The 64,788-nt window shown below is 37.6% G+C and overlaps 3 protein-coding genes across 3 annotated transcripts; 1 reads left to right on the forward strand and 2 right to left on the reverse strand.

Moving 5' to 3' along the window:
- The first annotated feature begins 19,534 nt into the window (after nucleotides 1-19,534).
- On the forward strand, nucleotides 19,535-33,972 carry LOC575279. The gene is made up of 5 exons (XM_030986543.1): nucleotides 19,535-21,101; nucleotides 21,881-22,124; nucleotides 31,874-31,972; nucleotides 32,553-32,644; nucleotides 33,537-33,972. Exons 1-5 carry the CDS (start codon nucleotides 19,608-19,610, stop codon nucleotides 33,843-33,845), a joined length of 2,238 nt encoding a protein of 745 aa, XP_030842403.1. The 5' UTR covers nucleotides 19,535-19,607; the 3' UTR covers nucleotides 33,846-33,972.
- A 3,767-nt stretch (nucleotides 33,973-37,739) lies between these two features.
- LOC575354 (leucine-rich repeat-containing protein 47) lies at nucleotides 37,740-43,369 on the reverse strand. Its single transcript, XM_775759.5, has 5 exons — nucleotides 42,021-43,369; nucleotides 41,419-41,538; nucleotides 40,476-40,594; nucleotides 38,825-38,927; nucleotides 37,740-38,546 (listed from the first exon to the last, which is right to left on the reverse strand). The coding sequence occupies exons 1-5, from the start codon at nucleotides 43,002-43,004 to the stop codon at nucleotides 38,259-38,261; spliced, it is 1,614 nt and encodes a 537-aa protein (XP_780852.4). The 5' UTR covers nucleotides 43,005-43,369; the 3' UTR covers nucleotides 37,740-38,258.
- A 4,379-nt stretch (nucleotides 43,370-47,748) lies between these two features.
- On the reverse strand, nucleotides 47,749-51,211 carry LOC105439975. The gene is made up of 5 exons (XM_030987580.1): nucleotides 51,124-51,211; nucleotides 50,190-50,253; nucleotides 49,595-49,735; nucleotides 49,007-49,129; nucleotides 47,749-48,001 (listed from the first exon to the last, which is right to left on the reverse strand). Exons 2-5 carry the CDS (start codon nucleotides 50,203-50,205, stop codon nucleotides 47,898-47,900), a joined length of 384 nt encoding a protein of 127 aa, XP_030843440.1. The 5' UTR covers nucleotides 50,206-50,253; nucleotides 51,124-51,211; the 3' UTR covers nucleotides 47,749-47,897.
- Between the last annotated feature and the right edge of the window lie 13,577 nt (nucleotides 51,212-64,788).

Genomic DNA, 64,788 nt, shown 5'->3' on the forward strand with positions numbered 1-64,788 from the left:
CATTTTTGCCTGAGGAGTGCCTGTGCCCTGGGAAATTGGATCCGTCACCATGGTAACTGTATCCTTTTGGTAGAAAGTTGAAATAAGACACAAACACACAATATGATGATACCAACAAAATCAGAACAAGGCCAAACAGACAAAGTGAGTACTTGAGAACGAAAAATTATCCCTGATTCGTGTTTTACAGAAGTCATATTTCGGGCTTTTGAATTAGTCGTCATGGAGACGGATCTAGAAGGGCTATCTTAGACATCCACGATAGATGTGGACATGTCTTGTCCGTTGTATTGTCATTGGCATTGACCAAGGATTTACATGTGTTTAGAACTGATGAATGCGACAATCTTGCACTTCAGAGTGGACAGATTTATAAGAAAAGTTGAATTTTTATCAGGAGCATGTACAGCCATAAGCTAAGAAATGCTAAGTGTCTCTAAATCCGGCTGTAAGTCCATCTGCTGCCCGCAACAAGGCCGCTACAGCCAATGACAATACAAAGCTCTCAAGGCCTTCCTGGTTTGAAGGTGTGGAGATTATATAGAGCATGGAGTGAGAAGGCGAGAGGGAGAAGATGAGGAGAAGAGAGGGAGAGTTCAGAGAGAGAGGGGGAGACACAGAGAGAGAGACAGAGAGAGGAAGAGCGGGATGGGGAGGAAGGGGGAATAAGGGAGATTTATAGAGCGAGGAGCGAGAAGGCGAGAGGGAGAGTATGGAGATGAAGAGAAAGAGGAAGGGTCCAGAGAGCAGAGAGAGAGAGAGGGGAGAGAAAGAGATAGATAGATAGAGGAAGATAGGGAGAGAAAGAGAGAGAGAGAGAGAGAGAGAAGGGGGAGGAGGCATATAAGCCCCCCCCCCCCCCCCCACTCCGAGAACGGACAGACCCCATGCGTGTTACCAAAATGTCCTTTCGTAACAAAAGAAAAAGGTCGACCCGTATTGAATTAACACACCGGACTTTTGCTGAAAAAGGGGGGGGGGGTGCTGAAAAAGGCTCGTATAACAAAAGAAAAAGGTCGACCCGTATTGACTTTACACACCGGACTTTTGCTGAAAGGGGGGGGGGGTCGCTTGGAACACGCATTATGCGTACCCTAAATAACACTGAGTGGGGGGGGGGGGCATATAAGACGAGGACGTTGAGATTAGAGGGCACAATATATCATGTATATAGAAACATGCAATTTGAACCCAGGGGTAAGATAATATTATGACAGACAGGGGGTAGACATATATGAATATAATAACAACAAACAAACTTACAAGACACCCACACATAATACAGGGAGAGAGAGAGGGAGAAAGAAAGAGACAGACAGAGACAGAGACAGACAGGCAGAAAAACGAACATAGATAGGGAAGGCAACTTAATAGATACCTACGAAAAACATTGACTTTATAGTAGCTCATGTTTGTGCAAGCCCATTAGTAGAATTGTATCATCAGCTTTCACTTCAAGCTAGCCTTCATGTTCGTATTCATGTTATTTTTCAAGAGCTACTCTCACGAGATTCCATCTTGCAGCTGCGACTTCAGTAACCTTCTGGCTAATGAACAATTTTGTTCTAATAAAACAAAAAAAATACATTTTCTTGGTTCCTACATGAATATGTGATCTTAATAAGATTATGTTACGTAACGGCTTTCGTTAAAAAAGACGAAATGAGAATGAAATGAAGAGAAAAAGGTCATTTGAACAATTTTCCAAATGAGATCGATCGCTAGGAGTGTAATGGTGGATGAAATGTCAAATTGAACATGCCTGGTTGCTTTATCACATGCTATGCCTGCATGCGTGTTATAAAGCACCATCTTGTAATCAGGGTGATGACATCTCCCTGGTGGAATGGTTGATGTAATAATCATGTTAAGATACATTTGGCGTACTTTTAACGGAGAATCATCGATTAAAGCGTCTTTAAAAAAAAAACATATTTCCCCTTTTCCATCTTATCTGTCTTTTAAAAGAACAATTAACCTAGTTTACGATAAGACCTTCCAAAGAGGTAGCGTGACTTGAGTTGTTAAACTCGCCTTGTTCATATCAATAGCAAACTCGCTGTCAATATGTTTCGGATCGGTAACGAATTCAAGATTCTGTATAATAATAATAATAATATTTGATATTTATATAGCGCACATATCCACCCTGCAGGGTGCTCAAAGCGCTTCAATATTACCCCGGCTCTGCTATGCTACCGATGTCGGTGCTCACAGCATTCAAGGAATTACTTCCTCCCGGTCCCCATTCACTTCACCTAGGTGGAGTGTGGCAAATGTAGATCAATTGGGGGGGGGGGGGGGGGGGGTGATGAAGAAAAATCTCAACTTTAAAAGGGGCACATTTTGTGTTCAGTTACGGTGTGTCCGATATATTTTTATTAGGTGGGGGGGGGGGGGCAAGGGAAGGTCTTACTCCTTTGATCCGCCACTTGTTTTTTCGTATGATAGAAAATAGTTTTAAAGATCCCTTTGTCATGTTTGTCTTTTTGTGTTTTTTTAAAACTTGTTTTCGTGGACAAAAACTGTGGGTATAATGTGCTTAATGTCATCATTTACAGAATTGTTCGCGCATTTTGTTTTAACTAGTTCATCACACTATACCACCCCCCCCCCTACGACAAAGTCTATACCTTTCAAGTGATTTTGAGGAAATAACTTGTCTTTGCCTGATTACTTCTGGCACGATTTTGATCTGGAATATACCTGAAAATACAAGGAGAAGAAAACGTTTTAACGTATCATCACCGTAAGACGTGCTATTCGTATGCCTAGAGGCATTTTACAGAGAACAGTATCTGTTTGGATTCTTGCAGGGGGTATTGGGTTCCAAATTCCCTGGCTTTACCGAACTGACGCACAGTCTCGTCACCCTATACAGGGAGCTTTCGAGTTTAGAGATGTTTTAACTGAATTGAAGTGCTGGTTGTTATAAGTGCGCCATTGGCGATAATCGAGGCCCAGATTTATAAGAAGAATGTCAGGATGTCAATGTAATGATCGGTTGATTCTTTGCACGTACAAAAAAAACACTGTAATTATGATTATCAAATTTTGAATTTGTTACACGTTACAATTAGCTAGACTGAGTTCGTAAATAGCTTGGGTACGCATGACCAGAAAATATCCACAGGTCTTTTACACGATGGATATGTACCACTAGAGCATTTTAGAATAATCACTGCCGAAGTGATGGAGGTGCTTCATGAATAGGCCACCTTTTGTTGTCTCTTGAGAAAAATACTTCCACCTGTGTATTAAAATGTACTGTCGGTGCATAACATTATAAGGAATACTGATACATATCTTACAATTTGGGAACAAATGACCTTTAGAGGTGTCGTGGTCGAGTGGATATGTCACCGGACTGTGGATCACGTCCCGCCGCGGCAGTAATGTCCTTTGGCAAGACATTAATCTACATTTGCCATTCTCCACCCAGGTGTTAAAATGGGTACCCGGTAGGATGCGAAAGTTAATGTGGTTGGATTAGCAAATGGCGCTTGTAAAATGGCGACTGGCTGGAATACTCCCCCAGGGAGTGGAAAATGTGCATACATTGTGTTGCGGGTAAGCCTGAATCCGATGACCGGGGTAATAATAATGTTCCGCGCCTGGAAACAAATTATTAGGCGCATTATAAATGTGAGCTATTATTATTATTATTATTATCTGCCTTACACAAAAGACCTAATCAAATTTAATTTGACCATACCTCGGTACATAATCAGGACATTATTTTTTAAAGATATTTTAAAACTCTTTTTTTTGCAATGAACGGTATAAGAAGAAATATGAAGCAAGCAAGGCTACAAGAGGAAAGCAGAAAATCAGAGAAGTAGACTTGCGAAAGTTTGAATTAAATCAGACAAAAAATGAGAAAGTATTGACTTGTTAAAAGTGTGGGCTCTTCAAATCGACTGAATCGGTATTGTCTCTGTGTCGTAGTGGCGGATAACTTTCCCATTTGATCCAATGCACAACATTACTAATATTTGTTTTTTAATGTATGACTCAGGGGGGGGGGGTCTATTTTCTTTAGAGGGCCTATAATCATATGATGTCCATGATATATTTTGAGTAGTGCCCCCCCCCCCCCAACGGAAAATGCTATAGGAGAAAAACAAACATTTATTATATTTCTGTACGCGACAAATGGGAGATTTATCCGAGACAACATGTACGTCACAAACCACTGACCAAACTGCCAATTCGAGATTCGCATAGACTTTTAGTGATCTCATATTTCAAACATTTACATTCGTAGGACATCCGTTTTTACCGTATTGTTCTTCCAGTTGTTTCTATAAAAAAAAGTATGGAAAGACCAGTCTAGAAAATTGACAGTAAGATGGATAAAATCAGAATCTTCTGGGTATCCCTCCGTCATGTTAACACCTGTAATGATATTCTAAATGTATGGCGGTACTTTCCTCGTTATATGTAAGCTGAATGAAATGCAGTTCTTGATAAACAAAGTTCTCTTTCGTTCGTTGATATTTCTGCAGTAAAGGATTTTACATTTCAAATGTAATTCATGGAATACGGTTATTTTTAGCAATCACGTCCCTCCGTTGCTTGCATTTAAATCATAGCCTGGATCTATTTTCTTAGTTTCTTTGCTCTTGAGAATCACGTATCATTTTAAACTATCCAAATAAATATGGAATGAAATAATGTAATATGATATGATATTCATTACCGTGCATGATTGCAAGAGAACATTTCAAATCGACCAACGGACGTATTTTTGCAACTTTTTGCACATTTGAGTTGACAGAATCATTTTATACTTTTAGGCCTATGATGTCATCATGGTCATTAGGAATGATTTTCAAAACTCTTTGCCTCTCACATTGGCTAGTTCAATAACAACAACAAAACAAGCACACATTGATTACAACTGTGATGACGGTGACGACAGGGACGAGGAAGATGATGATAGTAATGATAATAATGACAATGGCAATGATAGTGGTAAAAATAGCAGTAATTTTGATAACGATTGAAAAACCTGAGGCAATTTCATGAATGAACGAAATTACAATTTTGTGAGTGGAATTCTTATGCGTGCCACTGATTTCATACTTTCAATACTCAATTTCACAGTTAATGTATTCAGGAAGTAACCGTCTCTGAATAAATTTCCTTTGTCATTTTGATGCTATCTATTTCATGCTTGAGGCTGTCAGTATTTCATGCAGTAGAAGCATTCCTGATTTGTATTTAGCAAACTAATTCAGTTAGGTACGTGCCGGTAAATGCTGAATGCTTCTATCTTTAACTTTCATTTTTTTGTTATTCTTTGTCTTTCTCTAAAAAAAGACTTGTTTGTATTTTAATAACCCTTCCATATTTTATTGTATACGAACTTTTTTCCCATACACTACATGAGTTATCAATTTCGTTAATGCAACGAGGTTTACTTAAGTGGCGTGACGGTGATGTTTCAGTTTATTTTTGTCTTGTATGTATGCATATTTGTTAATGAAGACAGTGGCGAAGCGTAAGTCAGGTAACCAAAGGGCGGCTCTGGTCTTTTTTTGAACAGGTGGACGAAATGTGAAGAATTAGGGAGGATCTCGGAGGGTGTGTTGTTACCCAGTGCCAATAAATATTCATCACCTCCTGAATTGAGATATGGCAGGGTAATGTTTGTGATAGTCAGAAATATCGAATAATTTCGTTATATTTGTATGGTTTTTGAATCACGTAAAGCAAAATTAAGTAATTTATGATTTCTAATGGAAATCAAATAAATATGATCATTCCAAAATCTACCTCTGGAAAATTTTGTAGTCAGCTTATGTTATGTTACCACAAGCTTAGGTTTATGGTCACAATTTCATTGCGGGGCTGATGTTGCTTGACCGAATGGGAGCTCTCCAGTTTCTCAATTCTGCGAGAGAGGGAACCGAAACTAGCAATTTTTTGTAATGTTTAAATTAAAATGTAATGTTGTCATCAAAATGATACTAAGTAAAATAGCAAAACTATTAATAGGCCACCTTACAACCCCAAAATCAGGTGGCGGCTGCCCAAATGTGACCACAAGAACTAAAAAATAACTTTTAAATAGAAACAGTGTGTCAATACATTCATGTCTGTAGGGTATGAGACATTGATTTAATAGTGGTTGTTCTCTCTCACAATTAGTTTGAATGTAAAATAGAGGGAGTAAGTTGTGTCGAACAACCCCTCAGCTTGTGATGAATAAATTGAAGCGTAAACTGAGCCTTCAGAGTGAAACGAGAGATCGTTTATTTCTACTTGTTGAGATCCAACCAGACACGGTTCTAGATTTTGTTTTTATGTGGAGTGGGGTGCAGACATCTACATCTGGCTACATCCAAATATACTTGGATGTCTCATGATTGTAATAGTGGAAGTCGTTAAGATTACTTTCCGATTTCCCAGAGTGTGATTGTAATAGTCAGTTAAAAATGTGAAATAACTTTCGGATATAAAAGAGACGGGTTTTTCTTCTTCCATTCATTTGACAAAATCTGTTTTGAAGAGAGGTCCAGGTTTTTGGAAACACAACACCGCACCATTGGCAGATGCAGTTGTTGTTGAGTCAGTAAGAGATGAAATTAAAATAGTTTCAACTGAAATCAAAAGGTTCAAATTATAGTCAATACTGATGCTTTTCGCAAAGTTATTCTACGCCTCCTGTCTGAAAACGATTTCATCCAAATGCTCACATCTCTCCTAACATCGACCTTGATCTCAGGAGAGGAAGAAACTATTGCTGATCGTGTACTTGATTCCGTGAATTTCGACAAGGAATGTTTTAAGAAAAAGGCAACAAAGTTAAACGAACTTATCGACGAGCTGGAATGCACGATTGATGACGGCGAACAGTATTCTCGGAGGAATTGCTTTTTCTTTTTCCGGCATCAAAGAAACTTCAGGCCAAAATACTGATGATAATGTCCGTAATCTTTGTGCTAATAATCTTGGCGTCGACGTGATTGCTAGCGACATCGACCGTTCCACCGCCTAGGCGCTCGAGAATCTTACCCCAACATACCCATCATCAATGAAGCAAGTCTAGTGACAAGCCAAGTAAATATTTTAGAAACAGTTTATAATTATTATCATTTTATTAAATGACAAAACGCATCGTTTTGTCACTTCGACATTTTCACCTTTGTTGCTAAACTTCTTTGAGTATATAAATTCAAATTTTAAGTAAACGTATTTACGATTCGCATTATGTAAATTCATCCTCCGTTCAATTGCTCGATTTACAGCTACAATGTCAAACATTAATAAAAGGAAAGTTGTTATTCGAACATCAACGTTTAGCGCCACTGGCAAATTTATGAACGCAAGTTACTCCCTATTATAAAGAACCCTAAAATTCTAGTTTTCAAGTATGTTAATAACCAATGTCTCCGGTTCCATATCCCTTTGAAGTGTGAAACAGCTTTGATTGTCATTTCTAAAACCAACTTGAGAAACGCAACTCAAACAAAGCTTGTTAAAAAGGGGGAACTTGTTTGCGGATACAATTATTTACGAGTCTTGTTGCAATTTTTCTTTTCCATTATTGGGGGAGGGGGGAGCTTTTTTCATTTTTTTAAACTCCACTTCAGTATGCCACACGTTCGATACACTAACCTTTGTGTGATATTTAAATTTGATAGGAACCGAGAACCAGTCCGGCTCAACAACATGTTAGCATGATTGCTCATTGTAAAATGGTAATCTAATTTAAGATTCAGAACACCGGTTTCTCCTTAAGCGCTACGTAGTTACAGGTGCATTTATTGTGGATTGATATGCTAAATGAGATTTACCGCCTGAAGAAAGGCTAGCAGCACTCGGAAGGAGATTATTTCGTCCTTGTTTTCAATTGACTTGTATTATCTGCTGTATAATTATCACCATGGTCATTTAATAAAAGGCCAGAGATTTATCCTCCCTATTAAATTACGTTATAAATATGAAAGTTAGATACATCAAATTAAGGGCAGCTTTTTATCTATTTTTGTAAAGTTTATTGTCTGCATTATGAAATACATTGTTTAGCTATTCATGAAAATTAGGCCATAAGAAAAGATGTAATAAGCCATGCATAAACCCGACAGTGCCCTATGTCGCATTCCGATGTGTGCAAATTAATCATTCTCCTTAAAGGCATAATCATGTGGTAGGCAGAAATCATCAAATTACATGAAACAGACACTGCAAAGTGAGGATCATGAATATCTGCAATATAAGTTACAGCTTATCCCTGACGCCTACATTGAGATGTAGAAATCTTCGTCTTCCATGTACTGTACTGCGGTAGCCAACCACTCCCCCCCCCCCAATCTCCAAGAGTATAAGACTGATATTTTTATTAGGACAAACATGTTCGAGTTACATGGAGTAGACACTTCAAAGTGAGATACATGAGTACGTGTAATACAATTTCAGATTATCCGTGACGCCTACTTGAAGCTGTACATACATGTAGCATTGTTTTGCTCACATTTGCTATTCTGCTCTCTTGTAGAAAGCTCCCCCCCCCCCCCCCACCGAGACTGTTCGATATGTTAAGTCTGACCTCCCAAGTTTATAGTTAAGCATACTAGTTAAGCGTTATTTGCCTGACGGAGAGCTACGTCAGTACTGACGCAGCTGTTAGCGCCATGTTAGAGTGACATAGACAAAGGCAATGCAACATGAACAGTAAAAACTATAATGTATGCGCTAAACAGGTTTGATTAACGCATATTTAACGCCATCGAGATTCAGATTTCAGATTTCAGATTTTATTTCCGTTTCAAAACAAACAAAATATAAACAGACATAATATAATACAGTCAAATATAATATAAACAAAGTAAATTCAGTATTATGTAGAACAAAATTTAGTTGATAAGAAATATTGGGAAAAAACAGTACTAAACAATAGAAAAAAAAATGACCTTGATGAAGTAATTCAAAACGGAGGGGCTTGCTAAAAAAGCAGAGCTTGTATGAGGCAAGCCCCTGACTTAGTTACATGGATACGCTTAAATAATTATGGTCGAAAGCTAATACCAGTAAAACACACTAAAAGGGAATACAAAAAAAAAAAAAAAAAAGTAAAAGTAAAAATAAAAGTAAGATAAATATAGTAACAGAGAGAGAGAGAGAGAGAAAGGGTAGAGAGCAAGAGAGAAATAGAGAGCGAGAGAAAGGCAGGAAGAAGGAGATGGGGACAGGAGGCAGGTACCCCACCAGGTCGTTAGGCTTGTTTAGATTATTCTTAAAAAAGAAACAAAAAAGGAGGAAAGGAGGAATAACAAAAGGAAAGATTTGTTTTATCTTTCCGTAGGTTTAGATTTTTGAGCTTGGCTTGTTGGTGGGGAGTATTGGCTGATTAATGTTTTCCTAAGTTTACGTTTAAAGTTGCTAAGACTAGGGGCTTCTTTTATATCGTTGGGAAGAGAATTCCAATAGGCACATCCAGCGAAGACAAATGAATTCTGTGCAAATAATGTTCGTGTTAAGGGTAAGTGATAACAGTTCCGTTGTCTAGTCGGGTAATTGTGTACAGAGGCATTTTTGCAGAACATATCGGAAAAAATTGCGGGGAGGTCGTCTTTACTTAGTTTGAACATAAATTGGCCGAGTTGGAACACATAGATATCTTTCACTTTGAGAATATTATTTTCGAAAAATAAAATATCTGTATGAGATCTGAATTGTGTTTGAAATATTATCCTGAGATGACTCCTCGTGTGAACCATGCATTGGAATTACATACGAGTCATGAAGTTGGGCTCTAAGAAATGATTTCCTGATCATTGTGAAGTTTAATGCTTAGACCGATTCTTTCATTTACAGCGTTATTGCAAACTCCATATTTTCAGTCAGAGATCAAAACGCCACATATAAGTGGCAAACATCACTTTGAAACTTAAGGCGCCATTTTACTTATCCTTGATAAAACTGAATTAGCCGAACGTCATGCTATCGGTTAGATGCGTATGAGGGAATGTAATGTTTTAACACGGATGTCTTTGTAATGTTTAGGGTCAATGATAATAAGTATTTGAGTATGATATACACAAAAGCGGAAATAATCATCACTAGACGCTGCATAATGGCGGAAATAGAGTCAAGTTGCATTTCCTGATTCTTTTTTCTCCAGCTGATCTCCAAATGAGAGAACCGAAGTTTAAGTTTTGCATATTAAATGTGAAATTATTCTCCCCCCCCCCCCCTACATAGAACGCCCTCTCGTGGTAAATTATGTATAGTTGGGTAGTGTAATGTACAAGCAGTACCTTTACTCGTTTAGACTTGAATAAAATGGTATGAATCTGATTTTCGTTTAGTTGTTCTGAAACATGTCACTTGATACCAGTCTTTGGAAGTCTTGATATGACAAAAACGGGCTATGAACAAAAATTCTCAAATATATGGGGAGCAAGAACCTAAGTAAAATATAAAAAAGTAAATGATAACATGATTGTTTTTACAAAAACATGATTATGACGATAAATATCTATATTGGCAGAACCTTCCACACTGAGAAGCATTATCAGCATTACGAGAAGGATGTAAACCGCATGTAGTTTAGTAAATGTATCGAGCAACTGTTATTACTTCCATCGATAATTGTGAACTTAAGAAGTAAATTGTTTCATTTTTTGTTTGATTGTTTTATCACAATTTTTTTTCTTTTTCTTTTTGTAGAATTGTATTGTTCAAATATTTGGAAACATATAGGAAATTAATTGGAAAGTGAAGCGTCCTTAATATCACCTCTACAACTAACCTTACCAACGGTAACGTTCCAGAAGGTCTGCCCTCTTGAAGATTAGACCAGTCTAAAACCCCTACAGCAAGACGGTGAAAACATATATAATAGGATTTATACACGATTAATCTTCTTTTAGTAAAAGCTCTGGCTATCCTATAACAATTCCCCATTAGAAAGGTAAAAGGAAGAAAGGGGAGAGAGAGAGAGAGAGAGAGAGAGAGAGAGAGAGAGAGAGAGAGAGAGAAAGAGGGTGGGGAGAGGGAATAAGAGAGAGGGAGGGAGGGAATATGGAGGGTGAGAAAGAGGGAGGGAGAGAGGGAGAGAGAGGGAGAGAGAGAGAGAGAGATTAAAGCTTTTCATTAAACTCAGCTCGGGGCGTGACAGATTATTTGGCGCTCTTTATCATTATCCTATCTTGATGATGTCCGAAAAGACCTCACGGGCATTACAATTAACCCCGGTCAGTGGTCGCCATTTTCATCTTGTAATAAGAAAATAATTTCGCCATGGTATGGTTTTATATTGACTCTTAAAATGAATTGAGAACAGATTCTGGGCTGAAAAACAAAATCAGTTGCATCCACTCTGCCATCTTAATTAATATAATCCAGTCTTAGGTCATCGCAAGTGTCGCCCCCCCCCCCACACACACACACACATGCACAAAAGAAGTAAAACAACCAAATTAATTTGGAACAGGTTACGCAGGCAGAGTTTCTATTTCTATATATATGTAATTTAATAATAGTAAGCAATAAGATGTATTTGACTGACTATTGCTTGTAATATTAACCCTCATCAATGTGATTAATTTTACGTCCCCCTGAATAATTAATTAATTGTACAGGTGTACGAATTTTAAGATGATCTTCTGTTCGGAGGGGGGGGGGGCACATGGCGCACGTGCCTCTTGGCGGACAAAGCCCCATTAGGCATCATTACCTGAAGAAGAAGAAAATTGTGTCCTTATAATAATTTGCTCCTAGCAGCAATTTAGGACCCAAAAGTACCTTTTTCTCTTTGGTTAAAAAATCTTGTAGAGAAAAGTAGCTCAAAAACTTATCCTCCCCTTTTTTTGTCAAAAAAATCTTCAGACTTGTGCCCACCTCATCCCCTTGGTCCAGAAAAATCCTGATCTGCCTCTGATTACATGATTGTATTCTACCGGTAATTGACTGAAACGAAAGGTCATTTCTCTCGAGAAAAATGAGAGAAAGTAGTGGAAAATGAGATATTATGTCATTTCTATATATAACGACGAAAAATAAGCCTTTTAACCTTCTTGAAGTACGCGATATTGCAGCTGTAAAGCGTGACAAAAGTACTAGTCATTAGAAAATGTTCTGTGTATGTCTCTTATCACGGCATAGAATCAAATTACATAGCTAGAATTTGATATAACAAGAAGAAGGACGGCGAAAAGTTGCAGTTATTATATAAATCATAAAACGGCAGATTATTTTTAATTATACAATAGAAGTAAACAATGACCCCAAGAGAAATCAGGTTACAGACTTAATAAAGAAAAATCCTTAATTTGCGATGGTGATTCTGAGAGTATGGCATTGAATGTAAACAGTGGCGCGGTGTGTGTCCATCCTTTGAGGGGATGGGGGAGGGGGGCACTGGTCTTTCTCGGGAAAATGTTGCGATCTTACATTAAGGCTCCTCATATTAAAGGTGTCGGTCGGAGTAGATTTTATTGATTCTCTCATTTTTGTATGCAACTACAGAATGTAAATTTGTGTTGGTTGATTGGTTGATGTATCGGTCACGAGTAAATACCTCGTACAGATGATCATGAAATATATCTCAAGAAGAAGGATAAGTTGAAGTAGGAGGAGATCGAAGCAGAAGAAGAAGAAGAAGATGATGATGACGAAGATGATGATGATAAAGAAGAAGAAGAAGGAGGAGGAGGAGGAGGAGGTGGTGGAGGAGGAGGAGAAGAAGAAGAGGAAGAAGGAGAAGGGGGAAAATGAAAAAGAAGAATACCCAAAATGGAGCAATGTATTGGATTGAAAACAGCTACCCCCGACATACATGTATCCTAAACTCTGGTAGCGTCAAGACCTTTTAACAGGAGTCCATGACCTTAAGTGACACTTCATGTAAATGTACATGGATCTTCATATTGGCAACACGGACGGAAATGATTAGTTCATTGCTTAAGTATAGACTGTCAATTTTGAATTTCAAACCTTTGAATTAATTTCAGCAGAACCCCCGCCTAGGTAGTAATTGTGAGAGTGATAGTGGTGGTTATTTTACCTGACAGCTAAGCAAGCAATAAATGCTTGTTAGTAAGCAACCAGAAGACTAACGGCTTTAAGTCCTCTCCGAAGGACCTGGTAATGATGATTAATGCGTTACCAAATGGCACTAACGCCTTGACTTGCTTTCGAACCCGGGTCAACGGATTACGAGACCAATGCTCTACTGACTGAGCTGAAGCCATTCAAATTGGAGTTACCCGCACCTCTCTCTAATAAACGTATATGCCGAGAGCTAGGACGGGATAACGCATACTAATGTCCTTCTTAGATCTTCATGGTTCATTCAAGATAATATCCGATAATCAAATCAGAATGTTTGTCACTCTTCTTATCCCCATCCTGTCATGGTCATGAACACTCTGTATTATGATCATGTGATACTGACCTTGAGTTTGACCACATGATACCGACCTCATATCCCGACATTGGTCAGCTAACTCGGACTGTGATGGGTCTATCAGCTACAAATAACATTTTTTGCTACATGCAATACAATAATATTCGTCATCGTCGTCGTAGTGATATTATTATTATTATTAGTAGTAGTAGTAGTAGTAGAAGTAATAGTAGTAGTAGTAGCAGTAGTAGTAGTAGTAGTAGTAGTAGTAGTAGTAGTAGTAGTAGTAGTAGAAGTAATAGTAGTAGTAGTAGCAGTAGTAGTTGTAGTAGTAGTAGTAGTAGTAGTAGTAGTAGTAGTAGGAGTAGTAGGAGTAGTATAGAAGTAGTAGTAGTAGTAGTAGTAGTATAGAAGTAGTAGTAGTAGTAGTAGTAGTAGTAGTAGTAGTAGTAGAAGTAGTAGTAATAGTAGTATTAGTAGTAGTAGTAGTATATAAATAGTAGTAGTAGTAGTATAGAAGATAGAAGAAGTAGCAGTAGTAGTAGTAGTAGTAGTAGTAGTAGTAGTAGTAGTAGTAGTGGTATAGAAGTAGTAGTAGTAGTAGTAGTAGTAGTAGTATTAATAGTTGTAGTAGTAGTAGTAGTAGTAGTAGTAGTAGTAGTAGTAGTAGTAGTAGTAGTAGTATAGAAGTAGTAGTAGTAGTAGTAGTAGTAGTATTATAGAAGTAGTAGTAGTAGTAGTAGTAGTAGTAGTAGTAGTAGTAGTAGTAGTATTAATAGTTGTAGTAGTAGTAGTAGTAGTAGTAGTAGTAGTAGTAGTAGTATAGAAGTAGTAGTAGTAGTAGTAGTAGTAGTAGTATTATAGAAGTAGTAGTAGTAGTAGTAGTAGTAGTAGTAGTAGTAGTAGTAGTAGTAGTAAAATACTAATAATAATAAAGATGATGTTAATAATGATAGCAATAATTATAATAATAGTAATAATAGTAATACAAATAATACATAATTATAATAATAATAAATAATAATGATAATAATGATACTACTACTACTTCTTACTACTAATTTGCCACTTCTTCTACTACAACTACTACTACTACTACTACTACTACTACTACTACTACTACTACTACTACTACTAATAATAATAATAATAATAATACATTGTGCCCCTAATCTGCCAGTGACCTCAAGACTACCCTATCCTCCCCGAGTTTCTACTTTCCATCCTTGTAACTGCATTTTTGTTAATGCTTTTGTAAACTAATTGAATAATTTCATAAATAATAATTGCATAGCCCAAAAGACTGAAAATACATTATGACACTCAACCCTTTCGAGGTCGTGCCCTTGAAATGCTTGAACGCTGTAATGGCAGACGTGCTTAAGCAGTGGTACGAGTAGCATTGTACCAGACATGAGCGCTATGCAAGAACCCTCTAATGTATATAAAAAAAGAAATACATCTACACAATCCACTTCGAAAACAATAGACTGATAGAGACTCTTTTATTCAAGATTGATTTATCTCAGCACTGAATGATAACTGTTACATATAGATGGTTTGATTGTTGATTTGACCTGACTGTTAGATAAAAGCATGTGTATGCTTGTAAGTGGATCGACATCTTTAAGACTTCGTCGGGGGACTTGACAATGAGGAACAAAACCTTACCAAAGGGCACTAGCGAATCCACTTGGTTTGGACTAAATCTGGCTGAAAGTCGCATGTATACTGAACACAAAACTGTATTAATGGGACTCTACATACAGGTGTCATAAAAGTTTGGTCATTTACAGACATAATTTATATATCATGTTTCGGATACAAAGACATTTTAAGAATAAATCTTTTCAGGGAACATTTCTCATATCATGTTCTTCCAAACTGACATGCAGAGAATGAGAAATCTCACAAATTATTGTCCATCTTTACCGGAACTCGAACTATTCTTTCAAGAATGGTGATGATATAGCGCGGGTATCCTTCGATAGCATCACATCCCCGCAGCTCGATGCACTGTCTCCATGACAACATATATACATAACATCGTTTGCTTCAGTTGATAGATGCAGAAATTCATATGATTCTTTGTCTTGCTTGCACGTTCATGAGGTCTAAATGAGCATAATGATTGAATTTGTTGTCACGATGAGCCACATGTGCCTTGGTGAGCGTCGTTATTCTATTTACCTCCTTCTTTTGTTTCGTTCGCCCTTTTTTTCTCCATTTGATAGTCCCATTTGGCATATAAATGACGTGGACATTGATCAATGTCATCCGTTACGAAATATGAACATGGAGTCAATATTAAAATGTATTTATTTCTGAGACGAGGTCCTCTTTCTTTCTATTTTTGTCTCACTAATACTTTTATTTTTGACGCGGTTGAAGGATGAGATACACGTGTATCAACTCATTAGACCAGATGGGCGCCTTCCCAATGACGTAGTTACAAATTCTGTCTGTTTGTATGTGGTCCTGAAAGTCGCATGTATTATGCCAGAAGTTATAGATTTTATGGGCTCTGTAACCCATTTTTGAGGTGTATTTAAAAGAAAACTATTTGAATTATCAAGGCATGTGGAGCAATACACACACAAAAAATGACGACAAAGAAGAAGACGACGAAGAAGGAGAAGAAGAAGAAAGAGAAGAAGAAGGAGAAGAAGAAGAAAGAGAGAAAAAAAAACCAAAAGAATACCTCAAGGAGAGCAATGAATTGGAGAAAACAGCTAACTCCGACCTACACGATACTACATGTAGTACCATCTACAAAATATATTTAAGTATGGTCAAGGGTTAACTGAAGAACGGTAGAATTTATCTCATTTCCCCTAACAAGCATCCAATATGTCGTCATACTCCCTTTCATGTGAAAACAAAACAAAACAAAGGAGTGAACGACGACTATCATTCCAAATGATCAACCTTCATTTTTTTTAATTTTTTTTTTTATTATTATTATTTTTTTTATTATTATTATTTATTTATTTATTTATTTATTTATTTTTTATTTTTTATTTATTTTTTTTTTTTGGGGGGGGGGGGGTCTGTCTGTAGCCAGGATATTGTTTACAGTTTTCTTCTCATCTTTTTGATGTTGTATCCGGACGAGATGAGCGAACATTTCACTCCAATTTCTTTCTTATCTCGATTATCGTGCAAGATTCTCGCTAATTTAGGGCACCGAGCTTGTTTTCTTTATGACTCACTCGTTGCAGCAAACTCGTATTCTTGAAACACGTTCGACACAGTTTCTTTATGCTTTAATTGCATTACCAATCAACCTGGTTTAATGCAAAGGGTATCAGGGTATCACGATGTCCTTTCCCTTTCTCCTTTATTGTCGTCATAGCAGGTAGATGTGTGCATTGGTCAAAGCATAGTGTTTAAAGATAAAGTTGAGTTCTGGTCATGCGATTGCATTTTGAAAGAAACGGTGTTAAATCGATCAGAAAAAGTTGATCATGTATAGCATATAATTATATTGGTGCGTCCTGCAAGGTTTTGGAATAATCAAAATGATAAGAAATGTGGCATAAAAATGAGGCCTACATTTTTAAGCTGTTACATGTCATATTAAGAATACGAAGGCATGCTTTTCAGGGAAAGAATTATCTGATGTTCTTCCACATTTGCATAATAACAATGAAAACGCTCATAAATTATTGGTCACCCCTCTCCAGAACTCAATCTTCTCTTTAACTCTTTGTATGCCACACAATCTCCTTGTGCCACATTGTATAATATCAAGGAATAAACAGGCTTCAAGATCATTCAACCATTTTCATATGTATATATTTGTTTGACATAGAAATAGATATACGGATCATCTAATTTAGTATATTATACGGGATTTGGTCAGTGCCGAAAAATGATAGATAGAAAATGATTTATGGACTAGAAGAACATTTTGACACAAAGATATTGTAGTAGACAGAGAATGATAACATCATGCACTCAACAATAAGTTATATTACAAACGTGAATTCATTTCGCTTATCGGAACCATTGATCAACTGTCAAGAAACTTAGAACTATTTATAGATATTCGATAGAGATGTTGGCTCAAATCAAGGAACTAGGTCTCGTGTACAAACTAAAATAAATAATTGAGATTAAATTGAACGGGTGAAGAGGAGTTGCCATAATACAAGGCTCATCGTGCGATGGAATTCTGTTTTCTAACCATTTGATATATCATCTCATGATACAATGTTCACGTTAAAATGAAAAGAGAGGGAAAACACCCAAATGACAAATCTGCACCAAAAGTAGGAATTTAAAATACATTAATACTTCAATGGGAGATATCCTATAAATAAGGACAAGAGACCGCAGAGACAGAAAAGATACCATGTACATGTCATCTTCCTCGCCAGCGAACTATTAATAATTCTTATCTTTAAAATGTTGAACTGCATTTTATATAATCTGCCTGTTAAAGGAGTCTAATGCATCTTGGGGAAACAAGAATAAACATATTTTGTGTTTTTCCTCGTTACAGTAACCTTTCTCTGAAGTGTTTTACAAAATTAACGGTGTCAGTATTTTCATCTAACCCTCAGCCTTTAAACGGAAAACACCCAAGTGCAAAATAATATTTAAAAAACTTCAATTATAGACGAATTAGGATGGTTTAGCTGGAAAGAAAAGAATACGCCTGTATAATGTCCACATGCCCATGAGGAAAGTTCATTAGATATAGCTCTTTGATTCTCGGTCAAGGTGTTACTGTTTTACAACGATTTTGATGAAGACCTTTTTTTCCTTCAAATTCTTATTCTTTACTTATGAAACCGATTCACCTAAAAAAACCGTTCATGATTAGGTTAAGTTGATCAGCCTATTATTATTTAACTGGAGTCGTAATAATGCATAAGGGTAGACTGGAACACATGCGAACATTTAACGTTTAAGATATTATATGCGCAGACTATCTGAAGACGAAAAGTAAAATAGTCACAGTCACAACTTCTCTGAAGAGACCTATTTGTTTAATGAGGTAAGACGAAATGAAAGCTTAAGTGCAAAGAACTCGCATCGAATTGCTCCTGAAAAAGAAATTATAAAAAAAAGGATACTTTACATCAATAAATAACGTTTTTGTACTGTTTGGCTGCCTACTTTAATGTTGTGGTCAATTGGTAGAAGGTAAAATCGACTTAATTTAGATAGAACAGCATAATAGCCTTTTACACAAGTACTTGATATCTTATTTTGTTCCCTATCTCGCTATTTCAATATGTGACATCATGAATATAGTCGTCAGAATATTAGTATTTGGCAGACGTTTTTCGGCGATAAGGTGCTTCACCGTCTTTCTGGCGCTGCTATCATGGTAATGCTCAGAGGACGGGTTATTTCCTCAAACGAATTAGGATGACAAAACACAAAACATAGACAAATCTTGTGGAGGAATCCCATAAAAGCTAAAACCATCCGTAAATAAGCTTTCGGGAGTGGCTTCTCTCTGCTGATATCCACCACTTATTGGATCAGGCTCGCTAAGACGTGTTTCCTCCGAACACACCACAATACTTCAGTGCTCTCCGATGCGCTACCAACCTTTTAGGATAACCTCATAAAGTTATTAGAGGAAGAAGAGTGAGGACACCCATGTGGGTTGGTCTGAAGGATTTCAAAACAAATTAGCAGTTTGAGTGACTGAGATTAAGCAACCAAGGCGTCCATTAAGTGACATGACTAACTGTGTTATCATCCGAGAAGGAAATGCAGCGGAGAGGGTGAAAATAAATATTCTAGAGCCCTCTGCGAGTCCATCATCCTTTGTTCCACTTTGGTTATTGTCTGTATCCATGGCTGAGAGAAAGGGACATGTTTCTACACCCTTACATTTCTATCGGCGCGAATGGTCATTTCTCAGGGCGATATGTCAGGGCCCTGTCCTATCACGAGTTGCGATTGATCTGCACTGGTCGCAAGGCCACCAGTGAATCACAAAATTATACAATCCCATCGCCTCAGTACAGAGCTGCAATAAAGTTGCGTTTGATTTGAATCAGTCACAATCGTTAAAGACGGCCGGACCACAGCTTTTAGTAAGTTTATTCCAATTTGATATTGTTTTGCAACAAAATGAATACTAAAACAACTGTTGTGATATTTTTTTTGGTTAAATATTTATTTTTCCTTTCTCTCTCTCTAGACGTGCCAGACGGACACGATACCTAAACATGGAAGTGAAAGTAAAAGTGTCGATAGTTTTGTGACAGCATAAGACAAAATGACCACTCCAGAAGTAGTCTTGAGATCGGATTCCAAGCGCTCCCACCTTCATGATAGCCGGAGAAGCAGCATCTTCACGCTAGCCTTTGAAGAAGAGGATGGCTGCCTTCCGCGCGTCTTTGCCTGCCGTCAGAATTTGGCCACGGAGAGCGGAAAAAGACTGCAGACGGTTCGTATCTGGATTTTATGTTCGGTTTCTCTGGTCGCCATCTTGGTTGTGGCCATTGTCGATGTCCAGCACTATACCACCGAGGAGTTTAACAACAGGCAATCGCGGACTGCACTACGGCAATGGGAGTGCCTCGATCCCGTCTTGCATTACTTGAGCTTAGAGGGCGCTTTAGAAACCCACCTGAGGGTGATTCTTGAAAACCTGAACAGAACTAGTACATCGACAAATTTATCATCGTCTACATCAATCCCGCTATCTAATGCTTCGATGGAAGTAGAATCGTCGACCTCGGCGACTTTCACGTCGACAACCCCCACCACTTCAACATCCCCAGTGTTGTCGTCATCCATCGCAGTATTAATGAGCCAGTTGTACATATTCCGTAATTTTACCGACACCTCTCTGGCCGACTCGTGTGTAGAAAATCTATTTTCAGAAACCGCAATCGCTAATGATACAAATTCTTTCAATCCTGAGCATTTCAAGGACCGACTTCTGCAGCATCGGAACAACGTTTCGTACAACAGCGGAAGCTTGGAGCAAAGCTTCTATCAAGACCATCGCAAGGAATTGTTCTCCGTTGGCTCAACGCGTCACGTGACCTCAGGGTACCTTGCTATTCTTGCTTCACGTGTTCATATGGCGAGTGAGATGGAACTCTCAACCCGATGTCTGGGGCCTTCTGATTCCATACCCAGTGATTTCATATCTACCGTAGGAGCGCTGCACGAAGCGGCGCATACACTTTTACAGTTTGCATCTGACACAGATGATTCTGTTTCCGACAGGTTACTTGAAGATGTGCTGGACGCAGAGCTTTATACAGATGTTTTGTATTTGGGTAGGTTAGATGTACTTTCGCTGTGCAATACGTCGATCATTCCAGACAATTTCAGTATGGATCCGTACTTTGATACCATGACCCTAGTACTAACAACCCTCAGGAACGTGAACGATGATGCGTTACAGGTCATGATCCAGACCGCTGAAGGGAAACTAGACTCCATTCGAGCCCGTTTAGCCCTTGAGATCGTAGCGACGCTATGCGTAGTGCTGTTCTTTCCATTGGTGCTGAACTCCGTAGGCAACATGACCGGCTGGATCCACGACTACGCCCATCGGCTCAAGGAGCGGACGGATGAGCTGAAGCAGGAGAAGAAGATGACAGAGAGTCTGTTGTATCAGTTGCTACCAAGGAAAGTGGCCAATCAAATCCGGGCTAAGCAGCAGGTGCGCGCGGAAAGTTTCGATGCAGTTACCATCTTCTTCTCAGACATCGTGGGTTTTACAAGGATCTCGGCTCACATCAACCCCATCGAGGTAGGCATTTTAAATCTTGTTGATAACAGCTAGCAGTTACGGCATATACCTGAGGGGAAAAAATGAAAATATTTCTTTCGACAAAATCACTTTTGGATTTTTTTTCTTCAGGTTAAGATAAAGATGTGATTGTGGAAGCGATTAGAAAAGGTCAATCGTGTAGCACAAAAGTATTGGTGTAAACCTTGGTGTATACTGTGAGGTTTTGGAATCATCAGTATGATAAGAATTTGATCAGTCTTGCTAACAGTTACATGTACTGTAGACATATACAATGTATATGGGACCATGCAAACATGTTGGATGAACGTATCTTTAGCTGTGACTATATGTATAATTATGAGGGCATTTGAATAGCAATCCTTTTCATGTGACATTTTTTTCTCAATAATACTCTACATACTGACAGCATAATGAAAAAGCTCACTCTTTCGCATTTCCGGGAACTCAAGCTTCTCGTAGTCAACACGGTTCGTCTAAGAGCTTTATCCTTTTGATTACAACACATTAAGATAGTTACGTTAATATACAATATAAGCGTACACGTATAGATACTATCTTGAACCTGTAATTTTAGATGGAGAAGACTCAATCTCTACTGGCACTTAATTGTGCCAACTTTGTTTTTCCTCTTAGATTTAGCATTCAATAGTTCATGCGAAACTGTAACGTTGGAATTCAATTGGTGTTGATAAGACAAAATAATCAATACAGTTGAGAAATGAGCATTATGAAATTTTCATTTATCCATCCCCCAACTCTATTCAACGTCCTGGCAGGTTGTTTCAATGCTCAACGATCTCTACTCCTGCTTTGACGGTCGAATCGACGTCTATGACGTCTACAAGGTGGAGACCATCGGTGACGCCTACATGGTCGCCAGTGGATGCCCGGAGAGGAATGGTGATAAGCACGTCAAGGAGATCGCTACCATGTCCATTGATCTACGTAGTGCTGTGAAGCAGGTCCATGTCCCTCGATCACCATCTATCAAACTGCAGGTCCGGATAGGTCTCCATACGGGTGAGTCCCTCAGGGTCGTATGGTACTTTGGATTTTAGTTTTGGTCTGGTTTAGGGTAAGCGTACTTTGAGGTATAGGGGTATGCATTTGCTCCTTTGACATTTGCTTTGCGGTCATTTCCTACACTATAGCTGAATTCCTAACTTCAAGCCTGGACCTAACATGATAATTAATCCTAACCTAAAACCCAATTGCAACTCTGATAATAACCCTATACATCTGAAGAGATGAAGCCAGGGACAATATTATCCCCAAAGCGTCGAAGCACTGTCTCCGGTTGAACAATGATCCTAACGCGTGCAGTTGAGATTGCAAATGGATTTTAGTTTTGGTCTGGGTTTAGGGTAAGCGTGTCAGGATAAGCGATTGGGGTTTAGTTTTAGTCTGGGCTTAGGGTCAGCGTACTTTCAGGTATAGTGCTTTGATCGGTTTGAAGGTAACATTTAGGTTAGAGTGAGATATTGGCCACCGAGCAATTATTGTCGCCAGAGCATGTGTTATATAATATCATAGACTATAACTACATATGAGTGTAGGGGCATCGTGTGAGGGGGGGGGGGGCGCAGCTATCGGAAGCATACGCCACACGATAAATCTCGTAATTCGAAAGGGGCAGGGGGCAGATTACACTCCAAAATCACAATCATGTGGAGCATAAAAGGCCCGTTCACACAAGACATCATTTTGCTGACGTAAGGACTGCGCCAGTCATCAACCAGTGCGGTCGTCAACGCTTCATGCCCGAGGGATGTCGTTACAAAGGGCAGGCTCGTACGCAGGATTTTTTTTCAAAGGGGGGGGGGGGGTTAAAATTTTAAAATCGCGCCGAACATTTCGCAACGACTCAGCCAGCCGCTGAATAAGCGGGGGGGGGGGGAGGGGTAAGAGCACACACAATTTGAGAGGGGGTTTGACCCCCCACCCCCCCCCCCCCCCCCTCTGCGTACGCGCCTGACAAAGGATAACATTAACAGTGTGTGGGTTAACGACCTTTACAAACTACAGGCTTGATTAACGCCGGTAATGACGCCTCGTTTGCACGGGATACAGGAAGAGTGATCTCTAGCAGCAAGTAAATCAGATTTAGAATGACCCAAGGGAATTTCTCTCAAATGTATAATGAAGAAAGCTGAAGTATAAAAGTGTGATTCAACGGAAATATGCGGTCTATAGAAAGCCCCTCTTTTCTTTCTGTCAAATTGAATTAAATTGATGTATTTTCATTATAATGAAATGCAGTGCAGTGCCATTCTTGGTATATGACACAATCAAATAATCATGAATCTTGTAGTCCCCTGAAAGCATTGTTTAGTGCTACGCGTTCTTTGATCTTCACATTATATCGTGTGATGTAATAATAAACGAATAACTAAACAGGGTTATATGACTATTATCGCAGAAAAGTGGATAAAATTATATATATATATATATATATATATATATATATATCATAGAGAGAGAGGGGGCAATGGATACAAGAGAGGAATTGAGAGAGAGAGAGAGAGAGAGAGAGAGAGAGAGAGAGAGAAAGAGTGAGAGACAAAGCAATGGATACAGCATAGATAAAGAGAGATAAAGAGAGAAAGAGAGAGAGAGAGAGAGAGAGAGAGAACGACAGAGAATGGTGTAGGAAAGAGGGGTGAGGATACGAATTTGAATTGAGTGTATATTGACGTATGAATACAATCCATATAATCAGAACAAATTCAAGAAAGTTTCGTTTGTTTATAGGGGAGTGCAGCTTTCACAAAGTTTGGAATCACGTATTTCTTTTAAAAAGTCAGGCGGCTTCATCGGCCCTTAAAATGAATAATGGTTGTGATATTGGGTTAATGTTAAAATGAACGGAAATCGCAGTGAGGCACAACATTCATAATTATCGTAAAAGCGTCCATAGAGAGACGAGACAAAATAACATCACATCTCGGTGGAGAAAAAAGAGACATTTCGTAATAACATCTGTGGTTTTATACATAATATTTACAATTTTTATGATGTAGTTCTCTTATCAGTGACTTCTAAAATCATTTCATAAAGTTTCGAAAGGTATAATAATATTATGACCCTATAAAACATCTAGTCTTTGCGACTTTCTCTGTTTCTATGTGTGCGTGTCTCTCTCTCTGTCTCTCTGTCTCTCTGTTTGTCACTTCCCTGCTCTCGTTATCGTTCTCACTCTCCCTCTCTCGCTCTCTCTCTCTCTCTCTCTCGCTCTCACTCTTTCTCTCTCTCTCTCTCTCTCCCCTCTCAATCTCTCTTACCCTCTCTAACTCATCACCCTCTCCCCTCTCTTTCTATCTTTCTTCTGACCATAGGTCAAATATGACACAAAACCTTTCAGCAAGAAGCATGCATGACTTTAACTATTTTTGCCATCATATCACCACACCACTTTGCTACCGAATCCTCTGCAAATCTGACACCAACATAATTATATATCTCATAACTACATAATTTTATTTAACACAATATATCTGAAGTGCTTATTAATGCAATAAAGTAGAGGTCAGCTGACCCTTGATTTGTTTGATGCTCTTCCGTTTTGCCGCCACGGCATCTCTCTCTATGAGATAGCCCTGATGTTATGATTGCCAAATTGCTATTCACTATTCTATGGGACTTCACAACATGCTTATTGCATTGATTGGAATCAAGACTTTGTGATTCAATATTGATCTAGAAGAAGCCTCAAAGCTTTTATGAATGATGGGGAAGAGTGTGTGTATGTGTGTGAGATAGAGAGAGATAGGGAGAGACAGATAGAGAGAGAGAGAGAGAGAGAGAGAGAGACAGAGAGATAGAGAGAGACAGAGAGAGAGCCAGAGAGAGAGAGACAGAGAGAGACAAAGAGATAGAGAGAGAGAGACAGAAAGAGAGAGAGACAGAGACAGAGAGGGAGACAGCGAGAAGAGGAGGCTACAGAAAATAATGGAAGGGAGAATACACTAATGGAGGCAGTAAAGTATGGATTTATATGGATAAAAATATACGGGGAAAGAAAATAAAATAAAAGAGATTGATCAATAGCTTAACACCTACCGGCTGACAGAAAATAATATTATACGATATGGTTGAAGCTGTAAAATCGGTTTTATTACATTACCGATCCATTTGAAATCCCTATCTAGTCTCCGGTTGTGCAGGAGAAAAATGATGCAAAGTCGTCGTCGTGATATTACTTCATCATGCTCTGTCAAACAATTACCCCTAACAAACAAGATCACGTGGACTTTCAAGAAGTCAACCTTGAGGATAACTACAATACCATATTGTATAAACTTCATGTCAAACAACGACAAAACAGTAACAAATAATTAGCATAACATTTTTAAAAACATGGACGTCGCGGAAGAAGGGTAGGGGTGGGTGTTACCAAAATGGTGTTACGAACAAGCGCCCTCAAACTGCTTCCTCTCATTACTATACTTGATTAATTAAGCTATGCGATCAACGGAGACGGTCGCTTTCTCTAAAAGCTCCTAATTGGCGTGTGTTATATAGAATTTTGGCGGGAATTTCGAACCAGCCGCACCCCTCTGAACTCGACGGCAGCTGAGTCAATCCTGTACCGTGTCCAGCCCATCGGACTATACGAGCTTTCGCCTTAGCAATCTCGTTGTTGGATCACATCTTCACGTTTTAACTCGTTCGTCACTGTAGTCAAGGCAAAGGTCTAGGAGGTGACCCTAAGTGGCAATCCTGTGGTGATTTATTGCACTCATTTTCATCCCTCCATTCACGTAAGATTAACAACTTAAATAACACAGCCTTGAAAGGTAAGAATTTTCACTCATCCTACTAATCTTAATTATGCGCGTTTGAAAATTGAATGGCGTCGATTTCTCTCTCCTCTTTATCTTCGGGGGAAGAGAATTATATGACGGCCGTTGCTGAGAAATACCGGGACGATGTACATGATTTAGGTGAAGGTATATCTTCTGACGGTACTACGGTCCCGGAAGATAGTGACATTGCAGATTGTTCATGGAAAACGGCAGTACGCAAAAAATCGAAAAAGAGGCCAAGGGTTAGAAGCAATAGTGATGGAGTGTTACATGAAAAGAATAACAAAATACCCAAATTCTCCCGCTCGACACCAACTCATTCTGAGGGTAAAGTAGTTATTGTTGGATTGGAGAATAAGAACGTGTGTAGAGCCAACCCCGTGAAGGTTGTAAAACAAATTCATGATCTTGTAGGCAGAGTAAAAGATATGGTAAAAGAAAGAAACATGTTGATTGTGAGATGTGAGAGCGAAAACCAAATACCCAAACTGTTGGAATTAACCCAGTTGGCGGGCATTAATGTGAAAGTTACACGATACGATGGGAGCCAATCAACCACTAAAGGAGTTATTCACAAGATTGATCCCCAAATCAGTAACGAGGAAATAGAGGAAGTTTTGAAAGAACAGAATGTAGTGAACGCTAAAAGATTTATGAAGAAGATCAAAGGAGAAATGGTAGCAACCCCTTCCGTTCTCCTCACTTTCAAGGGTAAAAACTTACCCGAGTCCATACATTTTCTGTATGAGGTAAAGCAAGTGGATGACTATATCCCTCCTGTGCCGCGATGCCATAAATGTCAGTTATTCGGACACATTAGGCAAACTTGTAAAGGCAATATCCGATGTGTTAGATGCGGGGGAGAACATGAGTTCGAAGATTGCCCTAATAAGGAGAACCCTAAATGCCTCAGATGTGGTGAAAACCACTCTGCAGCTTACCAAGGTTGTAAATTTTATGCAGAGGCGAAGCAAATTCAAAAAATAAAATTACAGGAAAACCTCACTTATGCCCAAGCGGCCAAGGCCCATCGTGCACAGATACATGAAAATGCCGTTACTGACATGGATAATCAGAAAGACATGGGTAGTGCAAATCTAAACAAACCTGCCAAAAAACATAACACAGAATCAAGGCCAAATAACCCTCAGAGAGCCAATCCGAATCCTCAGAGAGCCAATCCGAACCCTCAGGCCCATACCCCACACACAGTACGAGAAAGAAAGGGACAGGAAGAAAGGGACAGGGCAATACCCAGATCTCATTCCCAGATCCCAATTCCAGTACGAAAAACAAAGAAGGAAACTGCAACCCAAACTCCAGTAAATATGACATCTATTGATTTGATTATGTTTATTCTGTTTGTGGTACGACAGTTGCCTCAGTCCAGTAATGATGATAATTTCTTGGAAGCGGTAGTTAGAGCAGGCAAAGAAATTTTGAAGGTAGACATTACCATGGAAATGGTAAAAAGTCGCCTCATATAACTAATAAGTCCATATCAGACCTATTGATTGTACAATGGAACGCACAAGGCTTGACGGCGCATGGCGCAAACTTTTTATCTTCCCTTATTGATAACAATTTGTTAGGTATTCACCCAGATATAATGTGCATCCAAGAAACTTGGTTTAACGATTTTAATGTTTTGTCTATACCCAATTACGTTTGTGTTTGTAAAAACAGGCCGGACGGCAGAAGAGGTGGTTTGGTGATGTATTTAAAAAACGACATCACTTTTCAGGCGATGGATACACCCAGGAACGCCGAATACCAAAAAGTTGATATTTTTTGTAAAAACGGAGTTATCTCAATCTTCAACTATTATAATCCGTGTAAAAAGATTGAACTGATAGATCTAAATAACATGATAAGAAATGTGCCGGGGAAGTATTTGATTCTAGGCGACTTTAATAGTCACAATCCTCTATGGGGGAGCAACAAATTAGACACAAACGGTAGAACTGTGGAGTCTTTTATAGAAAATAATGATTTGGTTTTATTAAATGATGGATCTCCTACAAGGTTAGACCCATATTATGGTACATACTCAAATCTGGATTTGTCCTTAGTATCGAAAGAATTAGCACGTAATACAGAATGGAAAGTACTATCCAATAATTTTGGCAGTGATCATAATCTGGTTTGCTTAAATTTTAAACATGTGTACAATAGACCAGGGGGTGAGAATATGGGACAGAGATGGTCTTTTAGAAAGGTTAATTGGGAAGAGTATAGAGAAGAAATTGAAGAGGCATTGAGAAAAGAAGGATATGAAAATCTTGGTGCAGAACTAAACATTCAAGGCAGATACAATGTGATTGTTAAGGTGATCAAGGAAACGTCGAACAAGTGCATTCCGCGTGTGCAGATTGCCAAGAGAAGAAAAGTAAATCCCTGGTGGAACAATGCCTGCAAGAAGGCGGTGCAAGAGAGAAATCGTCTTAAAAACAGGTTAAGAAGGTATTATGATCTAAATGATGTTAAGAAATACTTAAAGAAGAAAGCTGTCGCTCAGAAGGTAATCAGGAGAGCTCAATATGATTATTGGTTAGAGTACTGCCGTAGAATGAATAGATTTACAGACATTGGGAAAGTCTGGGAACAGGTTAAAAGAATGCGGGACAGTACAATGAACAAGCACATCTTTCACAATCTATTTGTAGACGGAAATATCTTGAAAGAATCTGAGGAAAAAGCAAATGCAATGGCAACCTATTTTAAATCGGTTGATGAATCACTTTCCGTAACTAAAAATGAAAACGAAAATATCTTGTACAATAATTCTTCAACAAATGATGATGATTGTATCAATGATGACTTTAACATGAGTGAAATGGGGAATGTTTTAAAGGAGATGAAAAACTCCTCATCCGGTAAGGATGATATTTATTTAATTATGATTAAGAATTTGCCGAACAAGGCACTCGTGTATTTATTAAACTTGTATAATGACATTTGGAAAATCTCACTTTTTCCACATCAGTGGTATGAGGTTATTCAAATACCAATCTTGAAATCCGGAAAAGATCCGACTCAAGTGACCTCTTATAGGCCGATTTCGTTGATATCAACATTCTCTAAAATTATGGAAAAAATGATAAAAAATCGCCTGACGTGGTTTCTAGAAAAAAACAGACTATTAAATATATTCAATCTGGCTTCCGCAAATATAGGAATGTCAAAGATCACTTAGTGAGATTGGAGACGGACATACATATATCCTTGAAAAGTGAAAAATATACCGTAGCGGTCTTTCTTGATTTAGAAAAAGCATATGATTCGCTATGGAAAACAGGTCTACTAAGGAAATTATCTATCTTAGGCATTGGTGGAAAAATGTTACTTTTTATAAAAGCATTTCTATTGAGTAGGATTTCTAATGTGAGGATAAATAACTATATGTCTCGCCACTACACGTTAGAAAATGGAATCCCGCAAGGAAGTTCATTAAGTCCTTTATTATTTACTTTAATGTTAAATGATCTCAAGATAAATGTAAGTGATGTTAAATTATCTTGCTATGCTGATGACATTGCAATCTGGTGTTCAAATAAGGATTTAGAGCTGGCCCGCAGGAAATTACAAGAGGCCCTGCATGAGCTTGAGATATGGTGTTGGACGTGGAAGTTAAACGTTTCCCCTACCAAATCTGCAGTATTAGTCTTTACCAACAAACAAAAGAAAGATATTCTTCTACAAATAAAAGGACATAATCTGCCTATATGCGAGCAGTATAAGTTCCTTGGTGTGAGGTTTGACTCCAATTTAACTTGGTCTGTCCATATAGATTCTATCATTGATAAATGTAAGAAAAGAATAAACTTGCTACGTTGTGTCTCCGGCACCCCCTGGGGAAGTAAGTATGAAATTTTGATGATGATTTATAAAGGACTTATCCTATCCATTTTGGACTATGGGAGTGAAATGTATGATTCTGCTTGTATATCTTTAACAAAAAAACTTGACTCTATCCAATACAGAGCCTTAAAAATTATTACAGGCACAATACACAATGTGTCCTTGGAGGCTTTACAAGTTTTGACCGGGGAGCTGCCTCTGAGATATCGTAGAAGGTTGTTAAATGATAACTTTCGAGTTTATTTACTGTCTAGTACTTTAAACCACCCAACAAAAGAAGTATTGGGTGATGACTATGATTTAAATAACTTAGAATGGAAGATAGGAGAAGGACCTTTTAAACTGCGATCCTTTAGAGACGAAGTAGTGGTGGAAGGGCAAACCAACTTATTGCCGAAAATCCCAGAATGGCGGTTAGCACGACCACAAGTGTCTTTTGAACACCATGGCAAAGTGCAAAAAAAGGAAATGCCTCCATTTGAAATAAAATCGATTGTTCTAGATAGCATTGGAAATTCATGGAATGGGTTTTTACATATATATACAGATGGTTCTAAACTCGAGGATGGGAAGACAGGAGCCGCATTTTATGTGTCTCATTATAATGTGGTGAAATTTTTTAGATTATCCCATGTCTGTATTATGAGAGCAGAACTAGTGGCCATACTAATGGCACTAGAGTGGATTAATACATTTATTGAATCCTCTTCGGTGGTAATTTTTAGCGACGCTTTGTCAGCTTTACAAATGATCGATTCATACTTTATTAGATGTGCTATTGTAAATGAAATTTTATCCATAATTAATATTTTGCAGTTTAAGGATGTTTGTGTTGCTTTTGAATGGATTCCGTCACATTGCGATATTAGGGGCAATGAGATCGTAGATCGGGCTGCCAAAAAAGGAGCCATGAAAAGGTATATAGACATAGTTATACCAAATACAAGAAGTGAATTGGCAGCCTCTCGTTTGATCCATTATAACAAATTATGGCAAGCAGAATGGGACAATGCAGAACACGGTAGATTTTTATATGCTTTGCATAGCGACGTTTCAAAGCCCATACATAGACAAGGCCTATCTCGCAGAGAAGAATGCTTGATACAACAACTAAGAGTAGGTAACTGTAGTTTAAATTATTACCTTTTTCAAATTAACCAACACGATACTGGTCTTTGTGAAGTTTGTCAAGAAGATGAAACAATTAAACATTTTATTTTCTATTGTACAAAATACGACAAAGATAGACGTCTCTTAAAAGAAAGGATTAAATTGAACAACCCCAATCTGAAACAATTATTGATGTCTAACCCAATTTTTACTCGTGAATTATTGGGTTACATATACGATACTAATCGTTTTAGATAGCTTTTAAAGCTATCAGGGATCCCCTTAACTTATGTCGATCCTGTAATAATATATAAAATGAAGTATTTGCGGTTTTTCCATGAACAATTGCAACTAACTCCCATCTCGCCTTTTATGTGCATTTTATGCAATTTTAATATTGCAGCTTTTTTTTTTTTTTTTTTTTTTTTTTTTTTTTTTTTTTTTTATAAAACCATATCACTATTAATTTCATTTCACCAAGGAAAGTCGCTCGTGGGCTTGATTTCCGAAGCCCACGCCAAAGCTATACACGAAATTGACTGGCGCAAATAATCTTTGAGATTGAAGAGCGCCATCTAAACGAAGAACCAACCAACCAACCAATGCTCAATCTATTATCTGCGAAAAGGGATGTTTTGATTGGCTAAAAGAAACTGCAGTCGAGCGCAGCATTAAACGTTGTACAAAGGAATACCATCAAACCTCTCACTATTTTGGAATTATGCACTTCGTACTGATAATAAATCGTATTATTATGAAATAACGTGCATATTGGCTTGAAATCTTAATATTCTATCCATAAAACTGTTCTGGTCATACCTGGCATTGCGAAATAAAGACTTTGAAAGCTATCTGAATTGGCTGATCGTTTGGAACATAGGAGTTGATGTAACTATGGGAGGTTTTAAAATCACCAAAAGGATTAGAAATTGACTTTGACTTTTCTCTTTCCGCAATATTTATAAATGTTTTCCATTTCTATCTTTCATTTAGGGCCTTGTGTGGCGGGAGTAGTAGGAGTAAAGATGCCTCGTTATTGCCTCTTTGGAGATACCGTCAACACAGCATCGCGTATGGAGTCCAATGGATTACGTAAGTGGCGATTATCTTGGGGGCGGGTGAGGGGTGGGGGGGGGGGGTAATTATGACAACAGCGTCCTATTTACAAAGGGCAGCCCCATTATTATTGATATTGCTATCTTTGAGTGCCCTGACATTTTTAATAATACCCAAGCATTGCCAGTTACCTATTTGATATACCTGGGCTGGGTCGGAAGGGGCACATGTGGGAGAAATCAATCATGTGATCGAACCAAGGACCTCTTATAAGAGAGACAAGAGATTTTATAGATATAGCTTCGTGCTCTATTTATCTATCAAACCAAAAAATAGCATTCAGAAAAGATTTATTTGATTTATGATTTGAGTAGCTTGGAAGCTCAACCTAAGTACTCTACATGCAATGTTAAAGAATATTGTAAACAGTATTGCAGTATTCATCATCGGGGTTACGCTTTCTTCTTCTTTTTCTGTCTTGCGAATAAGATCCCCGGTATAGAAAAAGCTTATGAGCCTTCGTCTGTCGGACTCTATACAATAATATTGAAGAACATTCTCAACAATATAGCAGTAACCATTTATTTTCGTGGTATTATTGTCTCTTTCTTTCTAGCGAATAAGATCCATCTAAGTGGAGAATGTTATGAAGCTTTGGCTCGGGACACTACCTATGTGATGGAGAAGCGAGGGGAAGTCCAAATCAAGGTGATTCAATTCAATTCAATTCAATTCAATTCATTTATTTCCACGAAACTCATACAAAAGAAAAAATGTGTACATCTATGCAGAAGAAGAAAACAAATAGAAATATTAAAATAGAAACAAAAACAAGCAATGAAGGGACGATGCATACTTGACATGATTGTGTCGGACTAGCAAAGGCCCAAGGTCTATCAAGATGTAATTCCCAGCGAGGCTGGGATTTAACAAAAATAAACTCGATTTTAGTTCACCGTGACCGAATCCTTCAGATTTATAGAATAAATAAAATGGGCATGATGAATTATTTACTGTTGCTCTGCACTATCTTACTGTCCATACAACTTCGAAATAATTTGGCATTATGTCCTTGTGGAGTTCGCATAAATTAAAATAATTTGAAAGTCGGATGAAAGAATAAATTCCACTCCATCAACTTTATGAGCTACCACGTCATATTTGGCATTTCGGAGTAGATTTCTCTTGAAACCTTTGTGGTTTTCAAGAAAGATTGAAAACTTGAAATCATTTATTCTAAATTTCACACATGTATGGATTGGATTTATTAGTGAAAAGAATTTATTATTTTGGGTATTTCTTCGCATGGTATGGATCAGTGGTGAATCCAAGTCGTTGTTAAGCCATTGACTACTGACTTATGTCATTCACATAGGCTTTAATGCAGGAGCCACCCGCTTCCAGTACGCAATGGGTTAAAGGCGATGGGGTACACTTTCCAGCAATATCTGATAAGCAAAAATAAAAGGGAATAGAAAACAAAAGCTTATCATATTTTTTGTGTTGACAATTTTAAAGGGACGGTGGGGAAAATTTCACTTATGTTTGATTTAACTATTTAGTTTTAAATATTTTGTTATTTCTTTGATCGGTACTCCAGGGCAAAGGATTGATGACTACATACTGGCTCATCTCACGTGATGACTATTCCGAAATAAACGATAGCGCAGTGTGTACGTGGAAACCCAAGAAAAAGAAGAAAGTGGCCTTAGACGCGGGCTCCCAGGATTTATTATCCAGCGCCGAGAACTCGTCCGCGGCAAACAGTTCTATCAGCTTGAATTCGTCAATCAGAGCGGCTGGGGATGCGACTGGTAATGATGTGGACAGTGAAACGAAGAGGTTGCCAAGGATACCGGGACAGGTGTCTGATGGAGATGGTGCACACATCACAGAGGAGAATGCATAGTATATTATAGAATGGATATGTGGTAGAGCAGCTGTATCAAATGAAACTGATAAGCCTACGACCCCCACCCTGTGTCATTTAGGGTACGCGCATGCATGTTCCCTCCTTTTGAAAACACTCCCTTAAGTCCGGTGTGTAAAGTCGATACGGGCCGGATTGTTGTGTACTACGAGCCGGACTTTGGTGCGTGAAAAGTACCCCTTTATCGGGCAGTTTGGGAACACGCATGCGGTCCCTCCGACCCCGGAGTGGGGGAGGGGGGCGGGCCTATACGACGAACCGACGAAACACGAGACTGACAGAGGGCAGACCAATCGATTTATTAGGGGTCCTCCATGAGACTAACATTATCGGTGACGTCTTAGAAAGATAGAAAAGGAAATAACTGAAAACATACAAAGTATAACAAAACCAAACAACCAAACCAAAATAAAACAAGAAGATTGGCCGAGGTACAGGGAGGGGTACTAGTAATTGTTCTTCTTTCTTATAATTTTAATTCATAAACTCTATTTTCCCCCACACTTTTTTTTACTGTGTATTTACTCGAAACGTGCTTTAAAGGTGTGGCAACATAGTTTGGTCCGTGTTCCACCCTTCCATGGTATTGTACTTTCTCCAGGCAACGCCATTGAAAAATAATAGACTAAACTCTGGAGATAATGACTTTCGTTTAAAATTAGAGTTTGTGCAGGCAGACTAATCTACTATGATTTGCTTGTACATGTATTGGTACGTATTTCTCCTAAGAGGGCCGATATGTAAGATGCAAAAACAGACACTTGTTGGAAGTAGTACCTTTGATTTAAAATATTCAAGCAAACTAATCAATCTGAAACCTAGTTAATCTGAAAACGAAAAAACAAATTATTCAAGCAAACTAATCAATCCAAAAACGAAAAAAAAAAATGATTTCAAAAATTCAACTCTGTTTCAATATATAACAAAAGTACGTTACCTCTGTTGCCATGAAAATTAATGTTCATTTCATATCTAATTAATTATACTTTTATTCAAGGGCACATCACGTCTCTGTAGGATTTGTTTTTTTGTTAATTAATCAAATGTGAAGTGTTTTTTTTAGATTCAGTGGATTGGAATGGTTTGAGGGTGGGGGAGGGTTCTATTATATCATCATGTTTTCACTTTTAACCTTTTTTTTATATTTTAATTTGTATATTTACATTATAATTTATATATGTTACCATGTATAAACTTGTTTTGGTTTATTCCCTATCATTTGAATCGATCAGATCTCCTCCCCCTCCCCTTTATTTATTTTTTTTTAAATTTATTTTATTCTTTGTACACTGAATCCTGAAAATTAAGTGTCTATCTCTCCCTCCCCTCTCTACTCTTTCTCTCTCATTGCACATACACACTCAGTCTTACTTCCTCTTTTTGTTATCATTGAGTCCTTCAGTATATCTCTGGTCTCTCTCACTAACCCAATCGATCTCAGACAATTTTGTTTTCCACTTGCCAATGTTCTCATTCTCGCAATCTCAAATTTCTTCACTTTCTTGTATCTCATAGCTTTCACAGTATCACAAAATCACAATCTCACTTGATACAAAATCTCACACAAACTTGTTCTCTACTAAATATGTTTCTGGACAACTTGCCATATTTCCTTAATATTTGGCTCTCAAACTTTTTGTTCAGTTCTAAAAATAACACTGGGACCCTGTTTCATAAAAACTTGTTTTCAATAATTAGCCGTAATAATTGTTATAAGCTACTGAAATCCTTGGCTTTCATTGGTTATGAACAGATTTGTCATAGATCTGTGGCAGTTGTTATTGATAACAAGGTTTATGAAACAGGGCCCCGATTCATGAGCAGAAAGCAGCAAAGATATCTACCGTACTCACTATTATGTCAATTTGTGTGGCATTAATATAATCCATTTGATGCCAGGAATTTCAAATGGGATATCAAATAAGTGATTTCGATGTGCAGATGGATCAACAACAACATCAAAGCAAAATCATTGTCATATTGGTTTCCCAACAAAACATTTCAAACATTGTATATATTAATTTCACATCCATGAAATCAATATATACAATGTTTGAAATGTTTTGTTGTCGTTTTATTGTTGGGAAACCAATATGACAATGATTTTGCTTCGTTTATGTTTCGATCTTTATACATATCTCTTTATTTGTAAGAAAAAAATTGTAATGTAAGTACATTTCTGTAAAATTTGACAAGGAATTCAGATGCATTGTAAATTAATAGCTTGATCAATTTATTCTTGTCTATATTAAGAATTGTAAAAACGATGCTGGAAGGATAAAGATATAGAGAAGTATGTTTGAGGTTTCAGTGTGATTATTATAATTGTGCAATACACAATACAGTGTGAGTTTTGAAGAAAAAAAGAATATTTAATAAATAATAAAAAGATAACATCTGAATATTACATGTTTGTGTCATTCAGTTTTCTTTATTAAGTAAAACATGCTATATGAAATGTAAATTATATGAATTTTCAATTCAATTTCTTTATCTTTTAGTCCATAATATTCTATGAATATGATCTATCATATAAAATCATATAATATCGGAACCCCTATACTCAATACCGAAATCCAAATCCAATATGTATTTGTATAGCGCCTCTCCTTGATGTTACATGCTCAACATGTTTGGGCCACTTAAACAGTAATAGATCAGCTGAGCCAATGCAATCCATTTATTCTCTCATAATAATAAGGCCAAATAATGTGTTTCTCGTCCAGATGTTTTTAAAAAGGAGGCAGGGCATTACTATTTTTTGCAATTTTTTTTCCAAGATGGCTGCCATGCTAAATATAGCTGGCCAAACCTATTTATTCATAGATATTGTGCTTTGTGAGTATACTGATGCAATGTATGACAAAACAAATGATTTGTACCACTTTAGAAGCTATTTAAACAAAATGTATATCACAGGCTTTTTTTTCGTTTTGGGAGGCTTTTTTTCTTTTTAATAGTAAATAAGAAAAAAAAGGAGGCGGGCGGGGACGAGAAACACTTTATTTATGATACTTGGCAAAATGATAAAAATAATAATAGTGGAGTCTTGGGTAGCAATCATGTGTGGTACATTGCCAATCCTGGAGCTCCATTATCATTTATGTGATTGGAACTAACTATTGGAAGTGACTACCGGTATGCCTAAAATGCCCTAGGCAAAGACTGTACAGACTACTGCCAATAAAACCATAAAGCTGTCCATAAAGTTCCGCATGACTTTACAAACGACTTGAATATGAAGTGCCAGATAGGATGCCCAAAGTTTTTCCTGATGTTTTCACAAAGTGTGACTATATTTCGAATAACCTCAATCAAATTATGGTAAAAAATATATTTTGTATTAAAAATGTTTGTTATATAATAAGAATGTTAATCTACATCTGCACAGTTCAACTTTACTGAGTTGATGCAGTTAAAAAATGATTGAGCGTCCCATTTGGCTTTTCATATATAAGTCGTTCGTAAAGTCATGCATAACATTACGAACGGCTTGATGAAACACCCCCCTGGAGACAGTGTCTCGTGGATGACCCGAGAACTAGTGGTCTTTCAATCAATCTAGTGGACCTTTGATCAACTGGGATGTGCCCACAAGAGCCAGCCTATAATAATCATGATAATATTCATTTAAGTTGGGTAAATATGGAGGCCCTAAAACAGCAAATGGACTTTTCACTTACTCGTGATATTTGCAACTGCCTCACTAGTTCTCTTAGGTACAAGGAGTGTGGATGCTTTACTGCTTAGATGCCAGATAAAAATAAAAATAATTTTAAAAGCAACTCTGGCTGACACGCTGCCAATGTTTTATCTTGTAAAATTACATGGTCCAAAGGCTCAGCCCTCCCCCCCCCCCCCCCCCCCCCCCCATTACCCCTCCCCTAGACACAACATAAATGAATTCCCACTAGTTTGTCTATCAGGTCAAAGAAATGTGGCATAATGTCAAATGACAATAATATAACCTTTAAGCTTTACTTTAGGGTGGCCGTTGATCAAGTGTAAGGATAAGATAACATAAGTATGTCAAAAACTACAGTAATTGGCTACTGAAATCATGGGCAGGTTTCATAAAATCATCACAAGTACGAGTTTGCCAACATCACATTGAAACTCATGTATTCAAATGAACACGTTTTAATGGGATGTTGGCAAACTTGAACTTACACCGGCTTCTTGAAACAATACCCAGGTACGGGAATGAGAGAATTCAGGAGTCACTGGGTTAAACTTGAGGAAGAAATTTATGAATGGTGTCATTATGACAAATGATTCAAACATCCACCTTTAACCCGCTGACTCCTGACTTCTCAGATTCCCATAGGCTTAATGCAGGGACAACCTGGTTCCCTTAGGAAATGGGTTAACATCCTATCCAAGAAGGAGGTATCACTGACGTATAACGGTCACTCCTGGTAAATCATTAAGATCTGTCTTGGACGGGTAGACGACTCTGAGTTCTCCGTCCTCATTGATGACTCGAACCTGTTCCACCACAAGCTTGTTATCCTTGTCCTCTTCAGTAGACTCTGCACCAGCCCCTTCGTCGGATGTTCCCTTGCTACCCAGGTTCAATTCAAGCATCTTGGTGAGAAGGGCCTGTAAAACCTTCTTGCAAGAGCCTAGGTCTTCAGAGCTGGTCACCTCAATCAGGATGTCTGTTGTGGATCGAGAAATCTGGAGAGAGGGAGAGAGGTTTAAAATGAGAAGATTGCATGAATGATATACACTAGAGAGAGATAGAGAGAGGGTGGTTTAAAAATGAGAAGATCGCGTGAATGACATACAGTAGAGATAGATATAGAGAGAGTGAGTGAGGGACAGAGTTGCCACCTTTCTTTTCTCCCACCTCTTATCTTAATCAGCTTATGAATACTTTGCAACCTTCAGCTAACATGCTTGTACACACTCTTGAACAGCCTTATGTGTCCCAGATAGCTTCCATTGATACGTACCTTTGAAATATCTGCATTTGTGATTGGTGGAAGTGAGATCACATGACCAGCGGCATCCAGCAGGCAGGGGTAGAGCTCTTGATGGGCCAACAGGCTGAGGTATCTAAGATGAAAACAGGAGATGAATATCAGTAACAAACATCAATTGTAACATGATGATGATAATGATGATGTTGGTTAAAGATAAACTTGAGTTCTGGTAATGCGATTGCATTGTGAAAGAAAAGGTGTGGAATGGATCAGAAAAGTTTATCATATAGCATGTAAGTAATGGTGTGTAATGCAAGGTTCTGGAGTCATCAAAATCATCATAAATTTGCCAGAGTCTTGGTAAAGTAAAATTCACTTACACAGAAAGATGTATATGGGACAACACACATGGTGTCGGGGCTAGTACTACCCTGATTTCCTTATCTTTCTATGCTCATTACTCAGCCAGTATACATTTTCTTCCAAAATTGTTTGGCACATGACATTTATTTGTAATCTTGAACATTCAGTGTAAGTTTTGTTGGATTCTGTGAGAATTCATTTTTATTTTTTTACCAGAACTCAAGTTTATCTTTAACATAGCGATGACGATGATGGTGATACAGTCAAACGTGTCTTACTGGCCACCTCTCTATAAGGGTTACCTGTCTTCATCTGATCAATCATATATTATGTACATGTAACCCTCAAGAAAGAAATGTGTGTTGTAGAACCTGTCTAGAAAGACCTGTCAACAGGGTGACCTTGGTAAACAGGTTTGACTGTAATCATTATATTATTGAATAGTGATGGCGATGATGAAAAAGAATATGACTATGATCATAGTATACAAGATGATAGTTTAATAATGATAATAGAAGTAATGGCAAAGATGACGACTATAATGATAAAGATGACTCACAAGGATGCTTAATGCTGATGAAGTTTATCATGGATAATAAATTTGATTGCTACAATGAAAACAGAAGATTTCAATTACTAATACGTAGTGATTTAAATGTTCATAATACTGCTTCTGACACACACCAGAATTTCATTCATTAAAAAAATGACTGGCACAATGAGAATAGTAGAGTAAACACAGACCTGGGGGGGGGGGGGTGTTCCACAAAGACTAAGATCTACTGTAAGTTGGACTTAACTATGGCAGGCCGTTCATGCCACTGTTATCTCTCACCATTTACTGGCATTGGTCTCCCAAGTGACGTACAAATGAGGGTCACAAATCTACAGAATTTAGATTTTGTTGATAGTTCATTATTGAAGGAAAATATATTATCTAAAGATCATAATGGTGAGAGCAAACATTGACATGAACGGCCTGCCAAAGTCAAGTCTAACTTAAAGTCGATCTAAGTCTTTGTGAAACACTCCCCTGATCTTGTTAAAGAGTTTGATTCCTATCATCAAACAGACATGAGGTCATGGGTTTCTATTACTTCATTTGATTTTCATCGTTTTGGTGTCTCGAATATCCCTTGTCATGAAAATAGGGACTTTTAGATTTGCGTGGACTGATACGTGTGACGTCCATTCAAGGCAGTGCATTAAAAGGACGTCGATCGTAGCAATCCACGTTGTTGTTGTGCAAATCTAAAAGTCCCTAATACCTCTAAAATCAAAAGATCTGGACAATGGACGAAGTGAGACAAGTTCTTACTTGTGAATCCCTGAGACAGTATTCCTCTTGAGCTCCTTGCGTAACTCATCGGCTTCTTGATTGAGTTGTTTCATCAGAGCTTCTGCAGTCACCATCTTGGTCTTACCCAAAGGAGTGACCTGTAAGTATTGAAGGTGAAATAAATGGTTTTCAATTGGAATAAAAATAGGACATTTGTTGCTTTCTCTGAGAAGAAAACTAATTAAAAACTTGAAGAAAATCTCAGGCAATCAAAAAATGATAGAGAGTGAGAGAAGATAAGAGCAGGAGATTGAGAAAAGAAGAAGTTAACAGTAGGCTACAAATTGAGCTATGAGAAGACAAAAAGGGCTGAAATGATAATGTGACAAAGTGAGGACAAAGAAGATGGAGTGAAAGAAGGAGAAACAAAATGGATACATAAGATTGAGAGAGAAGGCAAGGGGGAAAATGATTTACAAAGATCCATTTCAGATCATTCACAGATTACCAGTACATGAAATTCCACTTTTAAACACTATTTTCCTCATGCTTTTTTCACAAGCGTCTATTCAAGGCAGGTATTCCTTTACCTACAACTCAAAGGCATAATGCTGATTGCAACATAAGATTACCTCTTAAATCAACAAATTTTGCAATTCATTATAAACATGTTGCAATAGATGGCCACATGACTGTATCAATAGTACTAGTATAGAATTGTACAAACTACAAAATATATATGTTTCTTATATGAAATCTGTGTTAGAATAATCAATTAAGCACTCGTTGCTTAAAACCGTAGGAACTTTGTTAGAATTCATTTCATATTCAATACTGTTTCCTGAGCTGTTGCGGAGCTTTCCAACACCAAAGTATTTTTTTTGTTGCTATTTACGTATTGATATAGACCCTATATCAATTGATATTATTGCTATTATCATGAATACATAATGTAGTTTTGGTTTACATGAAACTACTATACCTCAATGCTATGCGGTGCTTTGCCCTCATAGGTCAAAGGTCCTTTGATGCGTTTCAGGTCGTGGGTTGCTATGGTAGCAGTCGTCCTCTTTGCACACAACGGTCCGTCATGAAGCTTGGTCTGAAATTATACAATGACAAGTTTGAGACGATTATAATACCCAATTTCAATCATTATTTTTCTTGTTTCATATCTATTTTTATCCATACTACATATTTTGTTTGCTTCAAGTAAATTTCTCAACCATTTGTTGTATATATTTTCTGTAATGTGCTTATTCTTTATTCTACCCACTCTAAGAGGTTTGACTTTTGTGATATACAGTATATCAATTTCAAAGAGAATTTGAAGATTAAATTTACTCTATAATTCTTCAATCTACACACATGTATTAATCTTACAAGCCTATGTCAACAAAATGAAATTCAAAATAAGGTTAATTTTTTTATAACTGTGATTGATCAGTTTACTTTTATTTCTTATTTCACTAAGATTTAGATTCATTTTCAAATATGTTGGAAATAAAAGCAATTATCTACAAGGGTTTGAAGCATAATGCTTTCAATATTAAAAAATCACAAAGAGAGTCCACATCTTTCTACCTGAGCGGTAATAAACTGCTTGAAGTGGTTTCCAGAGGACAGATCCAGATTCCTGACAACGCAGCAAGTGATGTACGGCCGCACAAACACCACAGATTTACAAGCTTTGACTTCCATTGGTTCTGAAGAGTTCCTAAAGGTCATGACCTCGATCACCTGACTGATAAGCTCCGCCTCCTCATCCTTTGACTGTGATGACTTCTTCTTTCGTTTGCCTTTCTTGGATGATTTCGCAGGGGCAGAATGCTCCTCTTTCGTTCCGTGTACAGCGATGTATTCTAAAATTGGTTTTGTTCCTCGGGTCTGTTGAATCAGCTTTTTTAGGCGACGATCTTTCACTGGATTTTCTATCAGGATGAGCTCTTTCAGCTTTGGACAACGGGAAAGACTTGCCGGAAACTCCTGCAGCTTATTCTCACTCATGTCCAGGGATCGCAATGACTCTAGATTGCCCACCCCGGACGAGATGCTCTCAATCTGATTGTGGGAAGCAAAAACTTCACTCAAGTGGTGCAGATCTCCTCGGAGCATTACATCCAAATCAGTCAAGTTATTGCGGGAAAAGTTGAGGTAGGCCAAGTTTGAGAGGTTGCTGAAATTTTCTGGAATCACAGAAAGCTTGTTTTGACTCAAATCAAGTGTATGAATCGACGCTATACTTCCCAAACTGTCCGGCACATTTTCAATTGCATTTCTGGATGCATCTAGAAATTGTAAGCGTGTTAATTTACCTATGGAATCAGGTAACATAACCAGCTTATTCCCACGGAGAGTGAGGTTGAGTAAATGAGACAGATTACCTATTTCACTAGGAAGTTCTGCTAATCCAGCATCGGATATTTCTAGAAAGTTAAGAGGGCTCAAAGTAAAGATGCGCACATCAAGTCCTTTCAGAGCGATTCTTTCTGCAATATCCTTCCCTTTAAAGAGCAGTTCTCTACGGTTGTTCTCCTTTGCGTGTGACACTTCGTCCCATTCAGCCATTTTTATGAAATGAGAGAGAGAGAAAGTGTGCAGAATGTACTTGCCCCTGTAAATCCGCACTTCCTTGAACGCGGGACTTAACACAAACTCAACACGGATTGTAGTAGAATTGTATACAGTGCGATGAATGTATATAGCTAGTCTGCAGAGCTCGATTTCTATGACAAAACTTGCTAAAGAAACAGTTGAAGTGACAGAAGGAGTTTGGGAACAAGCGTTTTCCGTACATAAGTACCACAAATTTCAGGATATGATGCAATAATTTGTTAAAAGCTATATGATTCAACAGCTTTCAGACTCCGTTCCAGACGGCAGAACATGCAGAGGTATTTCACAATGTACATGGTGCAATGAGCGCTATACGGTAGGTTGCAAACGCAGACCCTTGTTTGCATTTTAATAAGAACAACATTTGTATTTGGCAACTGGGGCGTAATTGTACCCAAGGAGGGAGGGGGACCGGGCACGGGCACGGGCCCCTCTCCTGGCCAAAAAACAGGTAAAAACACGTTAATTTTACTTCTTTTTTGTTAATAAAAAGAAAACTGGCCCGCTCCCGGCTCCCCGGGCAACAATAAAAGGAATTTGTTTGGTTTTTGTGTTTGTTTGTTGTGCTCAAGGGGGGCGGGCGGGGCGGGGGGGGGCGTTGAGTTACCCCCCCCCCCTCCCCACTGAACGAAATATCGACCGGCGCGATTTTCAAATTTTCGGGGGCAAAAAGAAAAAGTTAGTGCTCACTACCCCCCCCCCCCCCCCCTCACTACCCCGGGGGGGGGGGGGGGGGGCTTATTCGCGCCACTTAATATTTTCTCTGGAATTGGGCCCCTCATTATGCCGTCGTTAAACCATATTGAATTTGGGGGGGGGGGGTATTTGGTAGTGGGAACAAAATGGGAAAAATTACAAAACTTTTTCGACAGACAATTTTTAGTTGGGGTCACATATCCTACCTCCGCCCCCTATGGTTCGGGTTTGTGTGTGTCCTCTTTCCCATGCAGTAGTTTCCCTCTCCCTTTCTCTCTCTCTCTCTCTCTCTCTCTCTCTCTCTCTCTCTCTCTCTGTCTCTCACACACACACTATCTCTGTCTCCCTCTCTCTCCCCCCCCCCCTCTCTCTCTCTCTCTCTCTCCCTCTCTCTCGCTCTCTCTCTATCTCTCACTCACTCTATCTCAGCAACTTATTTAATTGGTTAGACACTAGCCAATTTCTGTGAGAAAAAAATAATAATCTAGAGTTGGCTACTTTTGCACAACGCGCATTTAAGTTTTGTTTTAATGAATCTGTCACGTAGTATTTATATTTTCGTTTCTGGTTTGTTTGTGTGTGTGAAGGGGTTATTTACTTCAAGCCGCCCCCCCCCCCCCCCTCAACAAAAAGACAATTTTATTTTCAGAATCAAGGAGCTCCTGTATACATGTAAGTTTCAGTTAATAACGAAAACTTTCTCTGGTTGGAGGTCGGTCAAAACTTCACGTAATATTCAATTGTCCCCTCCCCTCATAATTATAGATTAATCTAGAGGGCCCGGGCATACGCCACGTGCACCTAGCCGATTATGAGATTGTGTACAACGTAATGATGCAATGCATGCAGGTTATATACCTGCGAATATCAATTATTTGTGTTGTTAAATGTCATTTAGAGTGTATCAGTGGCCATTGTGAACTTACATGTATATATTATTTATTTATATAATAAAACGTCAAAAAAGAAAAAGAAGAAGAAAAAAAGAAAAAGAAAAGATAATTCAATCATCATTTATTTCATAATCAAATTAGACAGTGCATAGTACCAATGCTAGTACTACATATCATAATTATACAGCGATTATGACGTCATAGCCCCGGACAATGGATTTGGGGGCATAACATAAATTATATTAAACATAACCATAAAGCTGTATATACGGATATAATACATAGTTCAATGAGATATGTAAAATAATTAACATTTCAGATGTAATAATTAAATTGAAATAAATGAAAATAATATAAGTGGTAAGTAACGTGAATTAATTTATGAAAGAGGGTGGTAGACTGGAGTCAGAGAGAGAGAGAGAGAGAGAGAGAGAGAGAGAGAGAGAGAGGGAGAGAAAGGGAGAGAGAGGGGTGACATTCTTTTGATAGGCGAGAAAGTTCTGGGAAGGGAAGTGAGGGGGGAAAGAGGGGGAAAGTAAAATAAAGAACGAAGAATGAAATGAGAGGGTATACAATGGAAGAGCACAAGTCCACCTTAACGGGTAATGATTGTAGTCATAGAAAATTAGCTAGATATCAACGATCAGAGAGTAATAATCTGATCAATTATTGAGAATATGACATTTGATTTCACATCAAAATTAACATAACATCGACAACAAAATAGATATGAATATACTAGACACGATAGATAATAACAGCCTACGTGGCCTATTCTTTCAAAATCGCGTAATGATTATTGATCCACAGTATATTTTGAAAACATGATTTGCTAGAAGCATATCTCTTGCTTTATGATTTGATCTACATTAGCTCTATTGCATCTGATATCATTAATTTAGATCGCAAATTAGAATAACATCTGCTAATTAAATGACAAGGGCAAATCTGTATCTTCTGAACTGAAGGGAACAATTATCATGGTAATACAGGTGTATGTAAATATTTACAGCATATAATTCGGTGTCTAAAATAGGTTAAAATGTGTGTGACAAAAATACTTTAAACCCACGTTATCTCTTTGTTTCTTCTTTTTAGTACTGGCCTTTTTACACTTTCATATACAGGAACACTAAGCACGAGTATGTGCAGTCTAACATTTATTGTTTTCACATCTCGAAATTTAATTTCATCCTGCCGACTGAAACTTTCAGGCACGTCACACACCACAGAAGTAAGTTCATAATTTTGTCGATAAACTTGTCAACTTTATATAATTTGGACTGGCAAGGGAATATGTGAAAAGGGGGCACTACAGAGAAACTACACAAAAACCGTGAAAACCTGGGAATAGCCTCAAAAGAGGGCATGGACCCCCCCCCCCCCTACTCGACTTCTTTTTTTTTCCAGTTAAGTTAACATTTTCATGGTCTTTCTCATGCCACACATAAATTTAAAAAAAAGTAATTGAGCAATAATATACAAGGTATATGTTATAAGAATACATTTCGACTACACATTGCATTAACATATCAATTAAGTTGCACCATGATCCAGTCATCAAAATATGATTTTTTTTTTTTCCTTCTATTCAAATATTACAGTCCTGTGATGCTTGAATACAAATAAATAGCCTCGATTATTTTTTAGTTAAACGTTTTGTTCACATAGACTGTACAATTTGAAGAGATTATTGTCATATTCAGAAGTCTACACATGACGTTATAAATGTTCATTATCTTAAAAAGTTTTTGCTGGGTTCTACAACAATGAATACGATGAATACAACATAATTATTATATGCACTGCAACGAATTATAATACATTAACTATGAAGTTTAATCATGTGTGGGGAACAGCTGTTCCTGAAACAAATTTGATCATACATAATAACATGTTTGTTTGTTTGTTTTTATTTCCGTATAAAATTATCACAACATACAAATACATACATAAATGAGATATACGGCGGATAGCCCATTTCAGGCGTATTAACAAAATACGCCTGTTCTTCCATGGGGTCCAATCCCCGAACAAATAGTCTACACATGACTTTATATGAGTGCTCATTATCTTTTAAATAAAATTGCTGGGTTCTACAACAATGAAAAAGATGAATACAACATGATTATGTGTCGCTGCAACGAATCATTATACATGTAGAAGTTAAATCATTTGTGGGGAACAGCTTTTACTGAAACAAATTCGATCATGCATAATATCATCACAATGCAGATTCAAACACATACATCAAATATTATTTATACTCTTTCACCATGCCAGTGGGGGGGGGGGGGCTGGGGGAAAACGAATACAAACACTTTAATTTAACTTTTTTTTGGAGATGGGCCCCCTCCCCTGGCGCTCAAGGGGGTGCGATTTTTCAAATTTTCGAGGCCCCCCCCCCCAAAAAAAAAAAAAATAAATAAAAAAAATAATAATAATGCTCACTACTGGAGTGTTCACTTTTGGAGGAGCTATGGTTGATGGGAGGTGTGCTGAAAAGCAGCTACCAGAATTTAAAAAGAAGTCAACATTATTTTGTCCAAGGTAGGTCAAAGGCAATTACTGTTCTCTTGTCTAATTCCTCTGACATCCCCAACAATTAGTTCTAGTCAACTTTCCCCTGAGATACATTTAGAGCAAGAAGTGAGTTTTCCTACTGCCTTTTCCTGGGTATAGGATGCTAAGAGACATCTGAGGGATATTGGGGAAAAGTTTATAGTCGGCGGCAACACTTCTCTGCCTCTCCCCTCCCAATTTAGTCTTCCAATCTGTCCCATCTTTCACATGGGAAGATGGAGAGCAAGAATAGGAGGCGTTGGAAAATATATGAAATAGTCATCCAGCCTCCTCCTCACCTCCTGAGTAAGATTGGCGGGTACTTGAAAGTTGCTGGGGAAACTGAAGAGAAGTCTAACTGCGTCTGTCCAAGGTAGATCTAATGCAACCGTATATAGTACGGTTCCTATCACAACCTGGTCATTGGCTATAGTCTCCAAACTTTCTCCTGAGATCCATAGATAGCAAGAAGATGAGTTTTATTCCTGCCCGTTCCCCGGGGGTTAAATTGGAGGGTACTTGAAAGTAGCTGAGGTAAACTAAGGAGAAGTCCAACTCTATATATCCAAGGTAGTTCGAAAGCAACAGTTCTCTACAAATGTACCTAGACCACAGCCTTTCTCTAGTAGACGCACATGATTTTCAGGACGATGAGGTTTTAGAAGAGCTGATCTGAAGAAGATGTTTGAAGACGTCATGCTGCATTCTGAGGGTTGTGTATATCCTCTATCTTCACCAGGAGTATCTCCTTATTTGCATAATCATTTTCTACATTGTCTTCAAGTCTTGGTGGAGGAGCTGTCGATTTAAAATTTCATGAGGGTTTAACAAGACAAGAGAAAATACTTTTAGTCGCTAAATTCTTTATCCCCTGCATGGTACAAATCAGAATATCAGCCATTTTAGTCCATATATATTTATATACCACTTTAAAGTAAGTTTGTTTTGTAAATTTGTTAAAAAGGGGGCGTCACCTTACAAACAGTCTCGCTATCTATCGATGTACGGTTACCAAAGACTTGCACGATGTATTGCTGATGCTAGGCTACATTGTCTTATGACCACTTTGATGACATATTGTATTCATTCAACTATCAAAAACTATTAATCATTATTGTTGTATGAAGTTGGATGAGGTAATGACTGATGATCACCCAGAACATGATTTGTAAATACAATTACGTTTCTAGTGAGGAGAAATTAAGATTTTATTTTTGCGTGAATAGCTATTTAGTGAGTGATGGCGGGTTGCGTGTCCCTATGTGCTCCCCCCCCCCCCTGTGGGTATTATGAAGAGCATTTTGTATTTTACTGGAAAGTGCCAATCAATCGAATGGTCTAAATAAAAATTTGATTGAAATAAGAACATCGTATTTCAATGATAAAATGCAACAATCAACTGTTTCTTTCTTTGGCTTATAGGCCCTACATTAAGGTTTAGAAATGTATACGTTTATTTGTCCAAGATGTGATGAATCTTTAGCATCACAATTTTTGAATTCTTTGCGTATTGTTAAAGTTAATGATAAAATGGAAATATTCATTCCTTTAATCCAGGCCTTACTTTTAATAATAATAATAATATATGAGATTGGTAATGCGCCGCATTCACTTGACAAAAGAGAAAAGAGACATCAGAAAAATCATCGACATTATGAAAAAAGGAACAGGAGGAAGATAGATCATAAAATAATGATAGAACAATTGATTATATGCCGAATTAAACAGCTACTTTTACATATATTTTTGTTAGACTCTTCAACTGATCTGCTATAATGAATCTCTCGAGGCAGAGTATTTTACCTTTCCGTTTTCTCATCCGGCTCCTGAGAAACAAGACATTGGCAGGTAAAAGCAGTATTACAACAACAGCCAGAATAATACAGATACAAAAGACCACATCAATTTGAATTCCACGGTCACTCCCTATATTCATGCAAACATGCAAACAAGTAGGGTACAAAGAGAGAGAGAGAGAGAGATAGAGAGAGAGAGGGGGAGAGAGAGAGGGGGAGGGAGGGGAGAACAAAAATAAGGACATGCATATACAATTGGAAACAAAAGAGGGCACAAACCCACAAAACAAAATAAAACAAATTGTGAAGGTCATGCAACATAAAATGTGTTTTGATATAAATTTTAATAATAAATTTTCATTTTACCAGACAAGTAATAGAAGACAAGTAATTTTACAATTATTATAATTATTATTATTATTATCAATAATGATAATAATGATAATAATAATATAATTATAATGATACTAATAGTAATTATACTACTAATAATAATGATGATAACAGCAATAATAATGATGATGATAATGTCAACAGTAATAATATAATAATTGTAATAATGATACAATAATATTACGCTCGATTAATGAATTACCTGTTTCTGTACTTGTGAGGCCTGTGGGTATAGGATGAAAAATTTGGCAAGGAGTGGAGGTTATCAAGTCTAGAACTTCTGATGATGTTGGTAAGGACGATGATGGTCCCTCATGAGGTGAAGATGATATAGTTGTAACTCCTGACAAGATTCATAAAAATATGGTGATACATGTACATGTATGTTGCAGATAATGCAGGGAAGCTTGATAATATTTATTTAAAAAATAAAAAAAATGAAGAAACAAACAAACAAACACACAAACAAAACTGTGGTAATATATATCATAAATTATTTTGGGATTGAGCCATGATTTTAAACCTTTGAACCAAATTGAGTCCTTTAAAAGCCTATATTGATATTAGCTACAGTTTCATGTTATACTGCATGCTTAGCCTGGTTTGGATTTAAATGCGATATTTGCAAACACAAAAACATAATCAAGTCTCATAAAACACATTTTAATTTTTAGAAGGGGTCATTAAGAACAAATTTGAACAATAAAAATAAGAACAAAATTAATACGATAATGCCAACACTGAGCAAGACCGAAATAGTTGGATTTAGCCATCTTTACCAAATTCTTCTCACTTACGTAATGTATCGGGCATGACGGTTGCCTCCTTGCATCTTGTATTCCGGTCAGCAGAACAATCGTCCTGTATTCATTTTGTAAAATTCATACAAAGAGTGCGAGCGGATAGAGAGGAAAAGAGATAAAGAAATATAAAAACAGGCAGATGGAGCCGGGTGGAGAGAGGGGGGAGGAAGGGAGGGAGAGGGGGAAGGAGAGAAGAAAGGAGGGAGGGAATGAGGGAGGAAGAGGTGGAGGGATGGAGTAAGAGAGGGAGGGAGGGAGAGGAGAGGTTGGTGGGAGAGGGGAATAGCACAAACATATCGAGAAGACAAACGATGAATAAAGGACAAAAAGGAAACAAGGGGAAAAGTGAGAGGGAGAGAGGGAGAGAGAAAGAGAGAGAGAGAGAGAGAGCGAGAGGTTAGTGGGGGAGGGGGTGGGGGCTAAGAGACAATGTATAAAATAGACATCGCCCAATTTCAATCATAGACAAGTAAAAATGTGAATTTTTATCCTTTCCTTTCTCTAAACACAGAAACAAATATTTCGTTTATTATGAAATGAAATACATATTATACAAATTACAATTCCAATCGTGCATTATTGCTGTATGTAGATTCCATGTTTAATAACTTATTGCATTTTTAAAACTCCGTCAAGCAAGAGGCGCGATAGCTCAGTTGATCTAGCAGTGATCTCGTAATCCGGCGGCCCGTGTTCGAAACCAAGGCATTAATCCTCATTACCAAGTCCCTCGGAGAGGACCTAAAGCCGTCGGTCCTATGGTTGCTTAATTACGAGCAATTATGCTCTCTTAGCAGTCAGGTAAAATAATCACCACTAAACCACTAAACCACTAAACCACGAATCCAGAAAAAAATGCTCATAAAGTAATGGTGTCCTGAAATGTTCACAGATGCATATCACACACATTCTGTTACTTAGTACATACCTCTATCCCATATGCGCAGTTGTCACATTGGAAGCAACCTGAGCAGTTATTCCAACCTGCTGTGAACGTCCCTTTTGGACAAGGTGAACATGATCTGAAAGGAATCAAATTTAGAATTTTCGAGCCTTGTCAGCTATTAGCAGAAATTGATACCCATTGTATTTTTCCTCGTTTCCTTTTACTATACGAAAGGGAACATTTTTCGGAAAATTAAGAAAATCTGTAAAGACCTTGACCTCGCTGAGGTATAACTTCACTAAGGAAATTCTAAATTCGTATAGGTTCATTAATATTTCGTATATAGGATACTGGAGCATACAATATTATATCCATAATATTCTTAGAAGAAAAAAAAGAAAATTAGTTAATTATAACTATCCTCTCAAGGTATATATTTCTTCTTCTTTTTCTTCCTTTTCTTCTTCTTCTTCTTCTTCTTCTTCTTCTTCTTCTTCTTCTTCTTCTTCTTCTTCTTCTTCTTTTGGTGTTTCTTCTGCTTCCTCTCTCTCCCTCTTTCTATCTTTCTCTCCCATCTCTTGTATATCTCATAATGTAAATGTTCTGTTCTTGATGAAAAAAATAAATCAATAAATCATTCAATCAACCACCCAACCGACCAATCAATCAACCAATCAATCAAATAAACCAACCGATCAATAAATGATTCAATCAATCAATCAATCAATCAACCAATCCTTAAAATCAAATAACCAATCGATCGACCAACCAATCTATCAACCAATCAATCAACCAATCCTTAAAGTCAACTAACCAACCAACCAATCCATTATACATATCAATCGTGTAATACATACTCTTGAACAGTGGAGCAGTTATCAGGTTGATACATGCCAGGCTGACAAGCATTAATAAGCTGCTTCGTGCATTGATTCCACACCTTGGCCCCACCATCAGCTGGTAAGACACACTTCTTCTGGTTTGGATGGAAGCATGAGTAAACAAAGAAAGATCAATGTTTGCATGCTTTCTTTCTTTCTTGAATAGTGTATTTTGCAATATGGATCTTACTTTACTTATTCATTTATTCTATCTTATTTATCATCATCAGTACTATTATTATTATTATTATTATTATTATTACTGTAACTATTATTATTATTATTATTATTATTACTGTTACTATTATTATTATTATTATCATTAAAATTAGAAGTAGTATAGCAGTAGCAGTAGTAGTAGTAGTAGTAGTTGTTGTAGTAGTATAGTAGTAGAAGTAGTAGTACTTGTAGTACTAGTATTTTTAGTAGTAGTGTTGGTGTTGTTGTTAATATTACTGTTATGATTATTATCTTCATTTTTCGGAGGGCGAGGGGTGTTAAGTTTCCCTTTTTTGGCTTCATAAGAAATAATAGTGCTGAAATTCTACCAAATAAAAATGCAGATGATTTCTTGTGATTCAATTATCTGCACCGCATGGCTTTATCTTATACCGAGTGTAAGAGAATTGATAATCCATTTAAAGTTAAATACAATACAGTACAGTATGTAATTGAAGAAGAAAAAACACTAAATATGCTGCTCGTTTTGACCTAACGTTGTGGTGTAACCTGTAAAAGAAAAGAACCATAAAAGTAAACCCAAGATTTCCACTAGTTGGAATTGAACTTATGTGCAATTTATTGGAGGGTACCTCCAATAAATTGCACATAAGTTCAATTCCAATTTATTTTGCACATGTAGCTTTAGTAACATAGGGCACAGTTTTGATAATTGTATAATCCTTTAAAAGATGAATACATTGAATAATTATATAATATATTAAATGATAAACTTCCCTGTCCTTAAAAATACACGAGAGAAAAGAAGTTTGAAACCCAAAACCTAGGCATGCTCACCATTTTTGTTTCCATGGCAGCACTTGCATATTTGCAATACAGTAGAATCTGTGTAAGGAAAATATCACATTAATATTGAAATAATAAAATTTTGAAGATTTAAAACTAACCTTGAATTATGTTGATTGTTTCCCACTTTTAGAAAAACTGTCTTGAAATGATAATATATGTTTATCATGTAACGGATTTGTTGTTTAGAATTAAACAATTAAGAATCAAACGTGTCGGGAATCACACTTATTGAAAAGTCTATCCAATTCAATCCAATCCCAAAAGGTATATATGAATATTATTTCATTTAAGTTTATAATGATCAGAATCAAAGAACAATCACAATGAAAAAGATATAAACAAGATATTAAAATCAGATGGCAATGGAGAAGAAAAAATATATATAAACAACAAAATGAAAACTCTTGATGTAGCGCCTTTGGGGAAAAAAACACATTAAGGAGGTGACGTGTTCTTCACGTTGCCCGGCAGGACTTAAAGTCCCCCCCTAAATTTCGCCTCTTGGCGACTATACACTCTAAGAAAAAAGGGTGCAAAAAAGGGTGCAAAATAAGAGTTTGCACCCTTTACATAAAAATGAACCCTTTTGAAGGAAAAGGGGTTCAAAAAAGGGTGCAAAATCTTATTTTGCACCCTTCCCACAAAAATGAACCCTATCGACCAAAAAGGGTGCAAAATAAAAGTTTCCATATTGCATGCATATTCATGATTACTTTACACGTGTTCACATAAAAAATACATTTATCATGATTTGTTAAACAAATTATGACAATGCACATCAATTTTGTGACTTGAATTTTTCTTCGGCAATCATTAAACAAATAGATTATGTTGTCTGATCATGTTACAATTACATTCACGTTTTAGCAATAGATACATTGATTATATGATTACTAACCAATAAACAACATGCATGTTTAATATGTATTTGTGTACGAGCAAATAACACGAGTATTCCTCGAGTATGGAAGAAGAATTGCACCTTTTAAAGGGTGCAGGACTGAACCCCTAAAGGTGCTGCTATTGCATCGGTTTGCACCCCAAAGGAGCAGGATTGAACCATTAAGGAGACTAACATGTCTCCTCAAAGGTGCAATCTGGCACCCTCTTTAAAGGGTGCAGGATTTAACCCCTAAAGGTGCTGCTATTGTTGCATCGGTTTGCACCCCTTAAGGTGCAGGATTGAACCATAAAGGGTACTAACATGTCCCCTAAAAGGTTCAATCTGGCACCCTTTTAAAGGGTGCAGGATTGCACCTTTAAAAAGGGTGCAGGATTTAACCCCTAAAGGTGCTGCTATTGTTGCATCGGTTTGAACCCCTAAAGGTGCATAGTTGCACCATTTTTTCTTAGTGTGTACAGAAAAACTGTACTAAAATCGTTTGGTAGATATCGCAGTTTTGAATAATGAGCGTAATTTCATTTGATTATGTTAATATTTGATTGTCGCCATTATCAGAACTTAATAAATATTAGTAATAATAATAGTAATAATACATTATTAACTGCAGACATTCATAATGTGTAAGATATCCACCCGGATAGTGCTTAAAACGCTGCCTTATAATAAACAAAATAAATGTAATAACAACAACCCGTCTAAAAGTGCTTAAAACAAAACAGAACGAAAGATATATAGGAGAATCACTTGCTATTAGATGTGTTTTTAGATTTAAAGGTAATATAAAGTTTTGGTATGGGGTCATAAATTTGGTTCAAATGAACATAATTATTGGAAGCATGTGCAATCCTACGACATTCAGTGATCGTTGTCGCGGTTGAAATCGAGTCTAAAGTTATGAAATTGTAAATAATAAACTCGTTATGTTGTATAGCTCCCTCTTAAGGTCGAGATATTAATTAAGCTATACTATAACTAGGCGTTGTGGCGTGCGCCTGTAATCCAGCTTACAGTGGTAGTTACAAACTGATTCAGCCGAGAACGCAGGTTCGAAACTGAGTCACGTCTTTCGGATGGTGACGTTAAAAGTCGGTCCCCAGACGTAAATAATCATATCTGATTGATACACGTCTGTAAAAACCCAAATACACACACACACACAATATACAACAATGTTTCTTGACTAAAATCGACCGATTAGCTATTCCCGTTTGGAAATTATGATAATAATAATGGTGGCTTCTTGTATAGCGCACATGTCCGTCACGTTGTGACGCTCCTGGCGCTGCCCCAATTATTACCCTGGCTTTAGCAAGGCAGCCACTGCGGCGCTCTAGCATTTCAAGGAATTAATTCCTGCCAGGTACCCATTTACATCACCTGGGTTGAGTGTGGCAAATGTAGATCAATGTCTTGCCAAAGGACATTTAGTGCCGCGGCGGGACTCGAACCGCAGACCTTAAGATCGACAGTCCGTCGACGTATCCACTCGACCACGACACCTCTATATAATTATCACAACTACATATTCTGAGATTTTCATGATCGCAGCTACCACTGTATGGTCGTAGGCGCTATTTGAAATATATCAAAATTTACCGGGAGCACCGGGACATTTTAATATTTCATTTTTCTCGAAAGTAGACTGACTGTTTTAGGGGCTAAATTTTCTAGTGCTTATAATACATCCACAGGGGAATCCAAATATATCAAAATTGTAAAGAATCACTATCCACCCAATTTTCAAAATTTCCCAAAACTTTGTATTACCTTTAAAGTGATCTACAGTTTTACAATCTTTCAATGATTTTAGGAGGCTGATCCACAACCAGTGATCTCTTTTCAGGGAAAATTTAGTTCTAGGGACAATTAGAGTACAGATTCGTTGGATGACAGAGCAAAATTACTAAACAGTAGGCCACTTGACAAAATGTCATGTCAGTCTTGATTGTAACAAAACTGCATGTCAAGTTACATTAAAAATGATGATAGATAATATTGGCTGAACAACAAATATCTAATATTAACAGATAGAGATTAGATTCATCACGCTAAAGATCGAAAGCAAGTACATTTGCCATCTATTAAAACATCTTAACACAGGGAAACCCGCAGTTAATGAAATGTTGGTTTGCTTGTGGGCCTTGCCATTCTGAGTCAATTAATTCTTATTGAAACTCATATTTTTTCAGCATGTATTACCTGGACGCATTACCTGCATGTAAATCCCAAACATGGCGATAATGCTCGGATACTTACTTGTAAAACTACTGCACAATATGACAACGTATTTCCACAAAAGGGTAACATGGTATGGTGCAACTGCAGAGTGGGAAAAAAAGATTCGGTAAAAATAATGATCATGATTTTCATCCTTTAAAGCCCGTCTGTACTAGTTTGGCCAGGAGGGATTAGACCACACAGCGTGGTCACTGGCAGGTGGCTATCTCATGATTCTCATCGACTCAGAGCACATATTTTTTTTGTCCCGGAAATTGGAAAATTATGCCGACCGATATTTCGTTCTGTAGGGGGGGGGGGGGTAAGTCACTTTTTTGTGATGATCAGCATTGAAATAGACATTCACAGAATATACTATGTAGCCCACTAAGTTGGAATAACTTTCTTTACCTCTTTAATGGAGTAATTGTGACAAGAGTAGACGTAATTATCGATAATGTTAATAGATTTAGTTTATATCTTCTAAGAAATGTATTGATCATTCTACGTATTCATAAAGATTGATCAATGAAGTTCTGATAAGATATAAACTCTATCTACTGAGAATAAATAATATTGTCATGATCATTTCATTAAAAGAGGTAAAGAAAAGTGACTTCAACTTGATGGGCAACAAGGTAACAATTATGACGAAATGTAATATTTGCGAGTCTAGCTGCTGGCTCAAAATATCAAGGATAGCCTGCATTGATTAGTTGCTATTAAACCAATAACATAACATACACCCACATCTTTCTAAATGCCTACGTGTTTCACACTAATATCGAGGGAAATGGTAAAACCTGAGTATGTTTAGCTCCATTATCCTCAGGGTTCTAAACTAGTTGTTTCCTGGATGACCGATAACAAGACTAAAATCCTGTCGGACAACCTATAAGTCCTATCTTTGTACATAATTAGTAAAGAATCAAATATAGTGGTGGTGGTGATTTTACCTGACAGCTAAGAAAGCAATAAATGCTTGTTAGTAAGCAACCAGAAGACCGACGGCTTTAGGTCCTATCCGATGGACATGATATCATGGTATCTTCTCCAACCTTGGGAGTTACTTGATAACAACATATCCCCTCAAATCTCTGTTATCTGTCATTTTAATACACTCTAGCAGTATCATTCCACTCCAGGTCTTTGCGTTCTTGGCTTCCCTCTTGGTCTATACCTTCTACTTAGCCTTTTAATACATTTTCAAGAGATTCTGATGTAGTTTAAGGTAAATAATGACAATTTATAATTTCATGTGAATATGGGGGTACTTCATTGTAAATGACTACTAAAAATATGGATATAATATTGCAAAAGCTAATTATAGAGTTTTCCCCGGCTGACAAATAAAAAGTTCGATGAGAGCAAATTATACAAGTCATAAAACAGGAATATGAGAGTCATACATATCGGTCTACTTGATAATCATAAATAATGTATTCTTTTTATAAAATTGCAACGTAAATTGCCACGTTCTGTTTTTATGAAATTCCATCCCAACGAGATATTCAATACAATTAAAACGAATGACATGATAGTCCTCCAATTGGTTTGTTTAGTAATGTTTTTGAAAAAAATATGAAAAAACACCATAATCACATCAAACTACAATTAACATGAGCCTCATTTTAACAAAATGTGAAAAGAGAGAAGTAGCCCCACTTACTTTAAATTCGCATAAATTGCGTTAATGATGGCGTTGAAGTTGTAGTAATAGAAATAGTAGTCATCAATGCCGTCGGAGGAGAAGGACTAGTAATCGTATTGTATCACGTATAATTCCGACAGCCAGCATCCTTTGCTTAGATCTGGTTTTAACACAGCAAAGCGAGAGTTGGTGTAATAAGTTGACGAGCAGGGTATGGACTCAGTTAAGAAATGTCCCTGAAACTACGTCTGGTTCTTCTCTGATCTCGTCACCTACTCCCAAAGCAAACATGATGTTAACAACTTGTTTAAAACTCCTCTATCAAGGCAGATCTATGTGCCGAGTAGCAAGAAAGTCCGTACTAGTAGGCGTATACTCTCTCAATATTCTAGACCTGTATCCACGTACGCTCATCGCTACTTTAGAAGACTAATAATGATTCTTGAGACTCGGGAAATGGTGCATTACCAAACTATATGTAGCTGTGATATACCCCAGGTTATTCCCCCGATTGGCAATACCTATGACGTAACCTACCAGAGGCACCCGCCTTCAATCTCGACCTCTACGTCAGGATTCTTCCCATTCCCAGCTTGGGAATTTCATTCTTGACTATACTTCTTTTCTAACACATCAATTCTGTCAGGATTTTCGTCAGACGACATCTTATCAATAATTTCCGAGTGGTCAAAGAAATTAGGTCTCAACTTTTATTTGCAAAGAGGCTACAATTAACTATTTATGTTCGGTTCGTCAAAATATATGACTAAGTAAGTGACTAGGTAAGAGCACAGATTTGTTTTCTGTCCCGGAAATTGGAAAATTGTGCCGACCGATATTTTGTTTAGTGGGGGGGGGGGGGGGGGGAGAGGGGGGGGGGTATGGTCATTTTTTTTATTTATAAAAACCCTTTAGCACCCAATTTGTTTTATATATATATATATATATTTTTTTTATTATTACACTTAAACAAAATTTGAGGGGCGGGGGTAACCCCCAAAACCACCCCCTGCGTACACGCCTGAAAATAAATCTCGTATTTTACTTTTAATTATATACAACCAGGGGCGGCGAATCCTTTCATGACCGGGGGACGAAATACGAGGTAGCAGTGGCGTAAATTGAGCAAAAACGTTGGATGGTGGGGGGGGGGGGGGGGGGGAGCAAAAATCCGCATCATCCCCGTTCTAACATGTTACATGCAGGCCCCGCGGAACGTTTTGTCAAAGTGTGGGGGGGGGGGAGGGCTAAAGTAGAGCGAAGCTCAGGGGTTTTAGGCATTTAATAACGGTCAGATGAGCATCTAGGGGCCCGCCTTCGTGCCCCCAGAAGCTCAGGGTTTGTTGACATTTAGTAACGGTCAGATGAGCAACCAGAGGCCCGTCTTGGGGCCCTTGGTGGGGTGCAAGGGGCAGAGCCTCCGGAAGCTCAGGGAAAAACCATGCCATTTCAGCAACATTTGTAAATCACTGGTATCGAATCATTAAAAAAAACATGGGTGAATTTTATTAGGGAAGCAATTGCCCCCAAGCCCTCCCCCACCTCCATCATTACGATAGTGCGAGGGAGCATACTGAAAGAGAGGGGTGAAGATGACGGAAGTGACTATCCCCTCACAGGTTTTTGAAGTTTTTTTAAAGAATTACATTCCTTTACAAAACTATAGTATAAAAACGGGAAACATAATTTGTTCACACTTATTTCACACAATTTTACACAATATTTACTTTTACACTTTGAAGGACATGATGTGAGGGAGCATACCTCCCGAGCGAGAAGATTTTTTGCATTTGTATAAACGCTGCACTGTTGGGCCCTCCACAGCCTAAAGTTTGTTGCAGTCTTTAGTCAATATTTGCTATACACTTCTTTTTTTGCACTTTTTCAAATCTTCCAGGGGGGGGGGGCGATCCACCTTTAAAAACAAATTGAAGGGGGGGGGGGACGTGCCCCCCTTCCGTCCCCCGGGATCGCCGCCCCTGTATACAACACTAGGAATGAAATATCAGTTGTAATACAATATTAACAAGATACATTGCTTAAACAACTTTCCATCCGAATGCATGTGATACTTATAAACAATTAAAGCATGTTTAAGCATCTCAATAACAGATCCCGATGTCAAGCGCTCGTATGCAAATTAGCTACGTAAAGATCGACACTGCACTGTTTTTGCAGCGGTGAATGACGACGCTTGAAAACAACAATCGATGACTCATTTACATTTCTTTACAATAGTACATACACTGATAATATCGTTCTATTGTCAAGCTGCATTACACAATCTAGGATTATAATCAAGTCTTTAATAGAGAAGAGGACAATTTAGAAATCCAAATTATCAGGTAAGTTTACGAAACCAAAGAAAAGAGGGGGGAGGAGATAACTACATACGGCATTAAGAATAATATTTAAAATAAGAACATAGTACACAGTTGATAGTGCCGTACTCAGACCTAACTATCTATTTTAATACTAAATTAAATATTCCCTACCTTTCTCAACTTGTAATAACAATCAATAAGTATAGGACTATTTATCTCTCCGTCTATCTTATTTATCTTTATATCCTGCATCAAAAATGCATTGGTTTGTGATCGGTTGAGAGCTCGTCACGTGACAAGTAATATTTCAACTATTTTATTGGGAGCACTATTTGGGAGTTGATTTTATTTATTTGGTTTTTTATTTATTTATTTTTATTTTTAAATTTTAATATAATTTAAACAAAAAGTAATATAATTCTTTTTTGTTTTTAATGAAAAATTGTAACTTTTTGTTTAATTTAAAAATTTTAATAACAAAATTCCAAAAATTGTAATTTTTAATGCAGGATGTAAAACAAATAGACCATGTCTTCTTTCGAGGTAATAGTTAAAACTATGAGCATAGTTTTATCCAGAACCTCTCAAGACAGTGTATATTTGTATCTATCTACCGTGTGAGTCTAAAAAAAGTTTACACCTAGAAAATTGCTAATTATTTTTAAAATCATCTATGAACAGTAAATTATTAAACATCTTAGGAAAGAGTGTTTTATCCCAATTCATTTGGTACCATTTTTGTGTGGTATGTGTTCACACTTGGCTGAACTGGGGGGGGGGGGGGTGTTTCATAAAGATGTTCGTAAGTTACGCACGACTTTACGCACGACTGGAACATGTTCTTGGGTGCTAATCAGATTCTCAATCATTTACATGTAGCACAAGAACATATCACCAGTCGTGCGTAAAGTCGTGCGTAACTTACGAACAGCTTTATGAAACACCCCCCAGGTGGCATATATTGTTTGCGAGAGTGCAAAAATCGACTTGCGCCAAAGTGATGCCTACAGTATGTATTATATTGGGATTAGCGGAGAGAGAGAATGGATTGAATGTATCAAATGAAATGCATTGCATATGTTTTTTGCAAAGGGCAAAGTCACACACACCCACACACGCGCGCACAATTTAATGTTCGTTTATATTTGATATTCGATATTTGATATGTGTGGAATGATTAATTTTGTTAGGGATGTTATTTGGATCTGCAAAGACCGAATTAATACCCAAATCCCAATTGTTTTATTCAAACATCAGATAGGCAACTTTGGCGCAAGTCGATGTTTGCACTCTCGCAAACAATGTCTCCTGTTCATCCAAGCGTGAACACGTCATACCACACAAAAATGGTACCAACTGATTTTGGATAAAACACTCTTTCATAGGACATATAACAATTTAATGTTCATCGATGATTTTTTTTTTTAATAATTAGCAATTTTCTAGGTGTACACTTTTTGGTGACTCACACTGTATTTATGCGATTAATAATATTTACGTCAGAATTCTTTGTTACGTCACGAGGATCGTCACAATGCGAAGCTGGTTTCACACAAAATAGAGCTATATATAGATCTATTGGTATTGTGCACGCATTACTAAGGGGAATCCCCTAGATGGACTGGGTCATTCTAAAAAAAGGGGTGTTTAAAAAAAACTAATAGTTAGGAGTAATGCATTTCTATTGATAATTGCAGACATAAGTAGAAATTGAAAAAGAAAAAAAAAATTGATATGAATACATGATGACATTTGTTTCACATCATCATCATTTTTACTTGCACCAAGATCACGGTCACCCTTGTCTAGATGCTGAACAGGCTTTGACATAAGTAGCAGAATATAATTTTACCTATTGTGAAAAGTCGCTGGTTCCTCTTTCAAGCTGTATGTGTACTTCCGACGACAGTCATACATTATGTGCGAACTCCAGGAAGGTCCGTGTTGGATCATGAACCTCTATTACATGGTTGGATATCATGCATGCGCTATGTCTATGATCGCGCCGATGACATTTATACCAATCACAGCCACCATCGGGTGTATTCTCATTCTCATACTAGTGCTGTGCAGGGGTACATGTTACACGATGCGTGTGGTTTCGCCTTTATGATCATCTGTGTCAGTGTGTGTCAAACTCGTACACTGGTAACGTTTATCGTTCTCGGCAAGAAAATGATGTTATCAATGCTGGAAAAAGTTGCGATATTCTCCGTTGTAGGCCTACTCGTACAGATTGCTTCAGCCACTCTGGTAAGTAGATCTTTAGTCTTTTAATAGAGTCAAACTAACTATGAGTAGAGGTCTATGATCCTGAGCTGAGTAAGACCGAAAGCTTAATGTAGTAGGGCCTATATCATCTGATATCATCAGATCATGATATAGACGGACGGTCGTTCTGCTGAGATTACATTTATACTCTTTTCACACTGGTTTTGCTTAACCCCGTACTTTTCTTAGCCCCGTACTATCCTTAACCCCGTACTATCCTTAACCCCGGACTATTTTGGGGGGCTTTTCACACACGATGCTTTTAGTCCCGTACTAGCGCCTATTCGGAATAAGAAAATTCCCGCTGTTCTCACTGCATTTCGTTAACCCCGGATATCGTGAATGTTCTAGTCTACTTCGCATCTGGCCAGCTGCGATACGCTCCATTGCGTAGTACGTCACTAGTACCGGACTATTTTTCGTTTCTGTTCTCATTCATTTGCTTAGCACCGCAATTGAGGGGTTAGCCACTCCAGCAATTAAAGCATAGAGAGTCAATGCTAAAGCGTATTGACCTCTAGCACTGCATACCTGCTGTGAGGCAGGGACCTAGAAGTCTATACACAAATATACACACTACACAATATCGCATAGACTGTACACAATCATGTCGATGCAGCTGTAAGCAAAGTTTGACACTAGACTTACAATTTGATTTTTTAAATTATTCTTTTTAACATCAGTAAGTTAAAAAAATGTATTTTACTGCTATTTAGGTGTCATCAATTGTCACTAAAGTACCGATTTTGAGTGAAAGCAGTTGAGTTTTGTACAGTGGTGTTTGAAATGTTGAGAATCAAAAGCACAGCTTTTACTATACAGCCAGGATAGTGATGCTCCTATGTGTGGGGTTAGCAGGAGTTAGCACCACAATTGCGGAGTTAGCCCTGCTATTTTGCAGGGTTAGTTAAAGGCACACTGCCATACTTGTAGCTACTTGCTCCCTCTATATAGAAAACTTCCCCAATTGGTGCCTGTTGGTCCCCCATGATCCTCTTTTTCTTATGTTAAATGAGAGCTGAGTTAATGAGATAGCCACCTGTCACAGTGACCTCGATGGCTCGCTGTGTGGTCTAATCCCTTCTTGCCCAGTAGTGGTGACAGTCTTTAAAGGAAACCAAAACCTTCATACTAAGTTACTTTTATTGTAAAGTTTAAAAGATTTGAATAAAATCAGTGAAAATTTGAACAAAATCGGGCAAGGAATAAGAAAGTTAGAGCTTTTTGAAATGACAAGTCACTAGAGGGCGGTATTCAATTTGATGACATCATGACATCTGTGAACAACTCTCCATGCCTTTTGTACATAAAATTTCACAATTTTTTTGTTTTCTTCGTATTTATTTGTGTTCTTGATCCGACTTCATAACATGTGAAGTAGAATATCATTTTGCATTCTATATCTTGCTTTCAGGGGAGTACATTATCTCAATCACAAGAAAGAACGAAAAACATGAAATTTGATGTACAAAATGCATGGAGAGGTGTCCACAGATGATGTCATCAAATTGAATACCGCCCTCTAGTGACTAGTAATTTCAAAAAGCTCTTACTTCCTTATTCCTTGCCCGATTTTGTTCAAATTTTCACTGATATTTTTCAAATATCTTGAACTTCACAATAAAAGTAACTTAGTATGAAGGTTTTGGTTTCCTTTAACCCCTTACTATAGGTGGGGTTAGCTTAGCCAACTTTAGCCCACTTTGGTAAAAACCAGTCTGAACAGAAAGTGGAATAGGCTTAACCCCGTACTATAGGTGGGACTAAGACCCCCCCCCCCCCCTTAACTCCACCTATAGTACAGGGTTAAGCAAAATATTGCCAGTGTGAAAACAGTATAAGTACGATCTGGCTCGATCCTCTGACCGCCTCTAGCTCTATACATGATATGGGGAATGTTGACAAATGTCAGTTTTATTAAAGGATGAGTGACCCATAGGCCTACAGACAGTTATTTCTGTCTCATCCTGAGTTTATTAGACTGAAAGCTTCAGTCTCTGTCTCTCTGATATCGACGGTTGTTCCGCTGAGATTGCGATATTTGGCTCCTCTGACCGCCTCTAGATCTATACATGTTATGGGGATTGTCAACGAATGTCAGTTTAATTTAAGAAATCACCCATACAGACGGTTATTTCTGTCTAATCCTGAGTATACTACGGGTAGAATTCCATATACCCGGGCGTAAGGCTTCTAGTACGCCTACGATTTGTGCGCTCGTCGTCTCAAGTCAGATTTGGGCTAGATCTAACAAAGTAAATAATGAATTTAAAAGATAAATCATTTAGATCTATTTAATAATATATTTACAAATAAACACACTAAACACTCCAAAACATATCTATAATCCTGGATCTGCAACGGGTGACGATCTTGCAGTGGTGTTGAATAAAATAGTTATACAATGAATTTGTGTGTGTGGACATAATG

This window comes from Strongylocentrotus purpuratus, unplaced genomic scaffold (assembly GCF_000002235.5).
Source record: "Strongylocentrotus purpuratus isolate Spur 01 unplaced genomic scaffold, Spur_5.0 spur5_scaffold_16, whole genome shotgun sequence".
Classification (NCBI taxonomy): domain Eukaryota; kingdom Metazoa; phylum Echinodermata; class Echinoidea; order Camarodonta; family Strongylocentrotidae; genus Strongylocentrotus; species Strongylocentrotus purpuratus.

Bases quoted from the DNA above. Each gene is read 5' to 3' on its own strand.
- LOC575354 (XM_775759.5), bottom strand. From the start codon at position 43,004: ATGGCTGAATGGGACGAAGTGTCACACGCAAAGGAGAACAACCGTAGA. The intron at 40,595-41,418 runs GTATAGTAGTTT...CAATACTTACAG, and splicing joins AAGCACCGCATAGCATTGAG to GTCACTCCTTTGGGTAAGAC. The intron at 38,928-40,475 runs GTAAGAACTTGT...TTTTCATCTTAG, and splicing joins ACTGTCTCAGGGATTCACAA to ATACCTCAGCCTGTTGGCCC.
- LOC575279 (XM_030986543.1), top strand. From the start codon at position 19,608: ATGACCACTCCAGAAGTAGTCTTGAGATCGGATTCCAAGCGCTCCCAC. The intron at 21,102-21,880 runs GTAGGCATTTTA...ACGTCCTGGCAG, and splicing joins CTCACATCAACCCCATCGAG to GTTGTTTCAATGCTCAACGA. The intron at 31,973-32,552 runs GTAAGTGGCGAT...CTTTCTTTCTAG, and splicing joins TATGGAGTCCAATGGATTAC to CGAATAAGATCCATCTAAGT.
- LOC105439975 (XM_030987580.1), bottom strand. The intron at 49,130-49,594 runs GTAATTCATTAA...GCATGAATATAG, and splicing joins CCTCACAAGTACAGAAACAG to GGAGTGACCGTGGAATTCAA. The intron at 48,002-49,006 runs GTAAAATACTCT...TTAAATCGACAG, and splicing joins CCGGATGAGAAAACGGAAAG to CTCCTCCACCAAGACTTGAA.